Below are 72089 nucleotides of genomic sequence, written 5' to 3' on the forward strand. Positions count from 1 at the left end.
TGTGGGTCGGGTAGCTTGTTAGAGCCCTATCAAGAGCAAGTAAGTTAGTCTCTATATTTTATGTTAAATTCCTGGCGTATGATGCTGGATATACTAAAGGTTCATGTTCTACAGCACTTGGCAGGTGAATGTTTTTATAAGCAATTAATTATGGCTCTGTCTGGCCTGGATTTCTGCTATCAAATATTTTCTCGTCTTATGTTGCCATGGCGAACAATCAAGCTAAACAGAGTAGTGAGTGTCTCAGGCCGAGCAAAGGACAAATCCATGCTCGTATCTTTCTTCGGCGTGCCGGTTCAGACGGTTAGATGTCTTATCTGCTGTCTCTTCACTGTCAGGTCAAAATCTCCATCCACCAACACCAGCAGAAAGACATTTGACTTCTCAGAGCGATTCTGAGAAAGCACACAAATGTATACAAAAAATATCAATTGGGCTACCTTTGTCAGAGGCAGGGATTTGACCACTCTCAACAGCAGATATGATTCTCTGCCGGATCCCAGAGCTGAAAATGTTTTATAATTGCTTGAGAATTATATGTAAAAGTGCATTGATGTGTGTGGGTATATGTATTGGTTTTGTTGTTTGATATACAGTATGTTGCTTCTGGCAAAAACATGTATTTTTATGTTCATATTTGTCCCAACATTGATTTAGGCCAAATTAGTAAACGTTCAAAAGGCTAGAGGGACTGGTGTTTCCAGAAAGTTTTGTTTTGAAGCTTTCAAATTGTGTCTCATGTGAGTGTTCCTGCAACCCTGGTGATTGTTTGTATTGGATAAGCAGGGAGTTAACAATATAAGTTATAACATTGAGGAAGTTATAATGGTTATATAACATTGAGGAATATTTGTAACTAAAAATGACCATTTATATGCACATTCTGACTGGTATGAATTGTCTTGTAACTAACAGCTGACTTGTTGCGTGATGATGCTACAATATCTTTTTCGGCTCAGTGGATATGCATGACACATATCTGACCCCGTATTTCTGTGATTTGTGAAACAGGAAGAGGAAGTCAGTAAGATTCTCACAAATGAGTTACAGTAGAAAGATACGCCCTTCAGAGAGAGAAAGATTTAAACTATCCCTAAGGAAAACTGCTCCCTTTAAAGGAATTACTAGACAAGAAAATAGCAGGTTTCCGATCAGTGTATCTCAGAAAGTTCCATCAAAACATTCTAGCTTACCAAGAAAATCCTGGTGAGATTGGTTGGTTTGTTAACGTACCTCACCATATTCTCCAGCAGTATGTAATACGGGATGAAAGATGATTTTAATAACATAGTATCTGTCAGAATCTCAAAGATAAAGAACCTTCAATTGAATGCAGATGTGTTTACGCCATCATTTTTTTAACCTGGGTTCATCCGTGGTACATTCAACCTGGACCACTTTTGATGAGTGGTAGGAGAACTTGGTTTGTGTCATTCACAAATCTATCCCTCCTCACTCGTCCACCGCCTCGCTGAACTGCCCGGCATCTCCTGCTGTGGCTTTTCTAACTCCCATGTTCCTGTCTGCCTTTCTCCGAGAGTAGCAGTGCGGTTCTCGTTTCGTTGTTGAGTGGTTTTCCCCTCTGTGTTACACATGTAATCAAATCGCCATCCAAACCACACACCTCACCACAATGTCAGCGAATCACCATCACTCGCTACCAGAGCTGTGACCAATCACATCAGGCCTGTCCGTCACACGAGGGGTGAACCGTGGGGCGAGGCATCCACATTAATCATACCTGACAGGGTTAATGGACGCCTGACGTTCCCCCCCTCAATTACCAGACGCAGGTTCTGATATTAACACTGAGAGAAAACTGTATTTTCCTAGCAGCGGTTCTTCCAGGTTTCTGATTTTTAAAGTGACATTTTTCCAAGACTTGAATTGAAGCAATTTTGTAATTTGAACTTTTGTTTATGCATTATTGACGCTGACATTCACACTATACCTTAAATACCTGTTAGCATGAACAATGTGTTTCTTTGTGTAGATGTGTCTAAAATTGTATTTGTATAATGATTTGTTTAAGCCTAATGTTCTGGGACACCCAAATGCTGTTTTAATGGCATTTTGTTTACATGTTAATACTGTTCCTATCTTGGATTAGAATGGATTATTTAAAAAAGAAATTGATAGCATGCTTCAAATGTTATCCATTAAAAATATTACTTATGTTTGGGGGGTTAGAGACAGACCCCAGGTAGATTACATGGATATATATATATATATTTTTTTTTAAATTAAAAATATTTTTATGTATTTTTTTATTATTATTATTATCTTTTTATTTTATTTTTATTGTGCGTTTTATTATAGCGTTGTATTATAATTATAATTATTTTATGCTTTAATTTTAATAAATTGAATACGTTTTTATTCATAAATTTTTAAATTATTTATTTATTTATTTATTTTATTCAAATTATCAAATTGACCCCAAATAGAAACAATGTTACTAAATGAGAAGTCACATTTCTAAACTGTCTGCCCGGCTTAAAAAATATGAATGAATTGATTGTCTAAGCATTAATAAATTTGAGTTTTTATTGGCGTACATAACAAATCCTTTTTTTTCTGCTAAATGAATTCATAAATGTTTGTTTGTTTGTTTATTTGTCTGTCTGTTTGTTTGTTTGGTTTGACTGACTGAAAATAGAAACAGTGTAACTTTAAATCTAATTTCTAAACCATCTGCTTTGTGCTACAACACAACAATATTTGCCTCTGGTTTTTATTTAAAGAAAAAGAAACATTACAAGATTCTAATGGGAAAGGTTAATTTTAAAATTCTTGTTATTTTTAAATTTACAGCACTGGGATCTCTGGTACTCAACACATAAAAAAAAATAACTGAAAAAAGTACTGCCAATTTTCGCAGAACATGTGATTATAATTATAATGCTTATATTTACTGTAATTGCCTAATTTAGTAGTAAGTAGTGATGGACATGGCATGTAGAAATGAATGGTTAAATTCAAATTCTGTTCATGAATTTCATTACATTTGGGGTCATCTGGTAATGCAACACATATTTTCATGCAAAGCATCTGTTAGTGTAGTAATTGCTCTAAAATATGACCTTGTTCTTGGCTTGCAGGGTTTTCATCAGTTTCACTGTGTCTCTGGAGAAGAGTGCTGCGGGAACATGCCAGTCTGAATATACCCATAACTGAACAGATTTCTAGCGCTCCTATGTCTGGGTACATGGTGTTCTGCACAGAATTAACATTAGGAAACAATGACACAGGAACATCTCACCACACAATAGTACAACCAATCTGTTCTATACACACAAATACACCTTGTGAGCCAGATAGATCTGTGTTTGAGAGGAAATGGCTTGCTCTAAACAGTGATCGCTTGAGTATATCACGTGTACAGTGGAAGTCTGTGAAGCCCTCATACTGTAGCCATTACGCTGCATATGTTAGCTTTCAGAGAACTTCCTAAACATTTCCCATGATTGACCTTAAATGCAGTGTTACTATAACCTGACAGGAACCATTCTGCATTCACTGTGGCACGATACTGGGTGTCAATTGCAGTGAGGAGTGTCAAATTCACACATGTGGTACCTTACACGATGGAGGTTTATGTTTACACAATCAGTGGTTTTCTTGAGGTTTGCTCTTAGATGAACAAGAATAAACTAAACCCTGATTGCGCTTCTGACAGCACATTGTGGGTGGAATTGGCTAGTTTCGCTGATAGAGTGGTTTATTTGTGCGCACTGTCTGCATTGAATCAGAGAACATTTAGCAAAGCATCAGGTAACGGTGCCAACCTGCCCAAAATTAGTGCTGAACCCAATTTGCATGACGCATTTCCCCATCTTACAGGCTGGTTCTGAGTGCGAAGTTGTGGAGGATGAAGCAGAATACAGCAATTTGGCATATCGAGAACCGGTTCCACGTTTAAAAAAATAAATAAATAGTGGAAACGATGAGTTTTGGTTCCACTCTTAACACCCCTATGTATGTTAAACAGAAAGTGTGATTACAGTATAATTAATGACTTATATAATCATTTGGTGTTTAATGATTTGAAAATATTAAGCACAAACAGTATAGTCCATTCCTGAAAAATTGACTGTTATGTGTCGATTCTTTTTAGTTAACTGAAGTCATAAATGAATAGTACCACTAAGGAACCAGAATCCCTTAGTGTTAATGATTTTCAACTAAGACGTGGTGCAACAGTTTAGTGGATTCACCCGTGTGATCCTTGTTTATGTGCTAATTTTGTTCATCTCGGCTTTAATTGTAATTTTTAAAGTCAATCTCAGTGATGAAAGTTTCGATTTGAGAAGATCTGCCATCGATATTCGATCTCTGAAGAACAGGAGCTCTGTTGTACTCATCCTTTTATTCTCCTCCATCCTCTCGCAGAAGACAAGAGCCTGTAACACTCCACGAACACACCCCTTCCTCTTCCCCCTCGCTTCTCAACTCGAAACATGTGCGGGTCTGATTTCCATGCCCTCGGCAAACCCCTCCACCGGGAGCTTTTGTGGAAAACTTCATACTTTTAGCAATCATTTGTGGCCGACTAATTTGCTCCCTAGTTTGAGTTTACATTCCGGAGTGTGACATGATCTATTTTTGCAGAGATCCGGAGTGAGAGAGCGCTTACATGTCATGTTTGGCCTGCAGACCTGGAGAAAAGAAGGGAGTGAGATATTTACATTTTAAATGCACAGTTCTAACACTGCTTAACTAAATCACAAGCGTAATCTCTCTCACACACTCTCTTTAACATCAGTCTGTATACATTATGGAAGGCTTGCCTTGCAGCCTAACAGCTGTAATGAAGCGAAACTTTGACTGAATAGTGAAATTTTGTCAGTTTAAATCTAATGAACGCTGTCTTGGATCGAACATGACAATGAAGATCACCCTTGTTGCATGTATTTACATCAGAAGAATTGCTTTAGGACGAGGTTTAGACCCTGTTTGGTATGTGAATTCTCCATCTCGTCAATCCAGAACTTGTGCAAGGGGAGTTTTTGTTGGATGCTTTCATCCATCCACAACAACAGCGGGAGATTATTACTTGCCTCCTTCTCTAAATCCTATCAGAGCATATTGAATATCCAGCATTTGGTTTGTTTTTTTCTTGGCTTGTGGATGTGTCCATTTGTAAGGTCAATGGCAGACCTCATATGTCCTACCGTCTCAGGAGTTTTGTACTGGAAAGTGGCTCGTCCCGGCCAAGCCAAACGGTATGACGTAGGTTTATTTGTTATGGTCAGTAATCCATTTATCCTGTCATCCCAAACCGCACACACGCCCACACCCTCACCCCCAAAACCTCAGAACTCTGTACGCTTTCTTTTGGCAAAGTTTAAGCAAATATCAGCGCAGGCTGGGTCCCCTTGTTAAACACACTCTCTGATCTTTGTGTTTCCTCCCCCTCTCTCTTTCTCTATCATCTCTTTCACCCTTTGTCCACTTTCACAACATTTTCTAATGGATGCAGTGGCCAACTTCTATATTATTGATTTATTGATCAATGCTGTGTGTGTGTGTGTGTGTGTGTGTGTGTGTGTGTGTGTGTGTGTGTGTGTGTGTGTGTGTGTGTGTGTGTGTGTGTGTGTGTGTGTGTGTGTGTGTGTGTGTGTGTGTGTGTGTGTGCGTGCGTGCGTGCGTGCGTGCGTGCGTGCGTGCGTGCGTGTGTGTTCAAGTGAACCAGACTGCTTGTGTATTCCAGCTCTGTTGTGAGTGAGTGTTTAGGGTTTGTCTCTCCTCTCTAAATGTGTGTGATCTCTCACCAGCCGAGGTAATAGTTTAGCATAGTCACCAGAGAGCCTCTTCAAAAGTCACAGGTATTTATCTTAAAGTGGCTCTGAGCTTTACATTCACCGTCCCGCTGTGGTCTAGCGCGTCCCCTTCAGCCCCAACGCTCTCTGCACCCATTATGAATAGCTACTGCTATTTAGGTCCTATGCACATCCAACCTAGTTCCACTCCATACAATGCAATCAATCAAATTTTAATTGTTGCTCAATAATAATTATAACATTGAAACTGAACATTCAACATATATTATGTGGTCAAAAAGTGTGAGACCACATTGAAATTTGGTATTTATTTTAGATACATAAGTTTAATGCAGATTGCTATGATGATGATGTAATTTGTAATGCAAAACAATTAATACAATTTGAAAAAAAAGTCACTAATTATCTATTACTTTTGATCCCTGTGTATAATAATGATAAACACTGTTTTTATATGCAGATGTATTAAATATTGGATTCCATGAGAAAGAGCAGCATTAGCCAAAAGTACAGAACAAGTCTTCTTGTGTTTGAATGTGATGATCTTATCTGAGCCATTTGGTGTTTTACTCTCAGTGGGATTCAAAATCACCCCCAGTGGGTGTCTCTCATTCAATCGCTTTAAATGTTCTGGCCCGTTCTGTCCATTTGCTGTTACAATGCTGAATTTCAGTCATTGTGAGCTGCGCTTCAACTACCTTGATAACAGAAGTGAAAGATCACAAGTTGTAAGTGTGAAACACACCTTGTCACAGCAGCACATTGTGAGGGGTGACAATGTGACGCTGTGGCTTGTGATTTTGTTAAACTTGACACATTACTTGGACAGTAGCGCCCATTTAGCACACAACACAGACCTAGACTGACTTACACTGATGAAAACACTAATTTCCTGTGTTAGGGAACCTTTTGTAAGTTATACTCATAATCTTAAGTAGTTAATTAAATGCACCCTTTTGATAAAGATTTTAGTATATGAGTTACAAAAGAAGCCACAACTACGTTATTTATTTTTACACTACCAATCAGTAGTTTGGGTTAGGTAAGATTTTCCAATGTTTTTGTAAGAAGTCACTTATGCTCAATAAGGCTGCATTTATTGGATCAAATATATAGTAAAACTGTATTTGTGTCATATATTATAACAATTTATAATAACTTTTTTTCTCTTTGAATATACTTTCAAATGTAATTTATTCCTGTGCTGCAAAACTGAAATTTCGTGGTGTGTCTGTTCTCAGTGTCACATGATCCGTCAGAAATCATTCTGATGATTTGGTGCTCAGTAACATGTGTTATTATTATAAATGTTGATAACATTTGTGCTTTGAATAGAACGTTTTTAAAAAATCAGCATTTATTATTATTCAATTAACTTTTGAATTGTACTGCATACATTATTTTTATAGTATATTGTCTAATTTTATGGTGTTGGGGGATGATATGATCCTCAAATTGTCGAATGCTCAGGATGATGATGACCTTGACTGGATTTTGTTTAGTTTTTATTGTGTCCTATCTGGATAGAGTTTGCATTTGTGTTTGGACTGACAGAAATGTATAGCCATGTGTGTTGGATGGATGGGTGGATGAGTGGGTGGGTGTAAGGGTTGGTGGGTGGGTGTAAGGGTGGATGGGTGTAAGGGTGAGTGTAAGGGTGGGTGGATGGATAGATGGATGGATAGAGAGATTTTCAATTGTTTGACATGACTGCAGGCCATTGTGCATGGGTGCAAAGTTAAATACATCAAATGAAAAATAAACACATTGCCACACCTCCTCTAAAATCACAGCGGCTCAAGGGTGTCAGAGACATTCTGTGCATAGACTTGTCTTCACTCCGTTTGAACCAGGGTCACAGGCAGGCGTCAAGAGGCTTGTTTGTTATAAGGTTCATATTGGTCTTTTTTTATTGACAGTCTAGAAGCTTCTGTTTGAACAGGGTCCCTGCGGAATGAAAAGACGGTATGTGGACTGCAATGAAGCCTGTGATAATTGCTGCTCCTGACAATCAGATGATAGAGTGCTTTAACTGAGACTTGCGAGCTCCGCGACTCTCTTACACACCTTTGCGTGCTCGCAAACACATGCACAGACTGATATATGCCATGTGCTGTCTTCCACTCATGTACGGGGATGACAAAAGTGTTTAGATATTGCGCACGAGAGGAGGGATGTTGGCACACATGCTAGGTGTGTTTTAGGTTATGAGACTTTATGCCCTATGCTCACATAAAAAAATACAGAGAAAATACAGTAGCTTCAAAATGTATTTGGACAGCTAAGTCACACTTAAAATGCATTTGAGAAAAGAAGCATCTGCAAGCAAAAAAAAAAAATTGCAATACTTCTCAAAAATTGGGTCTCATAGTTAATTTTTGGTAGACTAATAAAATCGGTTTCAGGTTTCACTAAGTCTGACAAGCACAATACTTATCTAACTTTTTTTCCCATTTTGAGTGGTATATATCTTATGTTTTATCATTTAAAGACCAAATATAATTTGATAACCATTTAGTAAAATGAACCTGTTCATTAAAAAAGGGAGAAAGAGAGTGCAGAAACCTGATCTTGTGTGATATTCTTCTGTAAAAGAAGCATTCGTACATTTTCAGTGTGGCTCGAATGTCCAAATATGTTTTAGGGCCACTCTCTGTCCATTACGCTTGAAAGAAACTAACAAAGAAACACATGTTTTTCCACAAGCAAGCAGATTAAAATGGTTTCAGACACTAGAAAGTAGACAATACACACATACGATTGCATGTGTTTTGTGGAGATATTTGACATGGCACAACCCATGTGTTTTCTTTTGTGAGTGTTTGAGCGATCCGATCACAAAATGTTTAGGGGCCCATTTACGCCTGTATTTAGCAATGAGCACTTGTGATTAGTTCACCCAAAGCAGATGTATATTTCAGGTGTAAATGGGGTCTAAATGTCTATCAGGGATTTAAAGAGAGTCTCTGAACATTGTCTAAAGAGAGAAGTGGGATTTAGCTTGTTAATTATATGTAGGGCTTGAAGGCATTTGCTCTGTCTGACACAATCTTTCACCACGACAAATTCCTGGCAAATTATTACAGAATCCTGTTGGAATTTCATGTGGCCACAAACACCAAGCAGACATTTTTGTTTGCTTGATTTCTTTCTTTTTGAGTGTCTGGGAGCCACCCTGTGGCACATCTGTCCAGACTGTTGCTCAGCGGGTGTGTTAGTCGTGAGCACTTCTGTGGTTTTCAGATCCTGGGGATTAAATGTCACTGGAAGAAGAGGATGAACACTTCTCTCTCCCATTCAACAGTCTCAAGAGATCTGCTTAACACTTTTCACAGAGAGAGAGAGAGACAGAGCACTCTATTCTTTTCTTTGTCTGTTGAAGGTGCATCTCTTCGAGGAAATGAGAGAGCGATCAGGGTTTATTCAGAGAGATCCGTCTCTCTGTCATCAGCTTACATTACATGAAGTTTTTTGTGAATGTGGAAGTGTTTTGCACAGTCTATGAACTCCAGATATTCCATTTCATTAAGATGATCAGTAAAATACCCCGATGCATGACTGTTTAATGCTGCTGATTGTATTTGCCCTCCCTCTTCCTGTCTCTAAACAGATGAGCAACCCTGATTTTTGAACAGAAGGCCTTATTTTTCATTTCTGAGATTTTTTTTATTTTTTATTATTTCTCTGAAACAAGAAATAAGTTTTATGGACCATGAGAGAGACAGTGTGTTCTCCACAGAACAGTTTGCAGGCCCATCAATCTGCTTACACAATGGAAATGCGTGAGTCAACAGCACAGATGACCAGAGGACATTCATGCCTTTACCTTTCATGAGTGTGTACAATTGCTAATGGTCAAAAATGGAAAAAAGGGTCTCTTAAAAGGACAGTTCACCCAAAAAATAAAAATATGCACTTTCATATCATTCCAAACTTCAAGCTATAACAATTATTTAAAGGCATTGTTAAAGTGTCATGAAATCAGTCAGTCGACTTGTGGACAACATTCCAATACTTTCGAAATACTTTCAAGTCATAAGAAATTAAAGATCTGTGAAATCACTGATATTTACATCAGTGAGTCGAAATCAGAAGTCACATCACTCTGATTTATGAACAAATCATTCAAGCCAGTTTTGTGAGCCGAATCAATTCATTCATTGAATAGATCAGGCACAAATCAAACATTGCTAGAGTTGAAGTTAGGGGTTTAAATATTTAAATATGACTTTAGTTTCAATCTGTACATCACACAGTGTAAAAAGTGACCATTTGACTTAACTTTAAATAATGAGGAAGCCTGTTGGCTTAAAATTATTAGGTAAATAATCTTCATGCGTACTAAAAAAAACAATTTTTTTCAATTACGCATGAAGTTTATTTACTTAACCATTTTAAGGCAACAGGTTTCCTCACTTTTTAAGTTGAGTCAACTTTTTACAGTGCATAAAAGTATTGTATGACTTCCTTCTATTTTATTCTATTATTTTATGTTGTATTATTTTCTTTTTGGTGTCATTTAGGGTCACTATTCCTAAAGACAGTGACTTTATAAATGACAGAATCGTGATGCCTGAATAAGTCCTGCTGCTCTATATAGTTTGACCAAAGACACATTGTGAACCGTTTCAGTGATCTCTATAAAACATATGCAATCTGCTTTTGCTTACTGCATCTCCCTCTCTCTCTCTCTCTCTCTCTCTCTCTCTCTCTCTCTCTCTCTCTCTCTCTCTCTCTCTCTCTCTCTCTCTCTCTCTCTCTCTCTCTCTTTTTCTCCCTCTCTCTCTCCCTCCCTCCCTCTTCCTCCTCCTCCCTCCCTTTATTTCACTCTCTCTCTGTGTGCTTTGCCATCCCATTCAGTCTATTACTATCCCCTTCTGTAAAAACATTCCTCTCACTTTCAGTATTGATAATGCACCAAAGTGCATCCCTCTCTTTCTGTCCTCGCCAATTTTTTGTCTTGTTGATAATCTATTTATTTTTGTCTTTGTATTCATTTAGCACACACGTTGTCCTTTCAGCACAAAGATAATTTTTGCTAGAGGAAAACGTTGCGTTTTATTTATTTATTTATGTTTCCAGGCAAGCTGTTATCCAAGTCATTCGTCACAATTAATAGCATTAGCGTTGGTATTTTTATTCAGATTCATTCGATTTTCCTGTCTGAGATAGGCTAATGAGTAGGGAGCGTACGGTGGATACGCGTCGGTCCAAGAACAGATGCACTTATGAACGTCCATGCACACGACAGCGGCAGGACAAGGCAATCTTTCCCAAATGATGGAACTGACCATGTTGAAACCGTACACAGCATTGCGGGAACTTTTCAAGATGGAATGCAGCAAATTGTATTCCCTTGTGCAATGAAAACACACAAAAAGTTATTGCCACATGAGAGGTTGGAACAAAGGCCTGGAAGAACGAACCTGTCTGAAATGATGATTAAGTTTTCTGTGAGCCACAATCGCTCCCCCACTTTCAAGCCTGTTTCGAATTTACAAAAGACAAATTCTTAGCCTGTCCGATAACACGCTTGAACATTGCCGTTCTTTACAACTATTGATGCTCTAACGTATAAGCTCGGCAGGGCCTTCGTTTGCTGTACGTTTTCAAGGAAGGGCCGTTATCACTTCCAGATGTGGGTATGGAACGAAATGTAATATTTATCAAGGACAATTTATTAATCAGGCCTGCCTGCAGAGGCAGCAGTGTGGAGAGAGAACTATGGCGTAGCGCGACGGGAAGATGAAAGCTTGTATATGATATGGGGGCCACTGTAAGCCAATCTGGCCGGCATTATAAGATCAGGTTTCTGCGCTCTCTGTCTCTCTCTTTTAATGAACAGGTTCATTTTACTCAATGCTCATCAAATGCCTCTTTGGTTTTTAAAGCAAACTTTGTGTCAAAGCATATTATGGTCCAAATTATTTAAAGGAGACAGAGAGAGGGAAACCAGTGGGCATTTTTTTTAAAACAATAAACTCTGTCCTGTTATATGCTTTTTGAGTCCAGATGGTGCTCTCATGTGGTACAATAAACAGTAAACTTAAATTATGCTATTCAGCTTTCATATAAAATCAGACATAAATGAAAATGAAGCAAGAAAAAGTAATTTTGTACATTAATAAAACATAAAGAATGCTTGCAGTTAGGGTTAGGCTAACCCTAACCTGACCTTTATGGTTTTCAAAATCATGATCTAATTATCCAATCAGATCAAAGCCCGGCTGTTACCGTGGTTCCTCTAAGTGGTTGAACACACAAGCGGGTCACACCTCAGGTGTGTGACCTCACACAGGAAAATCACAAACAACATGTCAAGGTGACACCTTCTCATGCCCAGCCGCTTCTGTAAAGAGCCAACAGACTAATAGCATTACTATTACTAACCTATTGTTAACCGTCTCTGGTTAAACTGTCGTATTGTTTTAAGTATTTAGATTGCCACTTAAAATTTCTGCCAATAATTGATTTCATGTTATGGCTCATAGGTAATATTAAAAATGCAATGCTATTTTGTCTAAATTAAAAATAAAACATTAAAACAGACTCAAAACAATCATTAAATTGAATTTATGCATCACAACATTACATGTAAAGATATTCATTTTGATATTTGCAAAAGATTACAGTTATCAGTGTTAATAAAATTATTATAATAAAATTATTATTCAAATTAAATTATTAGTGTTTTCAAATATTTCTTTTCAAAGAACTTTACGTGGACTTTTTTTATTATTATCAATGCTGAAAACCATACTTAATATTTTTTGTCAATCTGTGAGTCTTTGAGGCAAAGAAAGTTCACAAGAACAGCATTTATTTGAAATTGAAATATTTTGTAACATTATAAATATCTTTACTGGCACTTTTGATAAATTTAGCCTTTCTTACCCAAACTTTTGAATGGTGGTGTAATATAAACAAAAAAAATAAGAGAATCGACCATCAGTCAATACCAAAATATTATACATCTAATATTAGCCAATATTGCACTTTTATATCATCTCTATATAAATATTTAACATCCACAAATATCTCTTTATCAATATTTATGATATGTATTTGTTGTTTGTTTTTAGTCTGGCTTAGGGTTACTTTACCTACCAACTTGACATTTTACATTTAGCAGATTTTATCATTAAAAGTTTATTATATTTTATACCCTGAAGTTGTCCTCTGTAATGTAAACTCTCCAAGACGTCTATTTTTAGGCACAACTACAACCACATTTGGTTATGAAATCGTCCAGTCTCCTTTTATAAACCTTACCGTACATTTGGATGTGAATTTCAAAGGCCTTAGGAAACAGAGCAGCAATTTCCGGACCAACCGCTGATAAATTAGCAGTCTGTACAATTTGTTACCCAAATGTCAGTGTCAATCCCTGCTGCGTGCCACACTATCAAATGTTACTCTACTAGCCAGACAACACACAAATGAACTTGTAATTCAGTCTGTTTTTGAGCTGTGCAACACCAGGTCCAAATGACTTCTGTGTAGTGACCCTACTCTCTAATATTACTCAAATAACATGGTAGAAAAATGAGACCCCACCAGCAAACTGTCCATATCTCTCATATTACATGTTGCTATAATATACACCATAAAAACGAGAATAATGTGCTATTACACGCTGCACGACAAAACAATTACACACAAGTACATATAATTCAATGCAGTATTCTATAATGTGAGAGCATGTCTTGTACCCTGGCCTCTTTTTGTTCAATGTAATACCAGTTTGAAGATATATATATAGTGTCAGTGTCAAATATCTCTCATTCGTTGATTGCTTTAGTAGGAGTGGTGATGCGACTTTATCTTTAGTCAATGATGTTTGGAAAGTCTCATTGCATTAATAGGCCTAGCTGTCAATCAAAACATTAGGTGAAATGTGTGAGCTTGCAGGCATGCTGTCTCTCTCTCACACACACCCATGTTCTGTCATAAATAAGTTCCTGTGAGTGTGCGGTTGTGTGTCCTTGAGTCGTTTCATTCTCTTGTATCACTATAGTTCTATTTCAATCTGGTATGAAGAAAATGTTAAAGATTCAAACCTCGTGGTTTATTTTGATGACTGTCTTTTCTTTGGACTAAACTTCTCAGCACTTTAATCCTTCAGCAGCTTCGAAGCCTGATGAAATTTCCAAACATTTATAACTGAAGCTTTTTTTTATTTATTTCGTCTGTGATGGGATTTGAGTGTCCTGTTTCCATATGTATACATACAATACATCCATTGAGGGGCCATGATAATTTAATAATATCAAATACCAAAGTTATCACTGTAAAAATAGCCTTGAATTTTTGGAGTAATTCTTGTAAAATATACTCTTGCATAGTCAAAGCGGAACATTTCTCTTCGCTCCCTCGTGTCCTAGGAGCTTCTGTTAAGAAATGAAAGCGTGATTAATTAAAAAAGGCCTTTTTTTTTAGCAAGGTCTGAATCCAAGTAAAATTTTCAGTGTGATAACTGTTGAACATTTCAAAAGTGAAACGTTTAAGCGATGAGACCACAGGCATGTACACTATGGCAGATGAAGCTTGAGTGTGGGTGTGCAAAAGAATGTTTCCTGGACTATTTTTACAGCTGATGAATAAAACATTACAGTGTGTGGAAATCAAGGTGTAGTATCCTGATAGATTTGTCTTATACTTGCAATGGAAACAGAAACCTGTCTCGTGAACATCGCTCATATTTGTGCCATGAGAACCATTTTTTCTTCTTTTTTTTTAACTAAAAGCAAGTTACCAAATTTTTATTGTAGATAAAATCCAGCTGTAACAATATAATTTATTTAAAGTCGACATGAAATCAAAATCCACCCTTTAAATTAATGCATGTTCTTGAATGATTAGTCAGTGCATGATATTTGAATGACAAAAATAGTTTGTCTTCGTAATTTTTAATCAGAATGTTAATTTGCTGTTCCTCTGAAATCCCATGAGTTCTATTTTCGTTCTATTTTACTGATGTCACTTTAGACATATTTTTTAGCAAAGTCTCATTCAATCGGCCATTTTACACTATCTGTTTGATTCCCAGCCTATGTTTTTGCACATTCAACATTCTGTTTCACTTGGAAATGCATTATATCACGTAAGTAAAATGGGTTGCGAAAGGCTGTTCACATTGACTTTAACATAGTGGATGTTTTTTTTTTAAAGTGAGATTAAAGAAATCGAGGGGTGAAATAAATGTTAGTGGTGAGTTATAGTTGATCTTAAACAGATTGTTTGCTGAAGTGTATAGTACAATCTCAAAGAATAAAAGAAGAAGAAGATGATGATGATGGTCAGGATAGCATTGGAAACATGGCAGATCTAATAGAGCAGAAGGTTTTTTCCAACCTGGGTCTTTAGAATGTGGCATAAGGTTCGTTTAAGGTTTATAAGTGCATGCTGTCACAAAAATGATCCACACACATTGATTATATCAAGATATTAAAAGATTGCAACTTATTGTTGTAAGGGCAACCTTACCTTTAACTTTGTTGTCATTTGTTAGTAAATTTATCAGACTGATTTTTTTTACAATTTGGCTAACGTCATTAATGTAAAGAGTTTGAGTTGGTATAAATGGTACACCACTCCATAATTATTTAACGAATTAAAAATGTTAAACCATATATATATATATATATATATATATATATATATATATATATATATATATATATTAGTGCTGTGCGTTAAACGCGTTATTAACGGCGTTAACGCAAACACATTTTAACGGCGTCAATTTTTTTATCGTGAGATCAACGCTCTTTTTGGCCTAGCAAACTTTGTATTTTTTTCACATGCTGTTGCAACAACTAGTAACGTTAGAAAAACTACAACATCACACCGGATAGCTAGACCGGAAACAAAACAACAGGCACGCCGCACGTACTTGTTTGGGCTTGCGCGCCGGCCAAAGAGTAGTAGGCTAACGTCACGTTTTGAGTGGATGGCGCGAGACGCCGATCTAGAGACGTGCACTCTCAACGCAATGGAGTGCGGTGCGGGACTAGATTTGATGGCCGAGTGCGAGGGTGGGCTCGAGCGGTAATGCACTCACTCTGTGTGTGCGGATACGGGAGAATAAAACGATTCGCGGGACTCCCGCAAACTAGAAATATCTATGAATAAAACATAAAAACTTATACATTTTTATTCATATGTTGCAGAAAAGCAACACGAACAACTAAAACAAAATAGAAACGATTTACAGGCCAGAGTTTCTTTTTATAACATGTTTGCAGCGTTGAGTGATGTAGCCAATCACAGACATATGTGTTGATTTTGAACGCAATGGGCAATCAGAAGCATTTAAAATAGACTCCCCTCACCGCTCAAAACAGACTTTTTGTTCAGTGCTGAATTCTGTATGCTGGCAAATCCTCTAATTATAACAAACAAAGTGTATATATATTATGGAAGATGCATTGTGCAGTCAGCTTCATTGATAATAACAGATGTGTGAGATTGCGATGAACTAATGTCAGCTTTTTAGGAATTATTAAGGGAGCGCACTTTGCGCGCATTCAGTCATGCCAAACCATGCACTCAGTAGCCTGCTTGCTTTTATGTTATAACAGTGGTTTGTGTGTTAATGCTTTAATAACAAATAATTTATCCGGAGCATTTATGCTGATGTGTATGGTGGCGACACGTATGCGAAAGTATTTGGAGGTAGCCTACAAAAAAAGAGTCTATTTGCGGGCGGGAGCGGGACAAAAATGTTGCGGGCGGGAGAAAGTAACATAGAAAGTAGTTGAGAACGTCAGTTATAACGACTCGCGTATTAAAAAATGGACGGGTTTAAATCGGGCTCGGGCTCATAATTACAGTTTATGTGTCGGGCCGGGCCGGGCTCGGACACAATGCGCACGGGCTCGGGTCGGGCTTGATTTTTTGGGCCCGATCTAAGCTCTACAATGGATGACTTCAGACAGAAGCACATGGATACCACAGCTAAGAACAAACTTACTGCTGATCCACTTTTCCATGTTGATAAGAGCATTAAAATTAGAAAAAATAATGAGACCAATAGAAATCAAGGGACATTTAGAATAGATAAAAATGTGCGATTAATCGCGAGTTAACTATGGCATTAATGCGATTAATCGCGATTAAATATTTTAATCGTTTGACAGCACTAATATATATATTTTATTATTATATTTTTTTACTTTATATTACATAACTGTAAAACACAATTTAAGCTCTGTACAATTCAGCAAAAATTTGACATTGGATATGTTTACCCAAGATTTCGTTTGCACCTAATTGTGGGATCTTAACATTTGATCCACCACATATTCATTAAAAAGAATGACAAATGTTACTACGGATGTTCCCTTTGTCCTAGATCTCCATTAATCCATTGGTTTATGTTTATTTGCACTATATTTAAAGCATTCTCTTAGATCTTTGGCTGGTATCTTGACAGTTTGACCATGGAGTCAATAAAACCGGGCTGTTTAATTTTCCTATTAAACACGAGGAAGCTCATCATTCCCTTTGTTTTTATAGGTGGATGGAATATCTGCAAATGTTATTTCCCGCACAGTGCACATAGAGACTCATGTAATTAGATGTCTGACAGGGATTTTTACGGTTCGTCATGAGGGAGGTCGGCGAGTAAAAATTTCCAAATGCATATTGGATTGAAATATGGCTCTTTACGGGGGAAATTTTCAAACTCGGTACATTCAGGCAGATTTGGAAAGGTGGACTGCCATTTCAGACACCTGTATCCAGATTTCCTATCTCTCGTTTAAATAATACAGCTGTATGTTTCCATTTCAATTCTTCGGGATGACAGCTCCGTGTGAACCGAGCTGAACAAAAACATTTTCAGGGCGCAGCGCGACCACAACAAAGAGCCGAACGTTTCCACTAAAACGTCAGTGCCACCCTGCCTCTGACAAAACAACATGCTGACAAGTGTTTTGTCTAGAGCTTCACAGAGTTGCCATTTCACTCAGACACCTTGACTGAAGTGATCTTTCCAAGTGTGTGTTTGTGTGTGTGTTTCCCAGAGGGGTGTTGGTTTTGGAGGACAATCAAACTGATGTGAATCGTCAGTGGTCTTCATTGTCGTTCTGTTCAACCCGCCAGTTTTATTGTGGTTAGAGTTTAAGATAAACTCCCGGGCCGGCGGAGGGGCGACTCCTCGCTGTGACCGCTTTTTTCTTTATTTACTCTCTGATGTATCTTTTGAAAGACTTTCAAACGGAGTAAAGGAGAGTTAGAAGGGACGGGAGATAGAAAAGAAGGTTTTATTCGGTCATCATACATTCCTCTGCGGCCTCTGGAGGCTTTGAGAGGCATTAAGCAATTCGAAGACATGAAATGGGGATTTTATGTTTAGTGCTTTCAAACGTTGAATGTAAGCAGATATGCATTTAATCTCACCTGTATCGCATCATATTTTTAAAAAACCAAATAATGTCTTTCTTTGTCTTTGCTTTAAAAAAAGTATTTTTGTGCTCTCACTTTACAAAAAAGAGGAGAGGAATTCATTTTCTCCTGCTTTGTGTTAATCCAATTACCCAACACCTGCAGAGTACACTCATCTGCCAAATCCTCCCGTCCTCCTCCTCCTCTTGCTCCCTCTATCATCCTCCCTTTAAAAATGGTTTTGCGGAGAAATGGAATAATCTGTCAGACTGTTAACGTGGGTCCAGTTACACATCTGCCAAGTCTTAAGCTGAAAGAATAACACCAAACTGTTTTGAGGTATTTGAGAATGGATTAGAGAGAATTCAGGTACAAATCCAGAAACGCACCAAAATCCGGGGCCTGTGTTGTGTGATTCACTGTGTGCTTTTACCTTATACGCTTTCAAGACGTTTGAAGATTATATGAAATTCGGCTGGCGGCCTTTTTTTTTTTTTTTTTAGTGGAGGATGAAAAGGTGTCACTGTATCCTCTAATAACTTCTGTCCGCTGTGCTTCGTTTCACAGGAAGTTATGAATATGATAGCGCAGGACGAGATTTCAGAACAGCACATTTACAGAAAAAATGTGTCTCTGTGACTGTTTGAGCTCACCAAGACATAAACCCGTCTGCTGGACATCTTTTATCCTGAGCTGTATCCTGAAATCTGTCGTGAGAGAATGGGGCGATCATTCAAAACAGAAGTTCCTGCTTCTACTGAAGGACGAAAACCAGAACAAGCCCAGCACACCTTGCAGGCCTCTGTTTGACTTCCTGTTTAATGTTCAGCAGACAGGTGACAACCAAACTCCGTCTACTCAGCCGGTTAATTTAGAGCCTCTTCCTTTAGGAGTAGACCGACTAGAATAGGATTTGTGTTGTTTAAGAGAAATGTGACCTTATTCCACATCTTCAGGCCAAACGGATCTTACTGTAGTGTGTGTGCTCACACATTTTGGGTTTTCATGTTTTATAGAGGTATTCCATAGACATGATTTTTATACTGTACAAACTGTATATTCATACCCCTAAATCAAAACCAACCCATCAAGGAAAACCTCCTGCATTTTTAAAAAAACATCTTAGTATGACTTATAAGCTGTTTTCCTCATGGGGACCAAAAATGTCCCCACAAGGACAAGGATTTCGAACATTGCCAACTTTGTGGGGAAATTTCGTCCCCATAATGTAGGTTTACCTGAAACACACACACACACACACACACACACACACACACACACACACACACACACACACACACACACACACACACACAAACACATATATATATGAACGGTAGTAAAGTTTCAATAGAACAAAAAGTGTCTTATGTTCATCAAGGTTGCAGTTATTGCAGTTATTTGAATCAATAAAAACAGTAATATATTAGAATATTATTATAATTTATAAACTGGTTTTAATACATTTTAATAAACTTAAAATACAATTTATCCATGTGATTGCAACGTTGAATTTGTTGATATATGTATATGTATGTGACCATGGACCACAAAACCAGTCGTAAGGGTCAATTTTTGGAAATTGATATTTATACATCACCTGAAAGCTGAATAAAAAAGCTTTCCATTGATGTATGTTTTGTTAGGATAGCACAATATTTGGTCGAGGTATCTGGGAAAAATCTGGAATCTGAGGGTGCAAAAAAATCTAAACATTGAGAAAATCGCCTTTGAAGTTGTCGATTTATGTTCGCGATTTTGCTGCATAGGGGTGGTGATGGCGCAGTGGATAAGACACATGCCTTTGGTGTGAGAGACCCGGGTTCGAATCCACTGTGAGACACCAATGTGTCCCTGAGCAAGACACTTAACCCCTAGTTGCTCCAGAGGCGTGCGACCTCTGAAACATAGCAATTGTAAGTCGCTTTGGATAAAAGCGTCAGCTAAATGAATAAATGTAAATGTGCTGCATCCACTCACAAAAATATATATTTTTTATATATTTACGGTAGGAAATGTACAAAATTTACAAAATATCTAATATCCTGATTTTTGGCATAAAAGAATAATTGATAATTTTGACCCATACAATGTATTGTTGGCTATTGCCACAAATATACCTGTGCGATTTGTGACGTGGTCCAGGGTCGCACACACACACATATATATATATATACATATATATATATATATATATATATACATATATATATATATATATATATATATATATATATATGTCTAGAGAGCAAAGTAACAACAAATTCAAATAAAATAAAAAGGCTTAGCATGAGTCTGTGACATAAAATGAGCGAATAAGCCGAGCATAGAATTTTACTGTAACAGAATGAAAGTCAGAGGTCATTCCCAAGCAATGGGTTATTTTTAGGCTCTGCAAGTGTTCATGACAAAGTAAATCCATATGATTACTCACACCCTGCTCTCACAGTCCGTAATAAGCAAAATAAAAAACTACTTGGAAAATAACATTAAATCTCACGTAAGGGATTGCGGAGATTGTTCCATTATACATTTATAAGAAAAATATGTGTAATTACACCGAAACCTGTCATAACCGACCCACGTCTTTGAATTATGTTTGGGATTGTTGAAGTGGATTTATGATTTTTTTCGTGACACACCCTTAGTGACTGTGTGTTGTGGGTCTCTCAGCAGAGGAAGTTCAAATCTTCTGTTTTTCTGAATCTTGGGCTGAATCACTTGATGAAGCAGGATGGAGAAACTTAGTCTTCTGTTTCATTTGTTCTTCTGAGCACCAGGCCCAGGAACTGTTCAGATCAAAGGAGACCACAGACCCCTGTGTGCGTTCGTGTGTGTGTGTGTGTGTGTCTGTGTGTGTGTGTGTGTGTCTGTGTGTGTGTGTGTGTGTGCCTATGTGCGTTTCATGCTATGTCCCGTTTGCCTTGTTCTTTGTTCTATTAACATAACATGTCATCAGTAATTTGACCTTGTGAAGTAGCTAACTGTCTCTTTTGCAGAGAAAAAAAAAACAATAAAAAATTGAGAGGGAAGGACAAAAAAGCAAATAGTGAAAAAAGATCCCCCTTGAAGTAAATGGCCATCAGCAATTGTGCCATCTGTATTACCCACTCTAACCCTTTGTGATTCAAACTCCGTCGGCTGAAATCAGAAACAGACCGGCCGGAGCACTTAAAAACAGCTAAATTTAAAAGGATTTAACAGAAGGAGAAGTTTAAAGTTTTTCCTAGAGGCCTTTCATTCACAAGCTTTGAATTTAAAATAAGAATAAGAATAAGAATGTGCACGCATTCAGACTCCTTATATAAAGTTATGGTAAAGTTCAGTCCCTTTTGCTCTTATTAAGATTGACCCTGAGAGACCATGTTTCTTCCTCATGGTGTTACGGTTCAACTTATGCGGTTTAAGGACATAAACATTGTATTCGTATTCAAGCATGTAGATTTACTTCTCTGTCGTTTTCTATTAAACAGAAAGCTAACAATACCTAAATCAGCTCTCATACTGTATGAGAGCACGGCTTCTTGATGAATAGTCTGGCCCGAGGCTTTCATAAGCTGATTAATATATGTGTATAACGGCTGGCAGTGAGGGGAAACCAAACTCACCCAGCACACCTGGCCCAAGACAAAACATCAACATAACAGGGGAATGGAAGGGTAAAGAAAGCACAAGCACATACATATAGTACTATAAAACATTATATTATATATTTTCTGGATTTCTTTGAATGTGTTCAGTTAAGCTGTTTGGTTTCATGACCTTGAGAACTCAGTATATTATCACTCTCATTTCTGTGAACGTCAAACTTGGAGCACAAGAGATCCTCGCAGGTCCCTGCATACTCCACACTGCACGCAGATGTGCACTTATTCATGTTAATAAAACACCCAAGGGTGTTTCATTTTGTATTCTGATGCAGCTTTGTGTCAATATTGAACACAAGCCAAACAAGTTGTGAGAGAAAGCACATTTCAGACTGCCCTAAAGATGCTTGCACATTATAGAATTAGAAATTGAGGGGGAAATGGACCAAGAAATAAGTAGTTTGAACTGATGTACATGAGAGAGTTTGTAGAGAAAAATGAGAGAGAGATGTTTTTCTTTAAATATCTATATGTATATCCTGGCCTCTTAACCTGTGTTCCCTGTTGCTCTCAATTAAACATTTCTGTATTCAAATAGTCTGTGGGAGACCCCCTCCTCGTGACCCTGCCAGTGTGTGTGTGTGTGTGTGTGTGTGTGTGTGTGTGTGTGTGTGTGTGTGTGTGTGTGTGTGTGTGTGTGTGTGTGTGTGTGTGTGTGTGTGTGTGTGTGTGTGTGTGTGTGTGTGTGGAATGAAATATCAGCGCTTTGATACCAAATCCCTCCTGTCTGTTAACTTTGGCCAAGCTGAAGGATTCTGGGGATGCTTGCCCGTATGTTCCAGTACCCCTCTCTCATATCCACCCAGAGACATGGGTACACAGACACACGAATATTTATTTACATATATAGGAATGCACACTTACACAGTTCAGTATATGAACCCCCACCTAGTTCCAGGTCACTCAGTTCTAAGTCAATGGGGTTTCTTTTCTTTTGAACGAGATGGTGGAGAGAGTGAGAAAGAGAAAGAAAGAGAGATTCCAAGTGAAGACAGTGTGAAGGGCTCTTGTGGTGAGCAGATATCTCATGTATCTGAGAGAAAAGAAGGAAAACACAGCTCCCACTCTCCTCTTTTTCTCTTTCTCTCACTTTTTCTGATGGGGAATAAAATCTACTTAAAGGGATAGTTCACCCGAAAGTGAAAATTCTGTCATCATTTGTTCACCTTCTTGTTGTTCCAAACCATGGGTGCATTGTGACCGTAGTTGGCAAACATGCTTTTGGGAAATGCACCCCCTGTATCAATTTCTTGTGTGAAACACAAAAGTTTTAAATAATGTGGTCAACATGCTTTTACATGCAATTACAATGTATGAGGACTGACGCTTTAAATCACAAAAGGACACAAAAGTACCAATTTCATTAAAGTACACCATTTGACTTCATCGGATTAATTGTGATAATTCGCTTTCATTATAATAAAAAGAGTGGCCACTGGCACTGGCCTATATTATTAAAACTATTTTTTTTTTAAATATTCATGTACTTTTAAATAGTTTTTCTGACTCTAGCTTAATATGCAGAGACTTCTATAATTAAATCATTTGTTGGGTGATTTTCCCCAAGAAGTGTAAATACTGACTCCATTGACCATTGCCTGGCTCAACCAATGGCAAGGGCTTGTGGCGGGCCTATCGTTTGTCCAACCAGTGGAAGATGGGGGATCTTTTTGGACACGTCATTAGTTGTGTTCGATTTTATCCGGCGGAGACTGTGCATTTGACTTGAAGCAGTGCATGCTGGGACTTGAGACCAGACTTGAGACTTGGCTCCAACAGCAAGTCCCTGTAACGTATGCCATCAAAAAGTACCCCAAAAGCGATCCGAGTGCCAGTCGGCTTGCTCATTCTGCACAGTTTCTCCAGAGCGGCTGCACAAGCTGTGATGACAACACGCTCACGATTGGTCAGACCCACTGATGACGATTTCTGCATTTATGCTAATGCTCACAAATGTGTTTTTATAATGGTAAAAACTCTTTTCACATAATCCCAATGTTATATTTTTGTCATGTTTATCAAAAAAATATAAACCGACTCTATTGAAATTTTAATTGGATAGGCTAAATGTTGATCATTTGCATCTAATCTATTTAATCTGCGATAAAGTATGCAAATACGTATGTGGGTCACCTGGGGAAGTTGACATGAAATTAAAATTCAAATCTATTTTCTAAATGCATATTGTTTATCTTATTGTGAACAATTCAATCATGTATGTTTCTTTTTTTTCTTCTTTTTTTTACAATTCAATTCTTAATCAAAATGTCATAATTCGATCATCCATTGAAATGGCAGACTTCTCTGCCATTTCTGGGCCACTCCAAAAATGTTGTCTTCATAAGCCCCGCCCCTTTATTACAATCGACCTCAAGCTAGCATTCAGATCTGCATTCATCAACAACAGATGGATAGAACCAAGTCCCCAACCTATTTTTTTCTTTTTCGATTATCATATTTACTCTGATGTAAGTCACAATATAAACAACAACAACAACAAAATATTTTGCTACTTCCATTTCACTGTAACTGTAACTATATGTTTAAACACACCGTGTTTTAGTGTGTGTGTGTGTGTGTGTGTGTGTGTGTGTGTGTGTGTGTGTGTGTGTGTGTGTGTGTGTGTGTGTGTGTGTGTGTGTGTGTGAGAGTGTTGGTTTTGTGTGTGTGTGTGTGTGTGTGTGTGTGTGTGTGTGTGTGTGTGTGTGTGTGTGTGTGTGTGTGTGTGTGTGTGAGAGTGTTGGTTTTGTGTGTGTGTGTGTGTGTGTGTGTGTGTGTGTGTGTGTGTGTGTGTGTGTTAACAGAATAACTAGCTGTTATTCATTTCTTTGGTTTTAAATTTTCATTTAGCTTATTTGTGTCCGAAATGATTTCTAGTTTGGTTGCGTTTATCTCACTTTGCGTTCATGTCTACAGCAAACTAATTAGATCTGACGCAGTGTTAACAGTGAGAGAGAACAATCAGATACAGCAGCAGTAATACGAGTACATCGGTTGCAGGGGGGGTAAGTGGATTGTAGGACATTCATTTGTTTTCGGGGGATGGAGGGACGGTCCTGTAAAGCAAGTTGTATAAACAAACACCTCCTCCTTTCTTGAGGAACCATCAGGGGGTCCAGAGCCAGACTACGATCCCCTGGGACCTCACACCTCTCCAGGTCAGCACTTAACAAACTACCCCTAATTTACACCGCCAAACCCCCATATTAGCTTTACCCAGCAGCTACAGTGTACATTGACTCAAATTAACACACAAATTACATTCACTAATTGCTTTCATACTAAACTTTGCCTCTCCGAACTGCTCTGAGTTTGTTTCCAGCAATTTGTTGTGCTGTAATAGAATAATTGAATCCTTTGGTAAAGAGATCAGTTATGGATGTGTAGTCCGGGCTACAGGATTATTGTGTTTGTATATGTGTTTGTGTGTGTTTATGCTCATGCCAGGCTGGGTCGACCCACCTCGTCTCTCACGGACCCCTGGAGGGACATGTGGTTTTGCTGGACTCAAATGTGTGGATGTTGGGGTGGTCTGTACCAAACGCTTTGAGTCTGGCTGACTCTTCCCTCACCTCTGCCTTATCAGTTGAAACTGACTGCTGAAGGGAGAGAGGGCACGCTTCTCAAATAACCGTAAATACCGCACACACACATGTATGGACTCTTACAAGCTGACAGAACCAATAAATAGGAAGTGTGGATCAGAAGTGGACATGTGGAGAAACTTCCTGTGCGTATGCTCATGGTCACTGAAGCATGGTAACCCCTGAAGCTATAACAGGACTGCATTCCATTGGTCAAAGAGCTATGGAGGGAAACATTTAGTCCACCTTAATAGTTATCCAAAACCTTTTTTTTAATTTTTATAATTAGTCTGTTTTTCATTACTGGCATAAAAACATGACATTTTGAGTAAAACTACACTCAATTTTTTTTTTTTTTCGAAGTTGTAATTACAACAAATATTATTTAAGTATTTTTTTACTTTTAATGTATTTTTATTTGTGAAATGCACTAGCAATTTATTTTTCAAAGTTGTTTCAAAGGAAATTCTACCAATTTATTTTCAGTGAACATGATGTAAAGAGATCTGATGTTTGTATCCCATGACTCAGTGTCTAAAATCTGAAAGTGATAGTAAGACAAAATCACAAAACAACTGTCCTTGTTACAGTGTGACTATACATTTGAGTACTGAGTAATATAAATTATCTACATATACTTACTATTTGGTTAGGGTTAGGATTTTTTTTTTCGTGTTAGTTACATGTACAGTAGTCATGCATAATTTATAGTTATAACTATAGTAACTTCATGTAACAAGGACACTGAAATGAAGTGCTACCTTATCATTATTGCTGCCAAATAAGTAAATAATTGAATTAATATGCTGCTTAATCAAAATAATTGCAATAATCAAATATCCCCCAATATAATGCAAATCCAAGATAATTACAAGATCATTGTAGCAGATGAGTAGCGTTGCAAGTACAAATAGTGGTTTTAAAACTCAATAGATACATAGAACTTAAGTCTATCACTGGTCTGTAGTCTGCTTTGCAATCAAGTTTGTCAATCTGTAAAAGAAAAAATTTTATTATTGCATTACTTCAGTGCTACTTTTAAAATGTTGGTCTATGTACATGTGGTTCAGACGAACATAGTCACTGCATCATACACTGGCTTTTCAGTGTCTTTCAGTATTATTACAAACACATCTTGAGACGTTTTTGTTTTACTCCCCTCAGTAGTGGTCTGTCTAGATATTTTGAATTCAAAAACACATCCGAAGTGTACAGCTCCATACTCATTCTGTGTGAAGTCTGTTTACATATATATATATATATATATATATATATATATATATATATATATATATATATATATATATATATATATTAGTTGTAATCACTGATAAGAAAAGTTTCAAGTATGTGTGAATGGTCAGACTCATTCATGGAGAGAACTACCCTTTTGGCTGAATCGTTTTAGTATTGTAGCCATAGATTTGACAAGTAAAATAACCCCCGCCCTTGTGTCTTGTTATCTGAATGGTACCAATCCAGAGCAGAGCAGGAACTTGTGAACTCTGCTGACATCAAAGTGTTTCATCTTTACCATCATCAGAACATCATCTCATTGGTGTTGCTTATCAGCTCACCTGCTGGGCTACAGGACCCCTGTCATTGCAATTTCGCACTCTGGAAAAATACAACAAAAACCCTGCAGATTACTCTCTTGTTGTTCTTGTTTTGTGCTGTAAAGTTATTTTAAATAAAATTTCTAATAAACAATAATCCGTCCGTCCGTCCAATTTTTCGATTTTGGATTATTGTGACTCTATTGTGGTTAAGGATTCAAAATATCTATAAATTAGTTTAATTATTTTATTTTACTATATGAATAATTATGTTTGCTTAATTGTACTTTGCATAATTAAAACAGGTGATCCAATCCAAAGTTTTCAGAGGCTTAAAAATAATGCTCCAAACTGAGGAGAGAATGTCACAAGAGCGACATTTCTGTACTACAGAATAAAAGACGCTACATCGATGTTTCCCTTTTTAGACATTCCTGTTCATTTAAAGGCCTTGAAATAAACCAATGGTATTTCCTCTGATCAGGAGCAGTGGGGACAGGTTCGCCTCGACAGCGGCTATTTTTAGTCCAGCAGGAGAAGAGCTCTGAGATGACTCAAAATTAGGGCAGCGTCCAACATTCTGATCAAACCGAAGGAAATCCAAAACCATCTCGAGCATGTCCATAACTGGAGCGACCATTCGCCTGAGGAACAGCCTTTTATCATTACAAAGCACTGAATCAGAAACAGGCAACATGGATGCCAGGTCTTCAACCAGCAGCCGTACTTTATCTCTGTCACTGCTAGTAGCCAATGGCGCTTCTCTGCTTGTATGTCTGGAAGGGTAGTTCTCACTTAACGATGCAGATTACGAAGAAGCCATTATTCCATCCTGTAAGAGACAGCATTAAGCTTTTCCTGCACCTATACTCCAGGTATTAACTGAAGAGTTTGGTCTGATAGCATTTGGACAGCTATTAGAATAAAGGAAGAGCATTAGCATTGAAGTTGGATGGCTAATCAGTAGCCAGACATGTTGGTAGCATTCAGATGTGTATGGCAAGCCTTCCCACAAGCCAGTTGTCAACTTTCCTTGATTAAGATAAAACATTAGCATCCAAAGAAAAAGCCATTTGTCCATTGTCCAAATTTCCATTTGTTTAATAATGTTTAAAAAGTCCAGTATTAAAATATTTTTTCTTACCTGTGCATGAGAGAAAAATCAAAATTTAGATCTCTTCAAGAACTCTTAAACATCATGATTGTTTTTCCTAGTAATGTCACAGCTTTTATTAGATAATTAGTCTGCAATTCAGTTCAATTTCAATTTGAACACAAACCTGTCTCAGCCAATTCGTAAAGGCTAAATGATCAGTGCCTTGCTGTCTATGTTTTTTAATTTCTCCTTAGAAGTTGTTGGAGAAGCGTCTGAGCCAATGTTGATGCTTAATCAAAACATTTCTAAGGACTATTTTTTTAAGTTTGTATGAACTTAAAGTCGAAACCTTTACCTAATGCAGTCTGTTTCCCTAAAGCATGTTGACTCTACAGGTTTCTATTTACTTTATTGAGGGGTGAAGACGACCCCAGGTCAAACCAACCTAAACATCTGAACTTAGATTAGAACGACTGATACTGCCGCACTTTATGGGACATCCTGAGAACACTTTCCCAACTCTGTCCCCATCTTACAAATCACTGTCTCCACTCAAGCAACAGAATTAAGGCTTGGCTTCCTGCATGTGCTGCAGTCCCAGAGGCCTTTCTCCTGTAACGAATGTTTCCTCTTTAAAATAGCATTTGTTTGTATCGGGTGTCTGATGAAGGAAGATATTCATACGGTCTCTTCTCAGAACTCATTACTGTGAACAACATCACCTGCACCACAAAAAGAGGTAAAATACAAATAAAAACTCACAAGCCAAAGAAATCTGAAGCCAAATCTTCATTAGTATTTTTTTTTTTTTTTTGAAAAAGCTTATAAGTTAACAAAAGAGATCAGTAAATGTTAGTCAACGGAGAGCTGGGTTTCATATACAGCAAGAGAGCAGCAGTAACTGTTTATTAAAACCAAGAATTCAAGCAGAAAATCAGAGCATAAATATACAGGATAGAACTTGCCACATGAGGTGTTATGTCTCAGAAATCTTTTTCCAGCTACACACATGGTTGGGGCAAGTTGTCACATATTCACTGGTGCAACTGACTACATGAAAAGCATATTGTATAATAGGCTATTTAGCACCAGGGTCCGAATTCCTTCATGTAGTAGATAATCTCACTTAGATACTTAATATGCGTGTAACTTTAAGGGCAAAATTGTGTAAAGAAAAAAAAAAGATTTTACAGTTAAAATTATACAGTAACACTACAAGAGCACCCCCAGAAGTCCCTGTGTGATGAATCATATTTCATTATATTTTCATCTTAATTGTAATGTTTCTTTTCTATTTCGTGTTGCATGTTTATTATTGGAATATCTGCTAACACTTTATTTTGATGCTCCCCCAACAGACATTCTACTGACTATAAGTAACTTTGCAAGTACATGTCAACTTATTCTACTAGCCGGAACCCTAACTAATTCCTCATGCACTGTGTCCAGAATATGATGTGATGCATTTACATTCAAGACATTTAGAAGACTTGCAAAAAGTTCTTAATCATCAAATGCAAAAACAGTTTGAGAAAAATGCTTTTAGATACTTTTTTTTTTTTTTTTGTCCACAAAAGAGCTTTCCGACTTTCTCTGTCTCTTCATCCAATATGTCCAAACTAAAGGCATCTCCGCTCGGCAAGTGTCCTCCACCCAAAGTGCCCTGCTTGCTATTATGTGTGTAACCCCGTCCAGCTGTCTTGCATTCACACAACACAAACTGGACGTCTCAGCACGAATAGCATAGGCCCATGGCATTTAACAGCGGAGAGGAAAAGAGACATACGGAACAGTTTCAGAGCTCTGATGAACAGAGAAATATAAAAGCTGCGGAGATTTATGGGCTGAGGAACGCCAGAGCAGCTTCTGATGGGAGCAGCCTGCCTGTGACTTCTCAGATCTCGGGAAGTTCTGGGTGGATGATCAATTGCAAAGTTTGAAATCGCTTAACAGAAACTGATGGTTGGAGCGATTGAAATCGTCCCTTTTCTCTTTGTCGCAGGACTGTTAGCATGTAAGGTATGTTCTGGCTAAACGCAGATCCTGTCTTCTATCTCTGGTAGACCTGTCCAGACCTTTTCCCACACTCTTTTTTTGTCTTTCTATCTCTAGTTCCTGTTGTTGGGAAGTGTGCCAGCTTAGCCACAGTGGTGCCAGAAAGACTTCACTGAAGAGAGAGAAGGGTGAGAATGTTTGAGAATGTAAGGGGAGTTCACTCATATATACATGAAGGAAAAAAGGAGAACTTGTAGTAATAATAATACAAATTATAATAGCAATTATGTGGTTATTAAAATCTGATTTGTGTTCTGCTGCATGGATAATACTCTCTCTCTCTCTCTCTCTCTCTCTCTCTCTCTCTCTCTCTCTCTCTCTCCCTCTCTCTCTCTCTCTCTCTCTCTCTCTCTGTTTAATCTATCTCTAGCTACATGATCTTCTCTCTCTGTCCTTCTGTTCTGTGGTCTACATTTTGCTGTTTTTGCAGTCTTTGATCTTTTACTGCGCTCTCTTTTTTTACACATTCTCTCTCTCAATCTCTCTCCCTCAATAAGTAAACTGTTTTTATCTCTTCCACCTTTTTTATTCCCATCTTCCTTCTTTTAATGGGTCTCTCCCTTCCTGCTCTTTGGTTTGTTCTAGAGCTGAGATTTGGCAAAGTGTTGAATATAACTAACAAAAATGGAACACTTTATCATCTTTCTCATTGAATACAATCGCCATAATCTCTGTGTTTCCCAAAAAAAGTGTTCGGATAAAAATGTAGCGCTTTCCTCAATTCAAACAGCTTCTCAATTCGAATATCAGTAGTGGTTACTAGGGCTCGTTGACACATTTTTTAGTTCAATTTCTGAAAGTCTGGGCTATGAAAAGCTGCTTTTTCACCATTTCCTCCATTATTGCCCCAAAAAGGTAGTGTTGTTCGGCACTTTAAGTTGTCGCAATGGAAACCTGCATTTAAACAGCCTATTATAGAATTTTCAACAAGTAATTATGGAACACACAAACTATTTAACGTAACAGCAAAAATGTCAAATGTGACAAAATTAGCAAGCAATTATTTTATAAATCTGACAATTGTATTATTGTTGTAAATATAATATTTCTTATAAATAAATTGTATTGCAATTTTAGTTTGGCTGTTGCTTAGTATGGTTGTTGTATTCTTCTTTTTCTTTAGTGTTCGTCGGCTTGATCGGAGTATGCAAACTGGTAAGCTTGAGATAGTTGTGCAGCGTGTCGAGCCACCTCTGCTTCGGTTCGTCCCTTCGGTTGCTTTCCACTGACTTCCAGCTGGAAGCCCATTTTAGCAAGCTTCATGTAGCTTGTCAGATGTTAAGGCAACACCATACCGTTGCCGAATGTCATCATTACAGACGTGGTCAAAGCACGTGATGCCGGAGATCCATTGCAGCATTTTTGTTTCCATGACACAGAGACTGCGTTCTACATCTTTCGTCACGGGCCAACACTCAGCCCCATAAAGAGCAACAGTATGACAATGCAGTGCAGAATTACAGTATGGTAGATCTTCAACTTGAGACGGTCACTGGTCTTCCTATCGATCGTACCCTGCTTGTTCGGGTCTGTTGTCATGTACTATGTCGTTTTAACATTAAGGCGTAGGCTGAAATTTGCCAGCGAGGCTGGCTTTCTCTAAAGCAGAAAGCATAACGTCGTCTGCATAGAGAAGTGTGCATGGCGGTGGCTGCTGTAGATCGACCGTCTTGTGTGATGACGTCCATCACAAGAATGAATAGGGGCGGTGATAAAGTCATCCTTGGTGGATGCCCACAATTATATGGAACTCCTTCGTTTTTCTGGCAGTTGCCTGCACTCTGCTTTTTGGTTCATTGTACAGCAGCTTTACCCATTCAATGAGTTCTTCGGGAACTTCTTGGGTTCTTAGTGCGTGCCAGATGGCTTTATGGGGAACACGGTCGAAAGGCAGCGTGCATGGGCTTTTGTTTCTCTCCATGCATCTCAAACAGGAGCCTGGTGGCATGAACTGCGTCAACTGTCCCACAGTTCCACACGAATCTGGCTTGAATGACTGAGACGAACAATGTTACGAATTCGCTTATCCTGGACCCGTTCAAAGATCTGCATGGTGTGTGAGAGCAATCGAAGCGATAAATGTCACGTTTACCTTCGCACGTGTCAAGCTTCTTGAGAGCTCGTCATAGTTTGGCTGTTGTATTGTATAATATAATTAATATATAATTAAAAATATAATATAACATAATGGGCCCTATCTTGCACCCAACGCAATTGACTTTGTACACCGACGCATGTATCATTCCTATTTTGCACACGACACACAGCAGACTTTTCCCTCCACAGACTCACGTCGGTAAATTAGGGAATGAACTTGCGCTCCCGGGGGCGGTTCAGCGGAAAGAGGAGGCGTGTTCCTATGCAAAAGTTCCCTGGTGCTATTTTGCAGTTTCAGAGGACAATTCCACCACAGGGCGCATGCTTGGCCATGATGTAACGTGTGCATAACGCGCATTCACTTAACATACACAATTCTTTTCTCAGTTACTACACAGTGCCCATTTTTGCAAACCATACATAATTGCAAGGAAAAATATTACCACATGAGGGAATTCATTGTGGTGTCCATGAAGATGTGAAAAAATAGGCATAAATCTAGCTTACACATTTACTAAAATTATTATACGCCTGTTTAACCAAAGCTAATTTGGGTGGGTTTCTCCCATCCCCATACAATGTCACTTCTCTGTCTTTGACCGCCCTGACGAGAACGTCGGTCTCCTCGGCTTTGAACCGCTCCTGGCGTGCGCCTGGCAAATCCGCCATCATAATAGCAATCCACCATGGAGAAAGCGCGCCTGCTTTTAAAGGGAATGTGAGATGACGCTCTGATTGGTTTATTTCACGTTATGCCCAAACCCAAACCACACCTACGAGTAATGTAGCTACTTCAGACCAACCCATTCGAGATCTGCTCACCAAGTTACTTGCGTTTTCCGTTTGATACTTGCCTTTCAGATCGTTAAAATAGCGCCCAATAATTATTAAATAGATTTTATTGCAATTATAGATTGGCTGCTGTTTAATATAATATAATATAATATAATATAATATAATATAATATAATATAATATAATATAATATAATATAATATAATTGTGAAATATATGCTATTGCAGTTTTAGTTTGGTTGACAAATGTTAATTTTTTATTTTTTTTATTTGGTCTATATGTAAAATGCTGTTTATTTACTGGAAAGATCTTTGGTAATCCAGGCTTTAGTTGAAAGATAATCAGACAGTAATTGCTCACACCTTTGCTCTCTCAATCTCTCTTTAAACTCTACAGGAGCAGAGGCGGATAGGGGCTGTCAGTGGGGAAGCATCCCTACCGCTGACCCTCATCAGGCAAATCACAGAGAAGCCCTAAATCATACACACACACAGAAGCAGACACTCGGAGCCAGAGGTATCGCTCAAACATTAGGGGTCATATTTACATTTGAGCTGTACCTACAAAAACATGCAAACACGTCCCTCTAGGAGGGAGAACTCTCACGCTGTGAATAGGAGAAAGGAAAACATTCCCCTGTGGTTCAATGGGGCGGCCGGGTCTGTTCACTGAATCTGCTTCTAATTTGAAAATGAAAATGCAATCCGTTCTGTACATACATGATTTTACAAGAGAAACACCAACAGATCATTAACTATTCATTTTGAAGGTATTATAGAGTCTGTATGTTTGATTTGTATAGGTGCAGCTTAAGTAAAAGTATTTCCACCAGCGCCAGTGCTCAGAAAGCGTTGATGGAAATCTTCGTTACGGCTCTGAGATCGAGCATGCTGACTCACATAGACACAGGCACACCCATTTGCACGTACACACACACACACACACACACACACACACACACACACACACACACACACACACACACACACACACACACACACACACACACACACACACACACACACACACACACACACACACACACACACACACACACACACACACAGCTTCTGCAGATGAGGGATGCTGTGAGATCTTGTATTACTGAGCATCAGCTGCTTTCAGGGGAAAGTATTTATTTGTTGGTAGTTTTTTTTCTTCTTCTTTAGTTTCAAACACAGCACATATTCCTGGCAGAGATTGCCTTCCTGTACTTTTAAACATAATTAAACAAACATGTCGGTATTGCAGTAATCTGTCTGCTGCTAGCCAACTTCTAAACCTGCAGAATGTCAGGCTCAATCCTGTTCAGATCACCCCTCAGGACTCCATCAGCTCACCGTGTTCAGTGGAAACATTTCAATAGAGCCGTTTCAGGACGACCCTTTTTGACCCTCGCTTTCAAACCCACCTGTTTGGCAGTCTGCAAAGAAACAATCCCAACAATCTTACATTTTCAACCGTTCTTTCTAAAGTAAATATGTGTCCGTTTTGTCCATTCAAGATATTGAAATTAAAGCGTTTGCATAAAATTTGCATATAAGACGTGAGTAAGCAATGGACACTGTGATATTTGCACCACTAAAACGGCAGAAAGATTTAAATTCTTTCATGTCACAGTCAAAAACATATTCCACCAAAATGACTTGTTTCATATTTTTTTATTATGATAGACGGATTGCTGCTCACAGCTTGGTCTAATATCTCTGCGTATTAGGGCAAACACATGCCAACGAGTGTTGATACAAAGAGAGAAAAAAATTGAGAGTAAGAAAATCTCCGGCCTCTCTGCTGTCTTGTAAAATGCATGAACGCCTACATTATTGTGCAACCGCTCTGATTTATTTTGGCTTTTATTTTTATGGCTCCATATGTACTTCCTCTCTGCATTAGAGGGCCAAAATATGAACCATCAGTGGCAGCCAAGCCGAAGTTTGAATTCTTCAGCAATGTGCTAAACATTCGGCGGGCCCAGAAAGCCTAAACAACAAGGACGGTTAAATGCTACCCACACTGGTATCAGTTATTTATGGGCTGATGCAGAACAAGAAACTCTAAGTGTTAGAATACAGCAGGATGTGTCATGTTCACACTCTTACAAATACCCTGAGGATTTTAATCATGCATATGCCTTACACACTACTGTTCAAAAATTTTGGCCTCAGTAAGATTTTTTTTTGTTTTTTTAAGAAATTCATATTTTTATTCAGCAAAGATGCTTTGAACTGATCAAAAGTGACAGTAAAGCCATTTATAATGTTACAAAAGATTTATATTTCAAATCAATGCTGTCCTTTTGAAATTTCTATTCATCAAATAATCCTGAAAAAAAATGTATCAGGGTTTCAAAAAAATAATAAGCAGCACAAATGTTTTCAATAATAATAATTACTTTTTATTCAATACTTTACTTTTTATTTTACTTTAGCAAATCAGCATATTAGAATGATTTCTGAAGGATCATGTGACACTGAAGACTGGAGGAATGATGCTGAAAATTCAGATTTGCCATCACAGGAATTACATTTTAAAATGTAATACAATAGAAAACAGTTATTTAAAAAATATTTCGCAATATTATTGTCTTTACTGCTTTTTTTAATGATGATGATATCTAGATAGACAGACAGACTTACAGATAGATAGATAGATAGATAGATAGATAGATAGATAGATAGACAGACAGACAGACAGACAGACAGACAGACAGACAGACAGACAGACAGACAGACAGACAGACAGACAGATAGATAGATAGATAGATAGATAGATAGATAGATAGATAGATAGATAGATAGATAGATAGATAGATAGATAGATAGATAGATAGATAGATAGATAAGATAGATATGGTCTTGTCTAATTCCTTTGCTTTGCTCTCACACTTTATTTAATGATATGGATGTGATGCATGAAATGGAGAACAAGTACAGATATGATAATTGTATCTGTCTTCATGAGTTTGTGAGAGCGAAACCATCAATCACAATGACTTTGGGTTCATCTTCACCTCCACCATGTGTGTAGTCTGTGGTCAGCCAGGCCTCTGATTAGTACGGTGAGAGTGGTTGTGTTCAGGTTTAATGAACAGATCGCAGTACGGTAGATGGCACACACCATCTCTACCATGTAACAGAATCCACTGTGACAAATTGACCCAACTGCTCAACAAGAGTTCTGTGATTCTCTCTGAGACCTGAACGGTGGAATATATGCTTTTTTTTTTCTTTCTTTCTTTTGACTCCATTACTACTGAACACAAACTGATTCCGGCAAATTTGTTTATTCCTCTCATTTTTTGTAATATGCTTGTCTGCTCGATCAGTTATAGAGAAAAGTTTGATTTCTGGCCTATTTTACTTTTCTTTCCGCAAACATCTTTCTTTGTCTGTGTATTAACATTTTACATACGAAACGTTACAACGTTAAACGTAGCTACGTTAGAGCAGCTCTTTACACATGACCATCAGATAAAGAGTTCACATACATCAAAACATTACAAATCTGAAATTTATCAGAAGATCTGGACAAGCCAGAGAGAATCTGCTTAACCTTTTTGTCACTTTTTATGTGGGGAAAATCGATTATTATATCGGTAATTATGCTGAACTAATTTAAATGAAAGAGTAAGAGTAATATAATCCCATTGGCTATTGAAAGCATATGATTTAGCCCAAATATCTAATATTTAGCAAACAAGGGTGTGGAGCATATGTACAATGTTGTACATTAAGTGATTTCCCTAAGATCTCATTTTGTTCGAAAAGATCTCTTTATCTGTTTGTAGATGAAATACTATTCTGATCTCAGTCCAGCCCTGTTTTCAGTTCTCATGCCCCTCTCTGCTGGGTTCTTGTCCCCTAGATTTGTTTAAGATGGAGATATTTACCATTTGCGTCTCATACACAAGTAATGATTATTTTAAACATGAATCCAGCCACTTGAGAGGCAATAAAAAGTAATGTTTCTCTTGTTTGCAGAGCAAATTTACAGGTGGAGTTTCGACATGTGACACCGGTGAGCCAGGGTTCATGTTAGAGTGTCCCTAATGACCAATTAAGCGATTTATTTAATCGTTTGCCTTATTTCAACTCAACCTGCCAAACAGTAATGTGTTGAGCCAGAGAGTACGGGGGTGTAATAACTTGTTTTAGGCTGCGCATACAGCGAAGGGTCCTTCCAAAGGTCTGTGAAGCTGGCGCAGTAGTGCTACAAATATCAGACTGGACTAAGACTCGTTCTGCCCATTTGTCCCTGTGGAAAAAAAAAAGTTTTATGAGAGGACTCAATGTGCTGATTTAAAATGCGATTTGTCTTTTGTTCCATTAAAAACGCAGGGTAAATAGCACCACACAATACAACAGCTAATATATAAGATGTTGGTCATGAGGAATTCCTCATCGCTTATTGAAAATGACACTTTTCCTTTTCAACAAGGGCTTTTTATTAATGACTTACATTGTGTGCTGTCAATAGCACATGAGTTAGAAAAAACTTTCTTTAGTGGGTGTTAGCCTATGAAGTAGTTGTGGTGTGTATGCACAGAATATGGGTTTGTTTGCAAAGCGGATAAATGTGCTTTGTGTGAACTATTGGGTTGCCGTAAGACATCAGCTTGTGCTTTTAAACGGGAACAAACCGAATCGGGAATCATGGGGTCACACTGATTTCAGCTATATGAAACTTTATACCTACAGGACAATAAGGACATGCTTAATCAAAACAAACTGCACACAAGTTTTGCGTTTGATAATATCGACGGTTAAATTTAATCAAACAGCAATGATCAACTGTAAACAGTTTGTGCCGTAGAGCAAAAATCTAATTATTTATTCACTCCGTCTCTATTTTTGCATTGTGAAATGAGAGGTTCTTGGTAGAATAGGGGTGAGCTCCATTAGGGGATTTAAAATTGGAACCAAATAGTCTCTGATTGTCCAAATGTACAATATCTGCCCTTCAGCTTTGATATGGAGGCTTGATAAATTAAAGGCCCGACGCAATGGTCTTTAAACGAGCTGAAATTACCAAGCAAACTGCAAACAGGGCTGTTTTACCCTGCAGTCTTTGACCAATAATGCCTTGTATTTCGCTCCAGGGGTAATTGCTTTCCTTCTCTCTGGCACGCTTTAACTTTTCTCAAGGCTCCGCACCCAGTCAAATCATACTTCAATTATATTCCCCCTTGTTTCTTGAAATTATATCATAAACTGGTTTTATTGCTATAAATTTGTATTTCATCAAATAAAAGCAAACCTCAGGCATGGGAACACTTCTGTGTCGGGATCAGACAGGTCTGAGGTAATGTGCGGTGTTGGACAAACATCCTCCACCATCACTACAAATTTGATATACACTTTATGAGAGTTTGTTTGATAAAAGAGGCATTTGAAGCTTTTTCATCTTTAATTTGATTCGCTATTGTTGGTCTATTTTCTGTGTTTACGGTTTTGTTACACTGACCCACTGCTTCAGTTCAGCTGGAGCCGCTTTACTCACTGTTTTCTCTGCCCATGTACCTCTCGCATGGGATCCAAAAGCATTTTCCTGCTTATTATTGGTAATTTCACTTTCAAACACACATTTACAAATGCACATTTGAAACCAATTATGGCTGATTTGTATTTTTAGTCTCTCTATTGATAGCTCAGTAATTAAAGGGCCACATTCGAATTTCTGCAGGTGAAACATTCTGCTGGCTTTACCGCAGAAGTGTAAAGGAACTTTAGAGATTTACAATATGGTTGTGATCATGTGGTTGCCCTTACAGAAGCCACACACTCGGTTTATATCATTATTGGAGTGCTGTTCTGCAATTACACGTGCCTTTCCTGCCCGATTTTTAACAAGATGAAATGTCTCTGGTTAATAAAATTTTCAGATTCGGTCTACTTTTACTTATATACTCACATTGAGCCGTTTCGTGCATCTCGGAGCCACAAACCTCATTTTATATTTGTCTTAATTTAGACGATTGCTTCTCCAATAAACATCACCCTCAGAAGACACTCCCCGAATGAAATCAGCTCCGAACTGAATATGACACCCGATCGAAATACTGTTGTTTAAATTTTTACCTCAGACATGACCCCGAATCCGTGCCGAGTTAAATTAGGTCTGTAACCAAAAACAAAGATGTTAAGGTTTGTTCTGAAATCGCTGGGCCATTACGGGGCCTGAACGTTTCCCAGCCCGGTCAGCTCTAATGAGAGCTAAGCTTTCACTTGCGCCTCTGCATAAAATAAAAGTCACATCAAATTTAAGAGAAATATCTGACCGAGCTGAGGTGCATTACGGCAGCTGGCACTTACACAGTCAGATTTTTATTTTACTCAGCAATGTTAATAGTATTATTATGATATATGGCTTATTTAGGCTTTAAAGCTTTATAATGTGTGAATGTGTGTGTCACTGATTCTTTAGGTCATTCCAGGGGGCGTAGGAAAAATTTGAAAAGTGGGGTGGACATATTAAGGCCTTTGAAAGGCACTGATTGTCTCCCAAAACTCAACAATTTATGACTTATTAAATTGTTATTCAATTTGCTTTTAACTAATATACATTATAACTTAAACTCTCTTTCACCGCGTCCTCTTTCTCTCATAAACTCACGCAATGATTTACCCCAAATTCACCTCTTACTCAGGCACTCTTTCCTGTTGTACAGCTGAAAGATTCATATGTATAGTGTGCAGTTGACAGTGACATTGTGTCTGTTTGTGTGTAAAGGTGACATGACGTGAAGGCCAAGCACGGTAACTCATACTTGGAATTTTTCCTCTTTGTTTAATCCATCCAAGTTAGTGGATAGTGAACACACACACATAACACACACACCTCAGGCGTTTCCTGCCAGTATTAAGAATCAAACCCGCAACCTTCAGTTTTCAGTCTGACTCATTTACCATTCGGCCACGACTGCCCCAGGTCAAGCGGGGACTGACCATTTTCAGCAGTCCATTTCACCAGGACCAACTTTTACCAGCTCTGACTTCCTCTTTGTGCGTGTCTGAATGTTCACATTAGTGAGTAATGTTACTGTATGTTTTGCATACTGTACGTTTGTGTACATTTGTGTTCATTTAAAGTGAATATTTTAATGCGCTATTTGTGTTTTATGAATTATTTGTGCCTTTAAGGTGCAATGTGTAATATTTCTGAGGATCTATTAACAGAAATGCAATTTAAGATCCATAACTATGTTTTCAGTGGTGTATAAAGAACTTGCATAATGACCCGTTATGTTTTTATTACCTTAGAATGAGACATTGATATCTTCATAACCGCAGGCACCCCGTTCTATAGAGGTCGACATATTGTGTCGCCATGTTTCTACCGTAGCTGACAGCGAACAAACAGCGCTACAGAGCGCGTTTCATCAAAACCTTGATAAATAAGTTTTCAGTGGTGTATAAAACCTTACTTAATGAACCGTTATATTTGTATTACCTTAGAATGAGCAGTTTCTATCTACTAACACCATGGGTTCCCTTATTGCTGAACTGGCAACTCTCTGCTGTCTCAGACGATGATATATTTTCCTGTCGGCCACCATAACTTTTGTTGGTTGCAAATCGTAACCTCACCACTAGATGCCGCTAGAAATCACACACTGCACCTTCAATTTGTTTTAAATGTGTATATTATAGGGGAGAGCATAATTGTAATGCTCAATAAATGTAACATCAGCAATGTATAATAATAACTTAGACTTCTATAATAAACCAAACCTGTTTCTGTAATTATCAGGTGTATATGATCGTAATTTTTACTTGGATGAAATTATACATAGTCTACACAGTTATATCTCCTAAAAATGTCATATTGTCTTCTGGGCTGATTTTGTTGCAGTATTAAAAAAAACAAAAAATCAAAAGTCTCCTGGCCAAAAGTCTTCTGCTTGAATGTAACGGCTCAGAAATGAGCATGGATATCTAACAATATAATATCATTATTAAATCATGAGCTTCATAGTCTTAAGATATGTCTAGTGTTTTGAGAATGTTTTCTGTACTTCAAGCTCAATTTAAACTGACTCAATTGAAAGTTATAAATTTGACACTGGCAATGATTGATATGTCAAAGATGTTTGAGGTCAAAGTTTAACGATATTTTCAGAATAAATGAGCAAAATGAGTAACATTTATTGGTATAAACTTTGTAAATGTGTGTGTTTGCATTTGTGTGTGTTTTTTAATGGCCACATCTTGCAGGCTTCACTTCCTCTTCCTCCAGTCTGAGGAAGCCATGGACTCAGGAGGCCTGTGTGTGTCCGTCTGTCTGTCAGTGTGTCCTCTCTCCATCCTGTTGGCCTGCGCTTCACCCCATCCTGTGCATGTGCACCGTGGCCCACTCGTGTGTGTGTGTGTGTGTGTGTGTGTGTGTGTGTGTGTGTGTGTGTGTGTGTGTGTGTGTGTGTGTGTGTGTGTGTGTGTGTGTGTGTGTGTGTGTGTGTGTGTGTGTGTGTGTGTGTGTGTGTGTGTGTGTGTCACCTGCTCCTGAGTGTTAAATGTGTCATCGTAGAGCCACTGTCTGTCACAGCAGTTGACCTCCTTGAACATCTTACTAAATCATACATCGACCAACAAGATATGCTGAAAATGTTCTCACTGCTTGTGTGTCCAGCTGATGTATTCGGAGTTGCAACACTGCGTTAGCAATGTTTAGATTTACAGGAATATGGTGGTGGTGTTATTATTTGATTCAGTTGCATCAGCGCTCACTCATGGGGTGTAAAAAGTTTTGAAGTCGAAGCAATGGGGAGAGTCTGAATGTGTGTGTGTTCCTGGCTCTCTTTCGGCAGAGGGTCAGTTAGAGATGCTGATGGACTGATGTGTTCCGGGCAGGCAGAAGAATGAAGGACGGGGCACACCTCCATCCTGTAACCTCCCTCTCTCTCCTCCTCCTCCTCCTCCTTCTGTCCTTCTTTCTAACCCTTTGTTGACTTGCTCTAAAAAGTGATTGCAGCAAATCTAACAAACTGATGCTGCTGTAATAGATATCATATCTGAAGCAGCATAAGAGAGTTTTTGTTTAAAAAAATGGGATCTGTCAGAACTTATTTTATGCTCCAGACTGATCTTCCTTTTAAACTTTGAGATTTTTTTATGGATATGTCTTGATTTTCTAAAGCTTATGAATCCAAAAGTACCTGAGAATTAGTCCTGATAGGTCATGAAATGTTTTTGGTGGTTAAACCATCTCATTTTTAAATAGTGCTCGTCCTCAGAATTTTTGGGGGTTCAGTTTTTTTTTAGGTGAACGTTTACTGTTACAGTGGTTTTGAGATTGCAGTCAACCTGGAAAGTATATAATTATGAATAAAGACATACTGACTTTTCCTTTGAAGGAATCTTTTTTTCCTCATGGCTTAGATCTTCAGTTTCAGTCTCTCTTTTGCGCTGGATTTTAGTTTAGAATTTTTTACAACGTTGCTGTCTATGCGCAAAAAAACGCAGAGGAAAAACGTTTCCGTTTTTAGAACATCGTTGTCATGTAAACGTACCCTAAATCAACTCATATAATATAATGCATACATACATATACTACTATTATTGATATTATTATTTTGATATCATTATTTTATGCTATTATTATTAATATATAGATTCATATTTTTTGTTTGTTTGAGAATTACTTCATACCACAGCATTTCAGTTCTCATCATGCTGTAAGATGATTCTGAGAAGAATTCTGATTCCTCTGCCCATTGACCGCTTCTTGCAAGCCAAGGGCGATGATGTCAGGGCGAAAGTAATCATGACTGTGCACGGAAACTCACATCATACACAAACCCACACATATGCTACACACTCACAAACACATACTTCCATTCCTGTGAACAAACCCAAGAGACCAGCTCTGGGTGTAGAGCAAGAACTGGATCACAGATGTTGTGAAAGTGTTTGGCACTTTGCTCACCATAGCAGAGGCAATAAATCTGATGTTGTGGTCTGAATTTGGAATGGTGAGTTTTTAAAGATTCTTCCCCATTTGTGTTTTTAAATTGTGCGTGGGTCCGAGCGCCGCTTGAGAAACGCTGTTTCTGTAATGAGCCAATTCATCTGGGCCTGTAAGAATGACTGGCTCTGATGATCCTTGTTCTTTGAGGCTTTCTGCTGCTAATTCTGGAGTTTAAAAATAGAACTGCCCAAGTTCACCTTGTTTAGTTAGAGTTTGTGCCGAGTAAAGGATCTAACACCCCTGATAATTCTAGACCAAGTCTTTTTTTTTTGTCTCTCTAAACTCCCCATTTATCCTCTGAATTGTGTTTGCAGGTGTGTCTGTTTACACTGATTTCTCTATGAAACATGAACTTTCATGCCCTCTGATCTAAAGCTCAGTGAAAGAATAGGGATGCTCATGAGGAAAGCAGCAGATGTCGTCCCCCAGGCCATTGTGAAGTCAATCCATGTCTACACATCGTAGATTATTATTTATTGATTTATTTAGTCGAGTGTAGAGCACATTGTTTATCCCTGCTTTTTGTTTAATGTTGAATTAGTCTTTGAAGACAAATCCCCTTTATTTGTGCCAGTTGTACCCATGTATCACCAGATTTAACATTTCAAAAAACGTGCTGAGAAGGATTTTATATAGGGTTAGGATTTGCATTACGACAAACATGCATTTGATACAGAAATGACTATTTATTTTCAAAAAAATAAGTTTAAGGAATCCAGTGATACATGTAAATAAACAATAATCAGATTAAAGTGCCAAATATCAGTTATACAAAAAGGAATCTGTACAAAAGGAGGAATTACATGATTGAAGGTCTTTGGTGAGAAGGAATGACTGCTCGACTGACTTTGGGTTTGTAAATGCGAGAGCTTTGGTGGGCTCTCAGTAACTGCATATGTCCGAAGAGTCTGCCTTCATCAACGACAATGTCAACAATATCTAGAAAAATCACTGTGTAAAAAAATAAAACAACAGATCATTTGGAATGGAGCAGTGCAGATTAAAATCACAGATCTCACTATAGCTGTTCTCTTTGGTGTCGGCGCTCTTCTTGCTTATTTGTTCTTTCTTAAACAAATCAATCAGTTTGATTGTCTTAAATCCATGTTAAAGCTTCTGCTCAGTCCCGTGATTTCTCATCCGGGTTCTCCATTCCTTTGTTTCAGTCAAACTTTTAAGGCATCATGGCTGTAGGTTATGGAAGGATGCCTTTTCAGGAAGCTCTTTGGTCAAGCCTAATCCATCTTTGGTGCATGAAGCCGTGCACAGAGGTCCACGGCCCTCAGATGGAGTCTCTGTGGCCTTTGGATGACAATGTTTTTGGCTGGAGTCACTAGGTTTTGTTTTATAGTGTCCCCATTGATTGAAGCAGATGCCCTCACTTTATCTTGGCTGGTTTGAGCTCCTTGACCTGCATGTGTAATGTTTTGTGGACAGCAAGAGTTCTGGACTGACAGAAACCCTTTCCACACTCCTGGCATTTAAATGGCTTCTCTTTGGAATGGATGTACCTTTAGAAAAGAGAAAGAGATAGAGAGAGAGAGAGAGAGAGAGAGAGAGAGAGAGAGAGAGAGAGAGAGAGAGATGCGGTTTGTTAATGGATGTAAGTATGTTTACTACTTAAACAACACAGATTTTAAAGTGGTCTGAGCATTTTTCTAGGATTACATATCATGCGTTTCAGTATTCTGCCAAAAATTTTAACTATTGAAATGATGGCGATTTTTAATTGAAGCTAGTGCAGTAGTTATATCTGCCTTGTCATGACGAATCTTTGGGTCTACAAATGTTAATTAAATCTCATACGTGATGCATATCTAGCGATAACTGTCAGTGAAGAAAATAACCAAGATCATTACTGAAGAATTGAAGGAGATTCAGCGTGTTCAGCGTGTCTAACTAATTTAAATCATTCTTATAGTACTGGAATATCGAAAGTCATAAATCACCAGAGGAGGTGTGGTTTAAAACAAAACTGATTTTTTTCTGCATCTGTTGTGCTTGAGGCTTAAATTGAATCACATTAACTCTAAGCTCAAACTGTTATTTTATATAAAAATATGCATAACATTTAATACATGCGTTTATTTGTGTGCATATAAACTTTTTTTTTAATAACAATCATTTAACATTATACCCTGTGTTATTTTCTATCTGGAATGATGGGAGAGTATTACCAGGTGCGGTAATGAATGATGAGGTCATGATTGGAACAGAATCTGCAGGAGGTTGGGAGTTTGTGGGTGGGCAGGAGTTTATGTTACTGTATGCTTTATGTATGAATGGGCAGGTATAAAGCAGGAATGTGTTTCTACATCAGCTGGTTATCCTTACCTGTGGTCTCTCAGGTGGTCCTGCCTCCTGAAGGCCTTGTGACAGATGTCACAAGTGTACGGCCGTTCGTCTGTATGCGTGCGCTCGTGGATCAACAGGTTGTAGGACTTAGTGAAGTGGCGGCCACAGAACTTGCACACAAACTCCTTTTTCGTCTTGGACGGAAGTCGTCCCCGGCTGGGTTTTCTTTCCGGCGAGGAGAGCTTGGCCACATCCAGCAGGCAGCCCAACGAGGGCGAGCGAACGTGCCCGTTGTTAATGCTCAGATCTTCCGCCTTCAGGGCGTCGTCCTGCGTGGCGGCCGCTGCCAGGTTGGCAAAGTCAAAACGAGGTTTGCTTTTGCTGGATGCTCCAGAGCCAGGCCCGGGGGATTCCTGCTTGGTGGGCTGGACGAGATGAGGGAACAGAGGGATTGAGGGTAGAGGGAAGCGGGCGTCCACCAGGCCAGGCAGCTTGGAGAAGGTACAGCGTGGCAAAGTGAACGGTGGGTAGCCCAGAGTCCACTGGTGCAGGTGGACGGCATGCAGGGCACTGAAACTATATATGCTGGGCATGTGGTCGGTGGGCAAATGCAACCCGTTGGAGGTCTGAAGGAAGGAATAGTTTGCCAGCTGCAGAGAGGGATGAAGAGGCACAGGTGCTGGGAGCGTCTTACTGCCCATGTCTGATTCCAGAAAGTTTCTGTTGGAGACATAGACAGAAGGAGAAATTGGTAAAGATCAAATAACACAGTCTCAAAAATAATACACCTGCAGACATCCATTGAGAATATGCTCACTATGTTTACATTTTCTGTTATAGTATATGCCTGTATTATGCATTACTTGGAAACAGTTTGTTTTTAGGTCCTTACAGGCTGAAGGGACTTCCCTAAAAAGAAAAAGAAAAACACGCGCACACACTCACATCAAGACATAAACTGCACATGTCAAGTGAGACACCTTGTCTGACATATTGAAAGAGCACACTCCAACATGAGCACAAAGCAATGCTCAAGCCTGCCAGATGAGTGTGTGTGCATGTACATTTTGGTGTGGGCGTCTTCTGAATGCCGAAAATATGCCTATGGCCATGAAGACGAAAGACAGTAGGTGACATACCTGCTTCAACTGTTTAATCAGGTTGGATGAGAACAGACACAGAGCACAATAACTCCTCTTTGTCTCATCAGGAACTACAAGCACACACGTTCAAAAAACAGGCTTGGTGTGTGTATACAGTGTTACTCATATCGTCTGGAGATTTTTTTTCACACAGTTTTATAAGTACCACGTGAAATGAAACAGTGTGTTGTGTGTTATATTACTGTGAATACAAAACGAGACTATGCCAGATATGGTTCTAGTTATGATGGATGAGGCCAAAGTGCTGCAAATGTTGTATACGATTTTAAGTCATAGTCTATGTATCATGTTTCTAAAGTTCAAGAAAGTAAAAAAAGGAAGGCACATCTCTAGAACAGTTTTTTAGCTAAAAAGTCTTAAATGTAAATGACGACGCTTATCTTGTGTGTATTTCTGTCTTGAATACTCATCATGAAGCGAGAGGGTCTGATCTGCGGTAAATAAAAAGTGAAATAGCCCTAATTAGTCTTTCTGAAGCTCAAAGCTCCCCCGGGGATTTGGATGCTCTGATCATGACGCAGAAGTAATTGACTTTTACTTACGGGGGTCATTAGAGGAGATCAGGACTCGCTCCCGAGATCAGGCTCGTACCCTTAACCCTTTGAAGTCTACATACCTTTTAAACGAGTGACGGAGGGGAATGTGTTAGGGAACTATCTGCTTAACCGCTAAATCTAACGCCAGTTGAAAGTTTGGGGGGGACTAGACATTTCTGAATTGAATTATGGGATTTAACAAGTGCTTGGACATTTTTTTCCGGTACATTGTTGGCTAATTAGTCGGATTTACGTGCTATGTCTGGATAAATCTCCCAGATTTTGGTCCCCACGCCAGGCAGAATCAGTGTTGTGGGGCTAAAGACGTCTATCCCAGACAAGGTGGTGAAAGAGTCTCAAAAATCACACCGCAATTTGCTGAGTATTTGGTCGGCTACCCCCATCCACCCTGAGATACAGATATCAAATGTGACACGTCCCCCTCAAAATGTGGTGAAACATATATATATATATATATATATATATATATATATATATAGCCTATTGTATAAGAATATTGTCAAGACGCAAGAATATTGTCAGACGCATGCCAAGTGCCTCTGTCTATCAGTAACCCTCCTCATCAATAACTGTGATTGCTCAGCTTTCATCAGTTGCGCGTTGAGCGCGCGGAGGTCACAAGTCACCATCTCTCGGTAGGTGTGAATGTGCGCCTGTCGCGAGTATGGAGATCACAGAGAAATCTCGACGTGTATTACAGGATTTAATCACGGTCTCGATGTTCATGCGTTAACGGGGAGTCTTTGGTCAATTGTCCAACGATTATCAAGTAGGCTAAGTGTATGTTTTCTTTTTTCCGCGCAGCCCCCCGAGAGGATGTGATCACTTAACCCTGTAGAGAGGGAAACACACCATTCATTAAGCACCGCCAAAACAGTTGACTAAATATACAAATATATGTAAGTATTGTGGAGAAGGCGTAGTGCTTTATTGTGTTTTCAGTTTAATGTAAAACGCATGTGCCTGTAAGGAAAATAATTGACAGTGTAATATTTTAAAGTACTGAGTAATGACTAGAGCATATTGTCAGATTCATGCTGATGCATTTTGTGTAATCAGATCAAAATATGTTAAAGCTGAAAAGGTCACAGTACAAATACTAAAATAGCCTACTATTAATTTTAAATGCCTAATCTTTGAACTAATGCAATATCGAAATTCGTTTTATTTTCTCTCTAGAAATTAAACAAATTGTGTAGCCTATACCTTAAATGTTTTTATGTGAGTCATTTCTGACAGGGGGTATCCAACAGATGTGGTCATTAAGTTATGACAAAACCATTTTAACATTAATATTTAGGCTAAAATGCTAATCGTTATTAATATCTAAAATGTTTCAGTTGTTGGGTATTTAGATTATACTTACATGTCTTGTAAAACACTTTAAATGCAAAATAAAATCATTCTGGGACAAGAAAAACATGTATTTATACATTGCCATATTTTAAAATAAGCCTGTATTATTTAAAACAAAAACAAAAAACAAATATAGGCTATAGTCCATATTATTTTAAAAGGAATGACGTTTCGGTTTTTTTATATTAAAAAGGTCGCAACCGTGTATGATTAATTGTAGCCTACCTACTGGATTTTTCTGGGAGACAAAATATATTTTGTTTTACTTTTGACCATTTTGATGCTTCCTCAAGACTTAAGGTGAACGAATAGCGCTTAAAATAAACCGAAACAAACGAATAACTGCTAATTTTCTCAACACCGAGCATCACTGTAAAACCATTCGAACCACACGCGAACCACGACTCGAGATCACCGACCACAAGGCCTCGCATGGCTTCGAAAAAAGAAAGTTTTCTACATATGCATAATATAATCTAAAGTTTAAAATTTATTGGAACGAATTTGTTACAGTTTTTGAACGAAAAACATTAATTGACATGAGAGCATCTTCAAGGCTTTCCACAGACGACATTTGTGAATCTTAGTTTTGTTTGAGTAACATGTATGTAGTGTAAACAAATTATTTTATTCCCACAACAATATTTTAAACGTATTGACACCATTTATAATCAATAAGAATTTGCAATGCGCATCCCACCTGTTGATCACTGACCCGAAGACCATCATTTACACATTAGTTACTTTGCTGTGACTTTTATCTGCATCAAGCAACAAATTACTTAGACATGGCAATACAGTTAATTCAACAACTGTTCCAAATTGTCTTTAAACAGCTGAAGTGTTACAAGTTGTACCCGTCATCCTTTACAAGCAATTTCTCGCTTTACTAATTCATACTTAAATGCACTTGAACATTACACATTTGTAGTTCACGTATTGTGCAGGAAATCATTGACAGTGCAATAGTAAAAAGCTTGTAAAAATATTCCGAAAAGCCAGAAAATACTTACCAGGTCTTAGTGAAGCAGGGCGATCCAAAATAAGATTTAGAGTCACTTAGTTTTCCCACAGCGTTTTTAAATTCAGTGCAAAACTCTCAGGCGCATCGGAGAAATGTTCGTCTTCCTCAGCATGTTCTCGCAGCAGAGACACGGGGAAACCCTGAAGTTCGCACAGCTGTGGTCCAGCGGTTGTGCGCTGTGAGTATTTGGTTACTCGGGGTAGAAACTCTCTCTCTCTGTCTTACTCTAGCTCTGTCTTGTGGTCCCAAAGTCAAACCGCCTCTTTATTGTAACCCAACCCGCGACGTCACACAGCCAAACCCCCCAAAATACTGAAGTGAAGTTTCCTCCACTGGTACAACAGCCCTCAACGCTGAAGGACCAAACACATGCAGACTTTTATCCCAGGCATACATGCTAGAGGACTGACCTAAACTCCACTGCAACTTTTGGAACTTTTACGTTGGTAATAAAGGTATTCCATTTGCGCGCCGATAAGGACGGTAATCAGCAGAAGGAAAGAGAAAAATATAAATAATTAAAATATATGAATATTTTGCATTAAATATGCTACAATGACAAACAGCCTACTTTTTCCACATTGCTATTATTTTTGTTCTAATTATTGTAAAGAAGTGTTCACTTGAGCTTAGAAAATTGAACTGAGCTTAGAAAATTCTAATTAAATAAACGCTCTCATCAATAAAGCATAAAGTCGAAGCATTCTTGTTTAAAGTGAGCTTCTGTGCGAGGTGGGGGGCGGCAACAAATCAAGCTTCACTTTGTATTAATTAAGGTAAATATACAACTGTCACCTTTAACTTGTGCTCTCTGCGAGAAAGAAATGAGAGACCAGTTTTAAACGTCCCAAAACCATTAGTCAATTTGTCACCCCGACCCCATTGAAGACAGATTAAGAGCATGAGTTTCATTTAGTAACACGGGAAAGGTGAATTCAACAAGTTCGAGGACTTCTCTTTGATACAAACTGAAGCGCGGTGGAAATTCTTGGTATCTTTCACACCTAGGTTTGCGTAAACTGCGGATGAGGAAAAAATGCTCGTAATCTCACAGTTGTGTAGCCTAGATATAAGAGAGAAAGGAAAAATAATTTAGTTTAAAATGAAAATAGACAAAATGGTTTAAATGACGTGTAGCCTACTTCGATTTCAACAGTTCTGCACGCATGTCACTTTTTAAGATTTAGGCTAAATGTGAAAATACATATTCTAAGTGTGAAATACAAATTCAAAATGTTCCTCTATTATTTTATTTATTTATTTGTTTATTTATTTATGGAAATAAACAGTAAATTTTCACTAACTCTGATTTGTTGACTCGGTAACTCTGTTGTGACGTCATATAAGATAAGATAAGATGAGATGCAGTTTGCAGGTTTTTTCGAGTGAGACGCACAGAAACACTCCCAGTGGATAAGAGCTGGACAAGGAAGCTGATGCGCATCTGTTGCGCGCTCAATACGCGCCACCTGGTGGCGAGAGCCCGTAAAATTGCAATCCAGCTACTGCAGAGGCGCTCAGCCCTACTCCTGGAGATCTACCTTCGTGCAGAATTTAGTTCCTATCATGTTCTACCTGTACTCAGGGGTGTAATTTGTGGGGGGGATGGGGGGGATATAACCCCCCCAATATTTAAATCTATGCATTACAACCCCCCCCATTATTTATACCATGATCACAATATCAGGAGGCATACCCAAACTTCAACCCCCCCAATGTTCAAACCAAATCTACACCCTTGCCTGTACTTTTCAAGTGATCCGTAGGCTTAGTTTAGCGGGTTCAGTTGTGTTTAGTGAGAGCTGTAAGTAAATATGGCACCCTTTATATTCTAAGTCATTGTTTTTAACTTGTTTGAAAAACCTGGTGCAAAAAAACGTCATGAGTAGGCTAAAGAGTAAACAATCGATTGATTTAATGGGAGTGTGTATTCATGTGTGAGGTGTTTGGAAGGTGTTGTTTAACACATTAGACGTTTGGCTTAATTCCCCATCTCACACAAGAAGGGAATGTTAACTACTGTAAAAAAAAAAAAAAACTAAACAAAACTAAACTTTAAATATTAAGTTACCTGGTTGCCTTAACATTTTGAGTTCATTGAAATAAAAAATGTGAGTTAATACAGCAAAGGAGATTGGTTTAATTAATAGAAACTAAAAATAGGATGTTATCTGAACCACATTAATTATCTAAGTTGATTTGACAAAAGATAAAACGTTGTGATAAGAAATTGTTTTAGTGTTGGCTACTTTTATCTGATTTCAAATGCATAAACTATCAAATCCTTAGGCCCATTTTACTGATCATCTACACAGAGATACGTAAAATGCTGAGTGCAAAGGCCCATGCAGTTTATTCCGGCCGATTTTGCTCTGTTGGTTTTATCAGAATATTCTGGCTGTCTGTGAGTCCATGTTGCATCACTGAGCACAGCGCAAGCCCTGACCTCAGGAAATTAATCAGCAAAACCTGCCACGGAAGCCGTGCGCCCACTCTTCGGCTGCATATAATAAAAAACAGCAGCTAGACATCATTTACATTTTTGTAGGGAAAAAGAAAACAAACTGTAAAGAATAGATTTGGTGCGAGCGCGAGCTGCGCGCGGCTCACACACAATACGCTCTACACATGCACATGAAGGCACACACGGCTGCCTGAAGATAAAAAGAACTGTTTACAGCTCACTTACATATTTCATCACGTCTATTTACATCACTTTCGCTAATCTAAACACTTCAGCCACTGAAAGTTTAACATTTCAAAGTCTGTGAAGTCAGAGAGCTGCTCTCAAATTCTGAACTACTGACGGCTGTCTAAATACAGGCCCCCTGCCTGCGTCCATCACGCTCTTTAAAGTCCTGATAGATAGGCTACAAGTTAACGTATTTTTTCAAAGCAAACCTGAGTTGTAAGCTAAAGGCAAAATGTTATAATGTAACATAATGTTTTACCGATTTTCCCGCCAATCGCAAGAAATTCGTCACAGATCTCAATTCAGATTCCAATTGGAAGTGAGCATCTCTATGCCCTACTCACTCAATGGCAGAACATGACCATAAATTATTCATTTATTTCCTTGAAGTGACCATTGCATGTTCCCTTCGCTAACAGACCCGTGGAAAGATCCTTCGTGAAGGGATTCAGTTGTTAACTTCCGTTTGGAAAGCTCCTACAAATGGCGTGCCCTTCCCGAAGTTCCCGTCAAGGGTGCAAAAATGCTGTTCTTTCTTGCTTCCCCTGAGCCCATTAAGTTTTAACACCTTAAAATGGGGTGGGATTGGTGGGGGGTAATAGAGAATAAATGGGGGGGAAGTCACATGAGAGGAGGCAATGACTCCATCGCATTATGATTGGATGATTGAATATGATTGATTATGATTGGATATGATTGGTTTGTGTGATAAATTCAGCTTGAAAATGAATTTCTCTGGGGTGGTGGTAATGGATGTGTTAGCGAGCAATCAATCCGCTTGGTGAAATTAAAGGTACATCTTCATGTTTATAACCAGTGTTTACAGATCTTTGACTGATGATCCGAAAATAAGTTGGTATGCCTAGAAGTAAGGTGTATCACACTACATCAAACTCTACTCATAGTCAAACGAATTTCCCAAAAGACTAATTTCTGAAAAATGTCACCTGACCAAGTAAGTAGCCTATCATATCTGCCACCATGGTTCGGATTTTGTTTTGGCAGGGCTTGGTCGCATTCCCCCTTTTCACTCTCCACTGTTCAAGGTTACTTTTTACAACTGTCAATGTTAAATTCTAGCTCGCTGAATAGTTCAAATTCTATTGATCAAAAACTGTAGTAATCTCCTTCATTGTATTAACTAACATTTTTAATTTCAATGAACTCAAAATTTCAAGGGAACCAGGTAAATTACTGTAGCAATGTTCAGGGGAGAAGGAGGCGAACCGGCGAACAATCAAAATAAACTTTATTTAAAATAAAACAAACAAACAAAAATACCGCCAGCAGCCCCTCGCGGACGACTGCTGGCTACCGAAAATAAATATAACTGCCAGCAGCCCCTCGCGGACGACTGCTGGCTAAAATAAAATACCAATACAAAAACAAAACACAACACAACTAAAATACAGGCCTGTTCCTCTCTCGATCATCAACGTCGTCGCTCCTCCTTTATGCTTCCGCTCCTCCGTGAGAGATGCGAGACCGGTGTGCTTCACAGCTCATTAAAAGCTCATTAGCAATCGCACCACCGGCCTGGCGCCGTTCTCTCGCGTCCCTCGGCCGTCCTGTTCGCCACACTTACTTTTTTAAGTTACACCAACAATAATTTGTTACAAGTGGGGGTTTTATAATGGGGCTTTTCGGTTTATGTGTAAAATAAAGCCTGTGGTAGACATAACTTGAATACTTTGACGTTTTATTCTACAATGTAAACTACTCACAACGCGAATTTTAAAGAAGATATGTTCATTTTTAAAAACGTACACTGTAAAAAAATAAATGATCAATAAGTTATGACAACATGTGTAACATGTAGCATTGCTTTAAGTCATCAAAGTAAGTTAAGCAATTTTCAACTGTTTAGAAGTTATACAAGATTCAACTCAAGTTGAAATGAAAAGTTAATTGCACTTAAAATTTCTAACTTTTTTTGACAGTGTATGTTTTTAATAAGTTATATATAAGACAGCTTGGGGTGTAAGTGTGTGCACTGTACATTGTAGAACAAAACATCAAAGTACCATCAAGTTATGTTTACAACAGGCTCCATTATAAAAACCCCTATAGGAAAATCATGAAGGAACCAACAGCGAATTACACTTCCAGGTTCTGACGTCATATTCATATATTTTTTTTCTCTGCGAAATATATATATATATATATATATATATATAAATAATTACATTAGTAGGCTTCATCCATTTAATATTGTTTAACACAAGTTACAAAATAGCTCAATAACAAAATTTCAGTATTTTTAGGCAAAACTTTCATAGTTAAAAAAAAAAAAAAATTAGCAAATGTTTTATTCAATTGTGTTCAGAATATGTTTTCCTTTCTGGAAACCTTTCTGGTTTCATTTTTTTTTCAGTAATGATCTTACCAGTCTCACTAGCATGCAAAAATAAGGAAGAAACTTATGCATTAGCTTATAATAAAAGCAATCACAGCTGTTCATATATTAGAGAAAGAGAGCTGGAGAGATGTATAGGGCTGGGTTGTGAGTCAGCTGGATGGAATGGGGCTTGGTGCTTCTCAGGGAGGTAATTCAGCACGGCTTTACGTTCAAACTGAAACCGCAAAGCCATAACGATGCCCCTTTAGGTCACTTATTCCCTCTACAAAAACAACAGGCTTTTAATGGCTAATGAAGAACAGAGGTGTAGCTTCTCTGAACCTCTCGTGGTTACGTGAAACTGCTGTGTTTTTAGCTCAGATGGCTTTGGAGGTGATTGAGATAATTGAAAGCGCTCAGAGGCGCTTCTAATACTTTACGGGTAAAAGGCCGTGTTTAGACTTAGGAAGGATCATCTTTTGACAGACCTCTCAATGGTGACACACGCCGGATGGTATTTATGAAGGAAATGATTATGCGTTTAGGAAGTGTTACAGCTGCTGCTGATGATGATGTTCGCAATGAATATGCACAGGTTTAGTGTTCAAATCCTTGATGAATACGGGTCAGATGTTTGTTAATTCATTTATGCTGTATAAAGTCCACACTCTTTAAGAACATGTTGGCCACTTTCCCAAAGAGGGTGTGAACCAAAGGCACTTGGTTTGACCCGTTTCAACAGTATCTGAATTTACTAAGACTTGGCTAAATAATTACAAACATACACCCTGTGGTCGAATCTATGAGCCCAGTGCTCTTATCCTAAGCCCGTCCTATTGAGTTGCATACCCCTGAGATAAAGCCAACATTAGAACATCGATTAAGTATGAACAAAGTCATGGAGTGTTTTAATTCGATTATGTTACATAATATCTTTAGCCTCCTTTCCACAGAAGGACTTGTTCGAGCAGACATAAATTCCTGAGGAAAGTTTAGTTATTTTTGTCCTCCAACCTCATTTTATGGAATCTGTATGTTTCTTTGTGCCAACATTTACGAAACGCATCATACTTTTATAATAATGCCTTTCAATTTGCACTTAATACATAGAAACTTACTAATGAATGTTAAGCCTCATTCTGTTTTTGATGAAAATTTTAACCACTAATTAATCGAAGTCACTCTGTACAAAATTTCCCAAAATATATAAAAGAGCTGCTGATGCTCATTTATGACTTGTAAACACTTTTTTTGTATGTGTATTTTTGTGTTTCTATAGCTGAAAAACTTCTATAAAATCAGTTTTATTGACATTATTGAATGAGTCATGCAAGGAATTAAAAACAAGTGAAGGCGATTTAGAGTGTTATCCTCTTAATTTTTCATATATTAGACAAACAAGTTTTAAATAAATGTAGTTTATATAAATCTAGTGTATTTATATATTTGTCATGATGACCAAAGTGCATGTCTGAATCGTTTTCCTATTAGACAAGTCTGTTCTTTATTTTTGCTGCACTATGTCAGCATCCCTTTCTCACTTTCTTGCTCTATGTTTTATCCTCTATCTCTGCTGACTATGTAAAGAACAGAAAAAACATCAGATGGAGCATTTGACCTTTTAAAAAAATATCCGCAGGACTTCATGAAAACAAATTCTCTTCAGCTGAGGTCTCTCTCCCTCGTGTCCAGCCTGAAAGAGTGTGAGAGGGATAACTAGAGCAAGTGAGAGAGAGAGCTCGAAGGATAGATGTGTAACACCCGTCAGTCGCTCTTCTGACCCCTGTGTGGCCAGTGACAAATGTTTTTACCATGGCTGAGCAGTAGTGTCAGCACGGGTCAAGCTCTGTGTGAGCTGAGGGAATGTTCTGTGCCAGAGAACGAGTATGGCTGAATGCAAAACATTTCAATAAAGTCGTAAAATAACAGTGTTATCAGATCTTAGGCAAACCGGAGGGAAGGAACGAAGCTGCATTTTGATAAATTAAACAGCTGATGCTTTCAACTAAACACTCCCAGTCTCAGATTTATGCAAATGATGTTCGTAAAAGTTTCATAAAACATCGCATTTCAAGAGCAAATGCTTTTGACCTACATAGAGCCACACAAATCATGTTTAATGTCACCATAATATCAAATTTTTCTCTTCTCTTCTCTTCTCTTCTCTTCTCTCCACCCTAAATTTTTTTCTTGTTCGAGAAGCCGTTTCACTCGGATATACAGTACGTCGCAATAGGGAAGAAAAGTCTATCGCAGGGAAGTCAAGTCCTGCTCCTGGAGGGCCACTGTCCTGCAGAGTTTAGCTCCAAGCCTCAAACCCCAATTAAACACACCTGAACCAACTAATCAAGGTCTAGGTTTCTAGGCATACCGGTACTAGGAACTTCCAGACAGGTGTGTTGTGGCAAGCTGGATTTTACAGGACAGTGGCCCTCCAGGAGCAGGATTTGACACCCCTGGTCTATCACAACTTCCACTTCATGCCAACATTAAATAACAATACTAAATATACATTTTTTTCAACTGAAATGTCATATAATTATGCCCAAAACAAAAGCGTATGAAGTTTGTGATTGACTTTAGAGGTCATAACTGTGACCAACACTCCAAAGGGGTCTCTCCATTCATACTGTCGTCTGTACAATTTCGAATCCAGGGTGAATAGCTGTCAGAGGGCAGAGATAAGATTATGAATACTGTTAATTCTTATTTCAAACACTCAGAAATACAGAAAAATAAACATGTTTCTGCATATGTCCGTGTTTAAAGGTCAGAAACATTTTACAACTTCTGTTCTGCCCACCCACAGAGCCTCAAGAGAATTTTGGTTTCTGATTGGCCTATTTTGAAACCGAGTCTCTATATTGAGTATGCCTGAATCTGGGAATGGGTTGGTAAGACCTGGTGGGACCTTCCACTTTAGAATGCCAGGAGTGTGTATATGTGCTTGTATACGCTTTACTTTAGACCATCAGGGAGCTGTTGATGAGCCTTTCAGCTGTGCTTGGGAAAACATAGCAAATCCACTGCTCTCACCCCAGAGTCCCACAATACAGTGTGTTTTGCCAAAGTCAGAGTTTATAGGTACGAAATGGCTCGGTCTTTAATCTGCTGATGATTTAAGATCTGCCGACGGACGCTCCGCCACCCTGTGGGTTCACTGCACTCATGGCATGGCGATATAAGCAGCGGCGAAAGTTAAACAAAGCGGGCAACAGTAACACGAACATCAGAGCAATGGTTTAAAAATTTGTATAATTAAAATTAGTCCTACCTTTTAGGAACAGCTTGAAGACTTGATGTTTTCCAGATGTCACAACTTCAAAACGCTAGTATTTGCATCTTTAGCCAGGAGCGAAACTCTTTAAACTTGACCTGGTTGACTGAGAGATGTTTTGAGCTGTGTAAAAAATTATTTTACAGTATTTGGCCTTTGACCTTTTAAAGATGTGAGGTCCGGTTTAAAGCTGTCAGGGTCATTTTGGTAACAGTACTGAGCATTTGGTGCCTTGTAGCACTGTAAACACTGAGCGAGATATGATGAGACCCAGGACTCTCTCAGCATGTTTGATTTAGCTATGAGGTTTGGCTGCTACATTTCAGCAGATTTGTTTCTACACTTAATATTATTTTTGTTCTGATATTATGACAGTGTAATTGCCTCTAAAAATCTCTTCTGTGGGTGAGACCAGGGAAAGCAGTCCAATGTCTTTTTATAATAAACCTGAATGGTTTCAACATCTCTATGGCACACAGAAAACCGTTAACAGGTTGGTTAATGTTACTTTGCCCCGTGATCCACAGTTAATAGTAAGAACATCTGGGCTAAGATGCAATATTAGAACTTCATGTCCGATCAAAAACATTAAAAGGTTAGTTCACCCAAAAAGTGAATATTCTGTCATCAATTAATAACCCTTGTGTAGTTCCAAACTCGTAAGACTTTCGTTTATCCTCTAAACACACATTAAGATATTTTAATGAAATATGAGACATTTCTGTCCCTCCATTGACAGTCCACACACCTACCACTTTGACGCTTAAAAAAGTTCATAAAGGGATCGTAAAACAAATCCATAGGAATTGAGTGGTTTAGTCCACCGTGAAGAGACACGATCACTTTATATGATAAACAGATTTAATTTAGGCTTTTATTCACACATAAACGTTCATCAACTCACAGATCAGTTGTGGTAAACGGAAGCTCAAGCATGTTTGCTTGACGTGCAAGAACCAATAAGATTCATTCTCGTGTTCGCAGCACGTTTGAGCTTCAGCAAGAACCAATGAAGTTATTTTTTCGTGTTATGCAGCACATTTAAGCTTCCGCAAGAACCAAAGAAAGTAAATTTTTCGTGTTATGCAGCAAGGTTTAAGCTTCTGCAAGAACCAATGTGGTTTGTTCTCGCACGTCAAGCAAGTATGGTTGAGATTCTGTTTAGGTTCGCTGATCAATATTTATATGTGAATAAAAGCCTAAATTCAATATGTTTATCATATAAAGCGATCTAATCTCTTCAGAAAATGTTGACTAAACTGCTCAAATCATATGGATTAGTTTTACAATCTCTTTGTGAACTTTTTGAAGCAACAAAGTGGCAGTTGCGTGGATTGCTCATATTAATTTAAAATGTCTTCATTTGTGTTACGAAGATGAACGAAAGTCTTACAGGTATGGAATGACATGAGGGTGATTAATTCATGACAATTTCTTCATTTTGGGGTGAACTAATCCTTTAAGATTTCACTGTGGATGGAGCTGCCCAGGTTTGTGTTTCCCGTACAACGACGCAACTCGCTGGTTAACTACCGTAGTACGATGCATAGTTGAAGAAATTAACTAGCTAGTCACAACTTTTTCCCGAAACCATATTGTCGCAAATTTGTCTTTCAACCACGTTGGTAATGATGTCACACAGGTGGTGGAGTAATAACTTATTTTAATGAATACATTTGAGATCAAATTAATTCTAGATGTTTTGCTATAAATTACGGACATGGCATCTGATGACTAATTCTCATTTTCTCAGTTATTTTGCTTTATTTCCAGATTCAATCATAGGCTCATTCTTGCGTAGAGCACGTACGCACATGCGCACTATTCAAAAACGGTTCTTTATATTTTTTGACAAACTAAAACATGTTAATGACATTTGTATATATTCAAGATAAAAGATATAGATTTTACTGAATGTCATCTTGCTTATTTTGCTCAAGATAATGATTTATTAAGCCCACATGTCTTGTAAACAAGAAACTATGCTTCTAATCACAGGTCGAGAGCTGTTGTTCCAAACACACAACTTTGGGATGCAGTTTGGTTTGCGAATGTTCATTGGAACGATGGTTTCAGGAAACACGGACTCGTTGAACTATGCTGAAAACGACAGAACTTGTGACCATAGTTGGCTAACGATGCTTATGAGAAATGCAACCCAGTTCAACTTTGCATAAATAGAACAAAGCGATCAACAAAAGGTTCAAAAGAAAGAAATAGCTAAGTTCACTTTTTATCATGTCGGCCCTGTTTAGGACACGGTTTTAGAGAGCAAGTGCTAAATACATTTATTTTGGTTGGTTTGACGACTGGCCCTCACTTGTTCTTTCAGGTGTTGTGTTGTAGGCTGGTGGGATTAACAGACATGTGAAATACATGTTTAAAGCTCACTGAATAGATTTGTCACAGATTTGTTAAAGTTCCGTTGCTCAGAGTAGCATGTCTGTGAGCTCACGAAATGTGAGAATTCTCCTATGTACTATTCAAAACACTCTCTTCCTCTTTGCTTTTATTTAGCAAAATGACCTACAAGCACAAGGGACTTTTAAAATCTGAACATACATTTTATTGAGACATTACAAACATCTCTCTCTCTCGTTTTCGCTTTTCCTTCCTCTTTTACTTTGTCACATTGGCAGGGTTTCAAAGTAACCTGAGATCCATCATTTTAAATTATGTTTTATTAAATTGGTGTTTGCATCAGTTGTACTGAGGCCCTTGTGAAATGACGAAAAAATGCTTCTCTAGAGGGTGTCTGAAATGGGAAATTGCAAGATATCATGAGACCTCATTAGAAACCTACATGTGCATGTTGGTGAGGGGATTCAAAGCAAATAGGATTTAATTTACCAGGAAATAAGAAACCTTAAGGAAAATATCTCAGAGTCCTTAAAGGGCCTTCTATGCTATTTAAACAGCTAAGTATTTCTAAAATACAGAAACATGCTAGCAAAAAAGATGCATGCATGTACTCAATGGCTAGTTTGGAAAGATAACCGTTATGTAATTTATTCTAAATAAGGTTTACTTAAAGTTTTATATTGTCTTAGATAGACATGACCTGATTCACTTAGTTGATGTTTCCTTAACAAGTTTCAAGAAGCAACTATTAGGTCTGTAACAATGTTTTTATAGGTGCTTAGAAAAGAATAAGACAAACCCTAACAATCTCTCTCTCTGAATAAATGACAGGAGCGCTGAATTCTCACGGCATACTCTCCCATTTCCCTTTTCAGTCCTATGTTCTCTGTTTTCTTTAGTTCTGTTAAACGTGACAGTTTAAAGTAATAATTAAGACAAGCAAGAGTGATAATATTTTGAAAAAAGATATAGAGACAGAGCGAGAGTTTGAGATATTTATTTCTATTACTTCTCTTGACTTGTTGGGTAAAATCCATTTATAATCCTAATAATTATCTAACTAATTGACTTGCTTATGAATATATTTGGATGTGGGCTTAAGTACGTTCTCCAGCTTTTTGTTGGTTGGATTTTTAGAGTTGGAATTCAAACCTGGCATAAATCACTGCAGCACAAACCATCCACAAACAGTTCAATCATATTTCATTTAATCATCATAATTATTTATGAGGGTGGTATTTCATTCGTACATCAATTATATACAGATATAATCCTCTTCATTTTATTATCCGTCTATTGATGACTGATCTATATTAATCCAAAAGTGGCTTGAAAGTCTGGCTCATAGATCCAATGATGCTAGGTAATGATAGTCCTGGGTTTAAACCTTTAGCCAGTTGGATTTTTAACTACTAGCCACCACCCAAAAAAAGTGTAACGCTCAGATCGTCAAAGGTCTGGTGGTGGTGGTGGTGGTGGTGTGTGTGTGTGTGTGTGTGTGAGAGAGAGAGAGAGAGGATCTTGGCATGCATGCAGAGAATAATAAATGATTATACTGCTGGCAGCAACAGTGCTTGTAAATCATGCTGTTTGGATGCTCTTATGCATCCAGTTACCAGATGAGAAACAGGGAGCTTGCCTTTTGGTTTTCTTATGCATTAGAAAACAGTAAAACACTGAATGATACAATATTATGCATAGTTGTTGTTGTTTTTTGTAGCCATTTACAATAAGATTAAATTTTGTTAATTACATTAACTTTAGTTAATGCATTGGGTATCATGAAATAACAATGAGCAATATTTACAGCATATTAATCTATAGGTTTATCACTATCCTATTCTTCATCAGTAATTAATATTAATTCATAAAACATGAAATATTAAAATGTATGTATTAACATTAACCAAGATGATTAAATGCTGTAAAAGTGTTGTTCATTGTTATGTCTTGTTAGCTTTAATATAAACATATATAACCTATTTGTATAAGTATAAATATTATTTTAAATAAATATTTTCTGGAGGACTAGCCTGGCTGAATCTCTTCCTAAAAGAAAACCTCACTTTCCTTCTTTAAAGGAGAGCACAATGAAAATATCTGCGCATGTGTGCAAGTGTGCTGGCATGCTTTAAAGTTTGATGAAGAGCATATAATATGTATGTCGTTCCATGTGATGTAGCACACTCGGTACATATGTATGTATGCGTGTATGTTCTGCTGGTGTTTGATGTAGAGTGTGTTCTACCTGTGGAGAGTGTGTGTAGTAATCAGTCCCATCTGTACAGACTCAGCCAGTAGCCAGATTGATGTCAGGGAGTGAACACACACACACACACACACACACACACACACACACACACACACACACACACACACACGCGCACACAAACACACACACACACACAAAGTATGAAACCTTTAATGGTGAACATGAGAGTACTTTCAGAGCATGTGTGTATGTATTTTCGTGTGTGTGTGTGTGTGTGTGTGTGTGTGTGTGTGTGTGTGTGTGTGTGTGTGTGTGTGTGTGTGTGTGTGCAGGTGCATTGGCTGCACAAGATCCATCAGCTGCGCCAGTGTAAACAGGTCGCATGTGAATGAGATCGGTATCAGTTATCTGAGGAAAGTGGCATTTAAATTGAAACTCAGAAACACTGAGTAATGACACAGGAGTGGAATATTTATAAAATGAAAGAGAGAGAGGCACTGGGGTGTGGAGGAACTTGTTGACAATATGTGTAAAGCACCATCAGAGGTAGCTGTGATCCTTCATTTGAATTTATTACACCATAGGTTCTAGCTATTTCTACAAAAGCACCACTTGATAATAATAAAGTCTGTACTGTGATGTCCAAAATACCAGCGTAGCATAGTGGCCCCTAAAAGTGTGGACACTAAATCAAACTTTAATGTCTGTATGTCATTGCATTAGATAACAAAATGTCAAACCTAGTTGAATCTAAATAATGCACGAGGTGTTCTCAGAACTAACTTAACTTTTCATAGCCGTTTTTGCAATTACTTTTAATCAGCTTGTCCTTGGGTCACTTTTAGTAAAGTCAGTTTCCATTGAGTGTCCATGCAGAGTGACCTCCAGGTGTAGCTCATCACATAAAACATGTTTCACATTTGACAAGTCTTATTTCACCATTTTGTTGTGTATTTATTAGTGTATTTAGTGCTCTACAAGTAATGTTGAATATGTCTATTGTATAGTACATCTCTCATGTAGTACAAGTATTCAAATAGTTTTGTTTTTTGTTTTAACGATTTAAAAAAAAAAATATATATATATATACTGTATATATATATATAATTTTTTTTTACTTTTTTGTCCAAAAAAGTGCTATATTTCTTCACAATAAAATTCATTATTTGTATTGAAATTTTGTTATCTTTAATGCAGTTACATCAATACATTTTTAAGTGTGGCATAATAGTTTTTTTAAGTGTCCAAATAGTTTTGTCTTCATTGTTTTATGTTTTAAAACCTAAAAACGTATTTTTCTAAAATGTTTTTCTTGAAAAGTTTGCTATATTTCTTTACAATAAATGTCAATTGGGTGCTATAGTTTGTTAATATACACTGCCGTTCAAAATAAGTGCTGTATATGCTCACAAGGCTGCTTTTTTTAATCATGTGTGTGTGTGTGTGTGTGTGTGTGTGTGTGTGTGTGTGTGTGTGTGTGTGTGTGTGTGTGTGTGTGTGTGTGTGTGTGTGTGTGTGTGTGTGTGTGTGTGTGTGTGTGTGTGTGTGTGTGTGCGTGCGTGTGTGTGCATGTGTGTGTGTGTGTGTGTGTGTGTGTGTGTGTGTGTGTGTGTGTGTGTGTGTGTGGTATACAATAAATGGGGCCACTGTATACATACCACTGGATTATACATGTAAATATTCTTTCCGTTTTCTAATACCATCAGTCTGTCTGCTTTCATCATCACTAAAGAGCTTTTTTTTTACTGGTTATGGATATTCTTCCACACAGAACTCTTTATTTTCTCTTCCCTCTGATATAATTGTAGAGCTGTTGAATCGCATTGGGTATCCTTTCCCGAAGGCCGCTCTATGGGTTTTGAGTTTCATGTCCAAATGTGTGAGGAGTGAATTTATTAAGCTATAGAAGACTTTTCAGGCATTCCTTCTGGTCTGACTAGAAAGAAGGATGTGGAAAAGGAGGAGAGAAGAATTGCTTTGTGGTTAATCTGAAAGATTAGTGAATATTTGAGGGATGATTATTGTGCAGTTGAGCAGAGGTTCGAGCAGCTTTACGGTGGGAACGTCCACTGTAACGGGAGGCTGCTGCCCAAAAGCCCTGACCTGAGATCAGATTACGTTCCCTACGTTTTCTCATCCACAATTAACTATCAGAGGGAGCAGAGCATATAAAAGTGCACTCAGAACATTCACTTTGTCTGCTGTTTCAATTGATTTTTCATTGTTTTCCTCCTTAAGTGTAAAACTTAAAAGCACAAACAAAAGTTTTCGAATTTTATGAAACTCAATAAGCGCATATTTCCTGAACCGACTCTGTTTTTTTAGTTCTGTTCTCTCCACCGTGAGTGCTGGGAGTTTATGGGTTTACATTAGAGCAGAATTCATGGACTACAGACACTCATAAAAGTGACAGTATGCAGCACCGCCATATAAACTCTTACAAGCTCAACTGCACTGAGGCTCTCAGCTACTGGGGTCGATTTAAGAAAACCTCTTTCTCTCCCCCTCTCGTTCTCGCACTGTTTACTTTACATGCCTTGGGCTGAAATATGGGAGGGAAAATAATTGAAAGCAAAGTAATTTATTAGCTGTGTTCTCCAGTTCTCTGCTAATGCCAGTGCAATAAGTAGCAGCTAATGTAGAGGGGGGAGGCGGGTGGGCTTGCAGCGCTGACGGATGAGTGCAGCTATGCTCCGAAACATTCCTGTGTTACGGCCGAACCCTGGAGAACTGTATTCTGGTCCAATGCATTCCAATGCTGTGTCGCATCCACACATAAAACAAATGTATCCAAAAACAGCCATCCTCCCTGACTCTCTCTCTTTCTCTTTTCCTGCCTTTTTGTTTGTTTGTTTGTTTGTTTTGCGTTTCTGTTTGAATCAGCTTTTGTTACAGCCTCTCTCTTTGTTTACCATCACAAAAAGAGCATCTGTGTCTCTGGAAGAATATGAAATTTACTTCATATGTTATTTATTGCCGTGTTCTCTCCAGAATGTTCACATTTTCAGGTAAACAAAATATAAATATCACAAAAGTAATGTCCAAAAGTGCATGAAAATAACATCCAAGAGAGCGATGCAGGATGCTATTAAGTACAGTTATGTGGATTGTTATCTTTTGAAAGGAACAGAGAGATAACATTGATAAATTAGAAGAAAGAACATTGCGAACTCTCCATCTGAGGATGACACCACCCTGCACATCTCAACACTGGTTGTCAAACCAAACAAACCTAAATGGATTTCCTGTTGAGCTCAAGCTAGGTCTCAAATGTTGCCAGAAGAAGCAGCCATTTATAAACCCTCTTTACTCTGGTATATGTAATACTTGACTTCTGATTGGTCAGTTGTGACATTCAGTAGTCAAATTTGTCCTAATATTCGCCGTCGTCCATGGCAATATATATACTTTATAAGACACAGCAGACTTGTGCTCTCTTGAAAAAAAACGCAAACACAACTGGTGCCATCTTGCGTCTAAGTTATTGTTTCCTTTGTTTTTTAATTCCTAATACATTTTTAATATTAATATTATTTTAATGTTGCTGCAGTGTTCACATTTTGTAATGGATTACTTTGTTTTTAGTAAATAGACAACATATAGGTTAAATTGTGAAATAATTTCAACTCAAGACAATTAATGTCCACATTACTTATTTGCAGAGTGGCTGTGAAATGATTAGGATAATGTAGAGTCAGCAAGTCATTATTGTGAAATAAACAACGACAGGATGACCAAGACCCTCACAGTAAGCGATTGACAGAATTAGATGAACATACTCTTCCCAAACTTTCCCCTAACTCATTTGGAAATGAGACACTTCTCATGGAGCTTTTTCAAGGAGAACAGTACTTCCTAATTTTGTATTCGACGTGTAATTTATCTACCTTGTGAGTTATGTAGCGCAGCATTTAATATTGGCCCAACCTTATGTGTAGGTTGAATCTTCATATCCTGGACTTTTACAATTGGGCTAAATGAAAAAATAGACACATTCTGTGATTTAGGCACAGCTGATTTTGCCAAAACTAACAGATCACACATTTTGCCTTAATTCCTTCTGTGTTACAACAGACCCAGAAAACCGAAAGCTGGACTTAAATGGATTTCTTTCAGATTTCTAAACGGCACATTGAAAGCGAATGCAGTAAATCTAGGCCGGAGTGGAAGGCCTGTTATTCCTCCCATCTCCAAAATAAATGAGCTCACTAATTAATAGCAAGATGAAATCATGTAAATCCTCTCCCATTGTTTTGCTTCAAAGAGAGAACAGCGTGTACCTAACCAACACAGAGACATGCCTATACACGCAAACAGAAGATGAGCTAGAGATTTGGAAGGAGAGATACAAATTGAAAACAAGAGAGTAAGGAATTCTCATGCACAGGAGGACATATCCAAACACAGTAAACAAACATGTCTTTAAAATCAAAGAATGAAATGTATTAATATTACCATGAACAGTATACAAAATATTTAACTTGACATATGCTGAATATGAGAATTGACAATTTTAAACAAGGTTTCAAGATGTCTCTTGAATTTCGAATTGTTTTATACTTTTAGCTACCAATAATAATTGTGTGGTCATCACAAACCATATTTATTATCTTGTTTCATGGTTTTGTTAATGTTTTAAGCATTAGGACCCATTATGTAAGCTTTCCATGCTGGCATCTGCCTAATTTAACTGGCTGAATGAAATTGCGCCAAAATACTGCAGGGTTTGTTTGGATGCACAACCTTTGTAGTCAACAATAAAAGATGTGGAAAGAGTTTTCTCCTCCCTCTTAAAAGTTGAAAAGTCTATTTATGTTGCCTGCTTATCGTACCCTTTCCTTATTATATGCTTAATTGCATTTTATGACTTACATTTAGCTTTTTTTCCCCTTTGCTATCAGGAATTGGACCTGTGATCCACTTTCAGGTTGCAGCCCTCATTTCAGAACCGTAGTGTTCTGAGGTGAATTCACACATATGTTTGTAAACGAAAAGTTACTGGGTGCATCTGTCAATCCAGATTCAGTGTTTACATAATGGATATGTTAAGCAATCCAATTGTTCTTTACTGATTTTAATATTTGAGAATTTTAGGTTTTGAAGTTCCTACAGTGACGAGACAGAAAACCTCTCCATCCAAATCCCTCATGTGGCTAGACATGCGAATGCAAACTCCTTCACAGAAACAAGAATAATTGTCAGCAAAGATGGTTCCATAGCCAGAATGTTTGAGACCTTCAGAGCATGAAAGGTAATTCAGTGTGAGGATCGCTTCCCCACATGGTGTGAAGCATTTCAAAGTCTCATTGTGTTGATTTGAATCTTTAAAGAAGAACTTAATGGAAAAGAAATGTGTTCTCTTCAGGCATGTATATATTAATATAAAAATACACAAAAGAAATTAAGCAAGGATGCGTTAAATTGATCAAACGTGACAGTAGAGTTGTTTTTTCAGGAAAGTAAATATGTTTTTCAGAATTCTTTTATTAAGAAAGAATCCTGAAAAAATAAGGTTTTCACAAAATATTAAGCAGCCCAACTGATGATAGTACTAATTAATGTTTTTTGACCACCAAACCAACATATTAGAATGATTTCTGGATGATCATGTGACACTGACGACTGGATGATGACGCTGACAATTCAGCTTTGCCATCACAGGAATAAATGTAAAATACATTTTAATACAAGTTATAATATATATTCAGCCAATTGGTAAGCATAAATCTTACACACCCCAAACTTTTGAACAGCATATAACCGTTTAAAAATGATTTTTAATTAGATAAACATCAAACATTATTATAAACATTAAAATAAAATACACTTTTCTGCAATATGTATTACTCAGATTAGTATTACACTCTGATCACTTTGATGTGATATTCATCTCTCATTTTGTGACCATCACAGCTAATTGCTGCATTGTCTTGGTTTGTTATTGCGTGTTAAGGAGTGTCAGTGCTGTTGTTCTGACCTGTGGTGAACTCTGGCTCACTCTGCTTATTCCCAGGCAGTAGCAGCTGAAGTTTGGGGTCAGGCTGACATCACAAGTATCATAAAGCTGTGTATGCTTTTCCTGTCTGAGGAATATAACAGCCTGTATACAAGTGTGTGTGCGTGCGTGTGTGTGTGTGTGTGTGTGTGTGTGTGTGTGTGCGTGCGTGCGTGCGTGCGTGCGTGTGTGTGTGCGTGTGTGTGTGTGTGTGTGGTCGATTCAGAGCACTCTTATTGTATATTGAGAACTCAGTGACCAGTGCAGGCATTTCTAAACACATAGTGACATGCACATTGCAGCGATTATGAATGCACACATGCTGTGGTGGCCGGAGAGTGGATGCATCTCAGATAGTAAAGAAATATATCAAATTGTGTGTGTAATTCATTGCATAGGCATATATTATCCACAATTAAGAACATCTGGGCTAAAATTCATGAAAAATTCACGTCTGATTAAAAGAGTTAATCACCCCAAAAATAATTTACGTAACCTCATGCTATTCGATACTTATATACCTTTCTTTCTTCTGCGGAACACAAAAGAAGATATTTTAAAGAATGTTTCAATGGTTTTTGTCCATGCAATGTAAGTCAACACTGAAAACAACATTGGACTTTTCACCATCATTGTATTGAATAAAAACATTTCTCAAAATATTTGTGCTCCCCTAATGATGATGAATTGAATCAGTGTCTTGTAGAACACAAATTAAATTCTGTTATATAAGAGTGCATTGATGCAATACAGTAATATTTAAAGACATTTAAATATTTACACTGACTTTTCGTCTCTTGCTGTGCGAATGGAAAGACCAACTGGTTCAAACATCACTTAAACCTCTTAACATAACAAATGATCAGATGAATGACCTACAAAAACATGACATGTGCCAGAGTCTTTAAAATCTTTACCAGACACAAAGATGCAAGGTACACACTAAAGTAACATACAACACATGACATGCCTGTGTTCTCATGAGCCCTCTCAGAGTAAAAAGTGTTGACACAGATAAATGGAGGACATTCAAATCAAACTACTGTGTATATGACTAATGATCCATTAATGAGGACCTACTCTTTTGTAAACATACACAGAGCCAGCGTCTTTAAAATCTTTAACACATGTGAATGCTCTCACTGCTGCCTGCCCAGTAACATGCTCTCTGATTGGTGTGTAACACATTCTTTAGCCAATCGCATTTTGTGGTTTTGCTTCTGCACATGGCATATGCGGTTGTTATACTAAAATCATTTGTAAAATGAGCCTTGAGGAAAATTTTATTGCTTAGATGTTTCCTGCTTTCATATTTAAGGAGACTTAATGGAGTCTCGATTATATTTCATTTCAGTATCGACTTGTCTCAGGTGTTTCACCTATAAGGAGAAAACACCGCTGATATGAGACAACTGTTGACACAGTAAGAGTATAGAGATTCATGTAGATTGCATGTGTAATATGATCTTGGAAAATGTTGAGAAATATTTGAGTTTGGCATTGTTAAGGTCTCTTCTGAAAATCTAGAGGAGACACAAGTCTCCATTCTCCCCATAATCTCATTGGTCTATACAACAGAGGTGTCAAATTTAGTTCTTGGGAGCCACTGTCCTGTAGAGTTTAGCTCCAACCCTAATAGAACACACGAACCAGCAAATCAAAGTCTTCAGGATTAATAGAAACTCCCTGGCAGGTGTTTTAGAGCTGGTTGGAGCTGCAATCTCCAGGACAATGGTCCTCCAGGAGAGGAGTTTAACACATGATGTGGTCTTGGAGATAAAACTGATATACACATAATGATTTTCCTACTCATTTGTTTTGTCTTGTTTCCAGCACAAATATGTAAACATTCTTAAATCAAGATACATTTTCATATTAAGTCTTGTTTTCTGAAACGAATATCAAAATTAAGTGAGTTTTTGCTTAAAACAAGAAAAAATATAATGCCAATGGGGTAAGACAAATAATCTTGTTTTCCTTTTGAATTAAGTTTATTTTTCTTATGCTGTTGGCATATAAAGTATTGTGTCATATTTTAAGAATAAACTGAATTTGAATGCATTTTTCGGAAAACAAGACTTAATTTGACTTAAGTCATTTACTTTTTCTATCTTGATTTTAGATTGTTTAGATATTTGAACTGGAAAACAAGACAAAATGCCTAAGTACAAAAAAATCTTCTTTTTCGCAATATTTTAAGATCTTATTTGTGCATTTTCTTTCCTTTAAGTTGAGCCAATGTTGTTTTGTTGTGGATTGATGGAAGACATCTTGAAGACATTTTGTGACTGTCTCTGTAGAGATACTTTAAGCTTCTTCTGGAAATCTTGACAAAATACAATGGTTTTGTTAAAGCGGTCCTTTAGACCAGATTTCATATGCGGATAAAGGGTCACATTCTTTCGTTCTCTTTCATTTCGAACAAGACCAGACAACAATGCATCCCTCATGTCTCGTTTTGAATAAAACATATTGAAATTACAGTGTCCGTGCCTACAGCCCCACCTCTTTTCTAAGTTTAGCAGCTCTGAGAAGCACAAAATGAAGTCATTTCTTAATTTATGAGCTCCTCCTGTCGGATCCATGTGTTTTGAGTTGTGCTTGGAAGCCATCTTGTGAATTCCTCAATGGTAATGGGGATTAGGAGGGCACAGCTAATGTAAACAATGCCTAAATTCTTCCATCTGATGTTGCAGTTTATCTCTGATAGAATAAAACATTGACCCTCGCCGAGCTTAGCAACCGATGAATACTCAGATCACCACATGGTCATTTTGCTGTCATCCTTTTCCTACTAAACTATCTGTTCTAATTGAACAAAAATGTCAGTCTGGTAACGGTTCAAAACAGAGCTGTTTGTAATGGAAACGAAGCAGCATTCTTCCATTAAATATTTGAATACAAAACCAATGAGCGCTTTGGAAACTCAACAAAATGCAACAGTGAGATAAACAGATGATGTTTCCTGTGCAATCGAGAATAAGCTCTTCCAATCGGTGAGAAGAAGTGATGAATTGTTCGGATTTCATTTCTTCAACATGGTTTGACAGCTGCGCTCTTTTAATCTCCACACTTCTGCATCTAAACGGTGGAGTTTGATGCTCTGGCCAGGTGTTTGACTTACTGTCCAGCTCTCCGCAGGCAATTTTGCGCATTGTTGTAATCAATGAGGTAATTGAGGAGGTTGAGATGTTTGCCCTGTCTGCAAATAGCCCCAATCAATGACTGCGCTTCAATTGGGCCAATTAAAGAAATTGTGGTAACATGAGACAGATGGAGTGGGTGCTTAGCATCCCCACGGTCCTTTTCATCCGTTTCGAGGGAAAGAGTCAAGTTTAAATGTTGACTACTTGGAGTTCTTGATCCAATCTCCCAACGGCTGTCTTTAACTACACCGTCTTTCTGTATACCTGTTATATTTGTTTTTATAATATTTTGGCTGCCTTCACTATTCATTCGTTACAGATCCCTGAAGCTCAGATGACTGATTGGATCTTTCAGTGGTGTTGGCTGAAGGTGAAGCCGTTCTCTTGTACACCCTCTGAGGGATTAGACTCCCAAAAAAAACAAAAGTAAGAGAAAGCAGTGATTGGATTATGCAAGTGTTAAATCACACCACAAACCCACAAGCGCACAAGATATAATTTCTGCTTGTTGATCAGTAGTTTGAGTTTGCATTCCAGTTCACATCACCTGTTAAAATGTGCATGTATCCTTGATGTTCAGGGCTCCAACAGCGGTCTGCTTCTGAGATCCTCTGATCGGGAAATTCAGTTTGTAGTGATTTTACCACAGGAATTGCCAGGGATCTGTGGTTGGACTGGACTCATCCGCAGTGTGTAAAATAATCTGA

At 38.0% G+C, this 72089-nt stretch overlaps 1 protein-coding gene across 1 annotated transcript; it reads right to left on the reverse strand.

Annotated features, from left to right (window-relative positions):
* Positions 1-43430: 43430 nt before the first annotated feature.
* osr1 (odd-skipped related transcription factor 1) lies at positions 43431-49785 on the reverse strand. Its single transcript, XM_077236674.1, has 3 exons — positions 49351-49785; positions 45301-45981; positions 43431-44477 (listed from the first exon to the last, which is right to left on the reverse strand). Exons 2-3 carry the CDS (start codon positions 45960-45962, stop codon positions 44345-44347), a joined length of 795 nt encoding a protein of 264 aa, XP_077092789.1. The 5' UTR covers positions 45963-45981; positions 49351-49785; the 3' UTR covers positions 43431-44344.
* Between the last annotated feature and the right edge of the window lie 22304 nt (positions 49786-72089).

Source organism: Siphateles boraxobius, unplaced genomic scaffold (genome assembly GCF_051911475.1).
Source record: "Siphateles boraxobius isolate OS27281-9 unplaced genomic scaffold, OSU_SipBor_1 20, whole genome shotgun sequence".
Classification (NCBI taxonomy): Eukaryota; Metazoa; Chordata; class Actinopteri; order Cypriniformes; family Leuciscidae; genus Siphateles; species Siphateles boraxobius.

What these genes read in the sequence shown, in the direction of transcription:
- osr1 (XM_077236674.1), bottom strand. Translation starts at nt 45,962, where the DNA reads ATGGGCAGTAAGACGCTCCCAGCACCTGTGCCTCTTCATCCCTCTCTG. An exon ending in GACCACCTGAGAGACCACAG is followed by an intron (nt 44,478 to 45,300) that starts GTAAGGATAACC and finishes TCTTTTCTAAAG; the next exon opens with GTACATCCATTCCAAAGAGA.